The following is a 72,089-nucleotide window of genomic DNA, read 5'->3' on the forward strand; positions in this document are numbered from 1 at the left end:
AGATGTGTAATGGTACAAATGGTCCCATGCTCACCATTTTGTTTAGGGATACCTCAACTCTTATTTCTGCAAAGACGATTAATGGAATTTTAGAGTCTTGGAGTCAGAAGAAACCTTAGGTTATCTATCCTACTCCTCTTGCCCAGTCAAGATTATCTTTTACAATGTATCTTGTTAGTTATCCTGTTTTCTGTTTGAATACCACTGAAGATGTGGACATTAGTACTTGAACTCCAAAGGGACGCTACAATATTGTATAAAGGGTCTGCAGAGCTTACAGTATTGGAGAATTTTTTTTCTATCCATTACTCAATGTTAGCAATAGTCTACTTCCCAATGGTTTTGATTTAATGATTTAACTTCAGATGTAATAGAAATCTTGGGGAAATATAGAATTAGTTTAAATTAATGGAGTGGGTAAAGCACCAGCCCTGGATTCAGGAGTACCTGAGTTCAAATCCAGCTTCAGACACTTGACACTTACTAGCTGTGTGACCCTGGGCAAGTCACTAAACCCCCATTGCCCCCGCAAAAAAAAAAAAAAGTTTAAATGAATGGCACATAAATTTGGCATATGGTTTAATAATAATGGCAGTAATTATTGATCAGATATTTTACATCTACTTATATTGTAGATGTATATATAATGTATATGTATGTATTTAGGTATGTATGTACATGAAAAATATGCCTTTACAAACATATCTGAGAAAGTAGAACAAAAAACATTTCAGAAAATATGATCTTCTTTGCCATATACCTGCATGAACATAATAATGAGAATATATTATTCTAGCTTTTAAAAGTTTTATAATTTGTATAAAACTATTATCTGGCTTTCATTATCCAGGGACAAATCTCATTATCTTCAGCAAGATAAGCATTTGAGTATTTAAAGGAAAAATGTGTTCCAAAATGAATAAACTCTATGCTACTGAATGATATGTTTTATTTTACAGAATCTGATTATGATAAATCATGAAAGAATAGTTCAGATTATTTACTCATTATTTCTCCAAAATATATGTATTAGTATTCTTATAGCATAATTAGATTTTTTTATATTTAAAAGAAATTTTCCATGATACAGATAACTAATAGAATATATATTCATCAATACTAGCTAAACTAATTCTCATTATACAAACATTTACATCTTTAAGTCTCAGCCTTCCTCAGCTATATTATCATAGGCGAGTTATTTAACCTCTCTCCCCAAAATATGTATGCATCTATAAGGATAACTCTCAGTTCCAAAGGATTAATGATAAATTTTATTCTCTTCCAGAGAAAGAACTGATGGACTTTGAGATGGAAGAATAATTTTATACCTTCTTTATGTTTCCAGATTTTTTTGGTAACATGTTTAATTTTGAAATTTTTTGTATAACTTCACATGTATCATTGACATGATATTGCTTGCCTCCCAAATGAGTGAGGGAGGAGCAGGAGAGGAAAATAATTTAGAACTCAAAGTTTCAAAAAAAATTGTTAAAATTAATAAATTAAACATCAAGGGACAGCTAGGTGGCACAGTGAATAAAGCACCAACCCTGGATTCAAGAGGACCTGAGTTCAAATCCGGCCTCAGACACTTGACACTTATTAGCTGTGTGACTTTGGGCAAGTAACTTAACCCTCATTGCCCTGCAAAAAAAATTAAACATTTTTTAAAAAGGGTATATTATTCTCAAGTGACTTTTTTTAACATATTTTTCATATAGCTCATGTCCAAGGAGATATTTGAACCTAGGCTACCTGGCTCTAGGTTCAAAACTATCTACCATATAAAATTATCTCTTCATAAAATAAGAGAAATAGTATCTATATGCTTTGAACCTCACAGACATATTTTAATGACTGCATTTGGTTAGCAGCAAATGCATCCAAACACTTATTTAGAATATTCATAAACTGCAAAGTAACCTGTTATTTATTTTTTTTTCTTTTTGGAGGGCAATGAGGGTTAAGTGACTTGCCCAGAGTCACAGAGCTAGTAAGTGTCAAGTATCTGATGCTGGATTTGAACTCAGGTCCTCCTGAATTCAGGGCCAGTTCTTTATCCACTGTGCAACCTAGCTGCCCCACCCCTGTTATTTAAATAATATAGGGAACTCCATAGTGATGAAAAACCCTCTAGTAATGCAAATTGATAACTACTCTGAAATTTATAGTCTTAGAGATTTGCCTAAACTGCAAGGTTAAATAACTTGACCAGGATCATATAACTAATTTACTATTATTTCCTCATTATTCTAGATGTTGAAGACAGAATATAGAATGGCATGGAGAAAGGCTAGTTTGCCTGGGACATACGCTTTGTTCAAGACATTGATTTGTAATATGTCTAGAAAGCCAGAGAGGAGTCAAATGGTGCAGAGTATTAAATGTTATTAGTTTGAATTTTATAATACTGGAAATAGGTAAACATTGAAGACATTTTTTAAAAAATGGTACCGTCACATGGTTGACCTAGTAAGTCCATTTCTAGCTTAAATTTTATGAACCTGCCATTAAGACTGCTGTTTAGATCTTGACAGAAGAGAAGAATTTAGATGAGCAGACCTAAATATGAGGAAGAGAGAAAAAAAAAAAGGATTCTGAAAGAATAAAATTATACTAATCTATTTTTCTCTGTATGTGCATATACGTACATACCCACAGAATAACACACACATGCGCACACACACACACACAAATATATATATATATGGAGAGAAAGAGAGAAGAAAGAAAGAAGAGAGGAGAGACAGAGACAGAAAAGAGGAGTGACAGAGAGACAGAGATGGAGAGAGATAGAGACACTGTAATAGCAAGAGCTTGTATTGAACTAAATTGTTATAGTCATAGCAGAAACTTGAATTTTAAAAATAATTACATTAAGCCTCAAGTGTTAGGGATGAGAAGGACATATTCATCATACAATTTGTCAAACAGAGTATTTCCAGCTGCTTCCATAGGCAGTATCTAATGTCTCCTGCCAAACATAGCTAAGGAATCCTCAACACAATTATTAGAAAATGTCTACTCCATATTCCATATATTAATCTGCAAACTGAATGGAAAACATATAAAAGATTTCCTATGTTGCAAGGCTTGTCTTTTTCTTCCCTTCAAGTTTCCCTCCAGGGAAGGTATTGTTAGAGAATAGACTGAATTAGTTGTTTTGGAAGATCATGTGTTTCCGGGGGAAATGTAAAAATTTTCAGTTTTTTTGAAGGAGGGATTCTCAGTATAGACCAACTAGGAACACAGGCTGCTGTTCCTTCAGGATTTGGATCCATTTGCTACCTCCTACCACTAGAGTATTAGCTACATATGAGTAAGGATTGCTTCTCTTTGTACTTTTATTCCCAACACGTAGCATATTATAGGAACTTAAATGTTTATTCATTGATTAATACAATGCCAACCTGTTAGAATGAAGAAAACCTGCATGTAAGTCACTCAACATGTGTCCAAGGAAACTAAAACTAAAAGTAAAGTTGTCACTCTGCATTGGAAGGAGTTTCCACAACAGAAAGATCTCAAACTGAATACCTGTCTTTCTGTCTGTCTATATATCTTACAGATAAACATCACATGTATAATATATGATACATGCACACATATAAACATTATACATATATCTACTATAAAATGTGTATATAGATTATATGAATATTATACATAAATATATTATTTCTCTATATGTGCATATTCATTGCATTATAGAATTTATCTTTTATCATCTATCACCTCTATAATATACATACAAAATTAGATCCATCCCAACACATCCATTGCATCTATATATGCACATCTACAGTGCATGTATATGTATATGTGAATAATATAATTCTGTACATATATACATATGTATCTATTACATGATGGAATCTATTGACCTACAAACATATATATTATACATTATATATAGTCATATAAATAATATATATTCATATTTATTATATCTAATGAATGTGTAGATATTTTAATTATATTCATCACATAATGTAATCTATCATCTGTATATCTTCATTTGTACACCAAAATCACAGCAAAAATATTAAAAGGAACAGTTGATAGTTATATCATGAGATTTTCAGACTGTTTTCCATGTATTATTAAGGACTGTGAAATATATGTATAAATTCCATTTATGTAGGAAAAGAAACAAAAAGTATTAGTAACTCATGTTTCATATTACATTTCCAATTTATCTAGGACAATATAATGGCACCCACTTTCCCTACAATTCTGCACTTTAGTCAATCTGACTTTTGAATTAAACATAATACTGAAAATTGGGGCAGTGAGAAATAGATTCAAAATATTATTGGAATACTTTAGAGTTTATGGTTTTTCTTTGTGCAGGCGTATGCGTGTTTGTGTGTGTGTGTGTGTGTGTGTGTGTGTGTGTGTGTATGTGTGTGTATGTGTGTGTGTGTGAGAGAGAGAGACAGAGAGAGAGAAGGAATCCTTCCTGAAGAGTGATCATAGGGAGAAGAGAGGAAGCATTAAGAGAACATTTTCCTGAGTGAATGAGTGGAGAAAGACTATGCAAAAATACTTTTAGAGAAGTAAATTGAACTCTTATCCCATGGAGAAGATATATTATACAGAAGATGCCCTCTAATTTTGATGGTCATCCTGAAAAAGTTAAATGATGAGATTATTCTTCTAGAGCCTGTAAAGAAGTCTGTAGTTGTAGTTAATAGAGGTCTCATTATTCTCCAGGATTTCCCTTTACCATATTACAACTCTTAGCACATATTAATGGTTTGATACATGCTTGTTGACTCACTATAGCTGAAGTTTTTCTCACAGCCAATAAATTATTGAAATATTTATCTGTCTTTGTATTGATTGTTACACTATTAATACATTGTATAGCCGGTAATATTGTTGATTATTTAAAAGCATAACACAAGTTGTTCCAGGGGATTGATACTGAGAGGTTGTCAAAAAGTTATGGGAAAATATGTTTCTATAGGTTATTAATAAACTGGAATGGATGTTCAGAATTTATTAATTAATGAAAGAGATTTTGCATTTTTAATGTTATTAGGGAATACTAGAGCATAACCCTCAATGGACTTAGAACCTAGGTTAAACAAAATAATAAGAAGAAAATGAGACAGCAGTTAAAGAGAAACTGCAACAATCCCAATTAGACTAAGTGTCAGGGTGATCATTTTGAAAGCCTGGTGTGTGTTTGTAGGGATGAAATTAAATCAGTTTCAGGGCCAGCTAGGTGGAGCAGTGGATAAAGCACTGGCCCTGGATTCAGGAGGACCTCATTTCAAATCTGGCCTCAGACACTTGACACTAGCTGTGTGACCCTGGGCAAGTCACTTAACCCTCATTGCCCTGCAAAAAAAACAAAACAAAACAAAAAACAAAGAACAACAACAACAACAACAAAAGAAATAAGTGTCTTTTAAGTTTAAGGCATATTTCAAATGCAGCCTAAGACACTTGGTACTTGCCAGCTGTGTGACCCTGTGAAAGTCACTTAACCCCAATTGCCATATACACACAAAATAATTAAGGCATAGAAAGACAAAAACTGGACTCGAACCTATAGAAATTTAAATTATAATAAGAGAACAGAAAATGCTACTAGATCTTAAACAATATAATGCATTTGGGGACTTTGCATTATAATTGCAGATATCATTTTAAATAGACCTCTAAAGAATATGTTCTTCATTAATTATGGAATTTATTTTTCAGTATTAAGTGAATTTATGAAGCACAGTCAAGATTTTTCTTTTTCCTGATTTTCTAATATGAACTGCATTTTGGTAATATCTCTCTAACTTTCTAATTCTGTATTAGGAAACATTTTTCCTGTCTCATCTCAGGCCTAGTAAATCTCAGAAGAAAATGTAATGAATTACTTTTCCTTAGAAATTAAAACTTTAAATTATCAGAGTGTGATAATGTGGAAGTCAATGGAATGTATCAATGGGTTATACTCATTTTTCCTATTGCTTCCTCTTTTTTTCTTTTTTATTAAAAAAACTAAGTTTTTAAAAGAGATAGCTCATTGTCAGGGAAAGATATAAAGGGGGTGTGTTAAATGATGTCAAACTAAAAGATATTAATAAAAATTGACTTAATTAAGAGATTATTAGGGGGCAGCTAGGTGGCGCAGTGGATAGGCTTCTGAGGGCAAGCCATGTAGCTTTTCTTTGGCGTCAGGAAGTGACATTTGCTTGTGGGAGAAAGAAAGGGCGAATAGCTATAAATTCCTGAGGACAGGTATAATTTTATTTTTGTCTTTGTGTTTCGGGTACCTATCACACTGACTAGGATATGAGAAACAATTAATTTATTAATTAATGCTCATTAAATTGAATTGAAAAGTAAGTTCTTAGTCATATATACCTGGAATAATAGTGAAGACAAAGACAGAATGGCTATCCAAATGAATTGCTACATACAGACATTTTTTCTTCTATTGGGATTAGCCATTTTTGAGATTATTCAGACTGGAAAATGCATTAATAGCATGAAAAATATCTTACTTGAAAAATAAAGTCCATAATTCTGCAGTTTCATGCAGAATGAGCATTATCATTATAGCCCTGCTTAGTCAGTAAATTTAGTTAGGGCTGGCTCTGCTTCTGGAGACTGGGGGATTGCATGGTTCTCATTAAATGGGAATTGTAAAGAATTAAAAGTCAAACATGGGAAATAATTTGTTCTCCTGTGTTATATTACAATGTTTAGGGAAAAGGGGAATTATATTCATAACTGTTTAGTAAGGATAATGCATGACCCTCTTCATGTTATAGTGAAATAAGAAAAATGGGATGCAGAATGAATATGAGGAAAAAAGTAATAATAACAAATACGTTATTTGGAGCCACATAGAGTTTGGAGTTAGAAAGAACATCTAGTCCAGATTGTTTCTTTAACTGATGACAAAACTGAGACTCACAGACTAACCAAAGGTTACAAAGCTAATTATAGGGCATCCTCATTGCTCTTTATACAATGTTTCCTGCCTCCTGCCGTCATTCAAATATACACACAGGAACACACACACACACACACACACACACACACACACACAGACATCTGCTCATGACAAAGGTATACTGAATTATGTGATAGGAATTCCAGGGAGATGTGTTCATTATTTTTTTAATCATAAAATCATTTTAATTATTTTTTGAAAGTATGTTTCCTGATTTCTGATTTCTGAAGATGTTATAGGATCTGAGACTGAAAGATTGGATAAGTGGTAAACTTCATATTTTCCCTCTGTGTTGTTTAAAATTAATTACTATAGACAACAGTTTGGGGTAAGCATATTATTAATTTATCAATATTATACCAGTAAAGGATTGAACACATATCGCTATAACTTCTCATGATCTCAGGCTGTGTGGCAGTAAAAGGAGGGAGAGTGCTTCAGTATGACAATTATCACAGAATAGAAGAAAAGCCCCAGACCCAAGATAGAGTATGAGAGATACCAAGTGGTCTCAAAGAACCAAGAAAGACCCAGAAGATGCCCAAATAGCCCTAGAAAACCCAAAAGAACTAGACCTTTCCTGGTGTTTTCTAAGGGCTTTTTCACGTTCTTTTGATAGAAGTGTGTCACTATACATTGATCAAAGCTAATTGGGTCATTATACATCAAACAAATCTAATTGGTTAGAATCATTCAACTCTATTGGTTGACATGACTTGGAGGTGGTTATATTCAAATGAAGTCCAGGGATGATATCAGAGAATGTAAGACCCCTGACCCCAAATCCTTTCATCTAGGTGTGGTTTAATCCCAACCATCCTTTAATAATCTAGACTGAAGAATCGATCTCCATTTCTGTTGTTCTCTTGGGTTTATCCCAAATTTTATGAAGTTTCTCAAGGAGAACTGGACTTTTTGGAGTACGTGTGGCTTGGGGGAGAAGAAATCTATTATTAATGATTATGTTCTCATACCTCTTATGGTAGCTTGTTAAGGAGTCTTTACACCAGCACAGTGATAAAGTGTCACAGATTGTTGTTGTTGTTTGTTTTCCTTTTCCTTTAAGACAGTATCTCAAAGGCCTCTACTCTAAAGGTCAAGACTATGTCCTTGGAGGAACAAGTAGTCAAGACTCATTTCCTACCCTCCTAAAGTTTCCAAAGCACAACTTGCTATAACCCTACATAGAAGGCCATCAAATAAAAACAAAAAAAGAAAGATAAAAACACTTTTTAATGATCCCCCCTAAAATAGGGAGGGAGTTAAAATATTATTTCCCTTTTCAAATTTTTCATCTCACTTTATTATATTATTGATTTATATTAATATACTGTAAATTATATTTATATACATGTCTAATATATAAGTAATGCCCATAAGAGAACACAGGAAATTCAGAAGCCAGCAGAGAAAAGAATATGAATTTTGAATATAACACATAGAGTTTATTATTCTTTTGTTAAAATGCAAGTGTTATGAATGTAAATTAAGAGTCTTCTAGAATCTGCTTTTTCTTCTGCTGTACATGTAGAAAATTTTTGTGGTGGCTGCATGACACACATAACCTAGTCTCATTATAGCAGAGTTAGACTGCTCTCTGAATTTTGATTCTAGAGTCTTCCCTGCCTGAGAAGTTCCAACGTTATTCTCTAAAGTCATGGATTGGAGCCTCTAATTCAGGTGTATTCATCTTATTGTTAAGTATCATTATTAGCATACTGGTTCCATTTGGAATGATTGGAATGACACCACCTGCTGGGGACTTCCTGTAGGAAAGCTCTGCCATGAGGAGAAGGCTTCTGAGGGCAAGCCATGTAGCTTTTCTTTGGCGTCAGGAAGTGACATTTGCTTGTGGGAGAAAGAAAGGGCGAAGCTGGATCTCTCAGTTTCTTTCATGAGGACCCTGGTGGAGATTGGAGCTAAAAATGCACTCTCCCTTGGATAGGTAGATGAATCTAGGCCTTTCTCTCTCTCTTCACCAAATTCTTATTCTCCTTAATAAATGCTTAAAAGTCTAAACTCTTGTTAAAGCTTATAATCTATTGGTGACTTCTCATTAGATATTTTAGACAGACTAGCTAGAATTTTAGCCCCTTACACATTTAAACATGTAACATTAATTCACAAGAACAAAAGTACGAATACTTATACCTTCCCAACCAAATAGACCTGGAGATACCCTTTTTCCATACCAGGATCTGAGGAAAGTGGGCTAATATTAAGCACAATTTCAACACAGCATTAGTCCTATCAGGTTCCTGTCATGCCCTGTCCTGTCAGATGAGTTTTGATTTCAGATACTTCTTGGCCAGGTCTCAAAAGTTGCTACTCAATCCTTGAGAAATGGAATCAATTTCCAAACCCCAGTTAGACATCTGGCTATCTAGAGTTTCTTATCATTCAAACTCAAAAGGTCATAGATTCCACCTAATTAAAAAAAAAAAAGAGCAAACATTGTCAGGCCATTATTCAAATATCCACAAATAAGTTTCAGAGGCAAAGGAACTAAGGCTTCTCCCCTTACAATATTATCTCTCACTGGTTGTAGTTAGAGGAGTCAAACCAAAAACAATGGTCCATCAAGAAAGTATAAATAGCATAAGGTTGAATAAGGCCTTTTGAAACTGCCCTTATTTCTAGTTTTGCAACTACAGTCAAAAATGCTATTTTCCCCCTTGTGGTTACAAAAATAGCTAGTCTACACCCATTTGGATACAGTGGTAAGATATAGATCAGGATAATTGGAGATGGCCCTAGATGCTAAAAGCAATTGGGATGAAGTGACTTGCCCAGGGTCACACAACTTGTAAGTACATGAGGCCAAATTTGAACTCAGATCCTCTCAACTTCAGGGTTACTGCTCTATCCACCATGCCACTTAGCTGCCCTGCAGATGCTTAAAAGTCTCTCTGAAGGCACTTCCATTACATATCATTATGACTCTCCCAGAGCTGAACTCCCCAGACAATACCATATATCCAAAAAGTATCAGAAATCTTCTGCCTCAAAATTTAAAATAAATGTAACACTTTTTAAACGAAATTTTCAGTGAAAATAAAAAGGAATTTTTATTTTTACTAAAATAAAAAGGAATTTTTATTTATTCTAAATAGTATATATGCATGAGAATTCTTATGGGAAAATGGTTTACATGTATTTCTTTCTTTTTAGTTCAATCATATAACTATCATGAGAGTGGCACATATTCAGAGCATTCTTGATGCTCTATAACTTGGGAGAGCATAATTCAAAATGAGAAAACTCCTACCAAACCAGGATGATACCTTTTCTGCAATTTAAAACCTTGGAGTTTCCTAGAAAAAGATGCTAAATATCACACAGAGAGTATTTGTAAATGGCAGGGCTTGAATCCAACACTTTCTGCTTCTGAGACTATACACTATACTAGATATGCAAAATTGTTGATACTCTTGCACTTTCCCAGTCACTGATGGACTGAATCAGTACTGTATGTTTGTTCTCATGTTTTTAGCATGATGTTTTCAATAACGTTGTCAAACAACTTCAAAAAAGACAACAATGACATCAAGGTCAGCTACTCCATGGATAGGAAACTATTTACCTTGAAAAGGCTACAAGGTAAACCTAAAGTGGAGGAATAGTCAGTGTGTGACTTTTAGTTTGTGCATTCAAAGCAGTCAACTCCACTCCAACTGTTCACATGCACTATTTGTGGCTGATCTGTGGCCTTCTGAGCTCTTATTGGTCTAATCAGCTATACTTGGACACACTGTACCTTAACCCCAGCATAATGATTCTATTTCACTCCTCTTCAAGATTGAAGAACAACAATAAACCAACAAACTAAGTATATACTAATACCATCTTCTTTTTAAATTTGTGGAAATTGAAGAATATGTAGGTAAATGATTTGACCAGAGTTACAGAGCTAATAATTATGAGGCATTCTTTTTAAACCTAGTTCTTCATTCTGAGTCTATTCTCTATCTACTGTGACACTACAGTAACAGTAAAAGAAATAAAAATAAATCAAAATTATTAAAGTGAAACACGTTATGTTTTATAAATGTCCCTTTTTGGAACTAATGCATTCTTTGCTATGTTGAGGAGGGGTGAGGGAAGGGAGGGAGGGAGAAAAATTTTGAAACTAGAAATCTTATAAAAAATGTTGAAAACTATCTCTATATGTAATTAGAAAATAAAATATTTTTATAAAAAAAGAAATGTCCCTTTTTGTATAACCCATACCTGATTGCTTATTGCCTCAGGGGGGAGGGAGGGGAGTGAGGGAAGGAGGAATAATAATTGGAACTCAAAACTATAAATATAAATATAAATGTTTGTTATTTATAAAGAAACAGATTTCCCTTTTGTTTAGATAATTTGAAATAGCCATGATGCAGTCTTCTGATACCAATGCTAAGTGAAATATCTGCAGCATAAGAAATAAATTTATTTTGTCTTAGAATCATAAATTCATAATTTTCAATATAGAAATGATCATAAATCTTGCACTCCTTGAAAGCAATATTTGTTTTCTTTTTCTTTTCTTTTTTCTTTCAGTTCTAACCCCAGTGCCTATCTGTGGTCATCTCAAAGGTTATTTGCAAAGGATTCATCTCATTGGAAGAGATTGACTAATTATTGAATTCTCCCAGGCCCACATGAGGGATAGAGTTTATGAGGAATGGAGAGAAGGGACATTCTGGCCTTCTGGCTTTCAATTTTGAGAGTGGTGCTAACGTTTTTACATGGCAATTTCTTCCAGAGTCTTTCTCTCACTAAAGACCAGAAAAGATTTTGAAATAATTCATCTTCTCTCTCAAAGCTTGAAGCCAGAAGACCAGGATGTTTCTTCTAAACTCTCACAAGTTCCTCCCCTCACACAGAAACAGGAGTATTGAGAAATTAATTAATCTCCTCCAAATGAGAAACCTTATGTGATTAGCCTTTTTATCCAGGAGTTATGTAAACATTGTAAAATGCTTTTAGATTGATTGATTGATCTAGTTGAATGAAATTTTAAATAAAAATGAAGACAAAAGTGGAATTTCATCTGCCCAAAATCACACAAGTAACAAATGATAAGTTCAGGACTCTAACTGAGATCATCTGGTGCCAAATCCCATACTCTTTCTCCTAACCACACTCTTACCATTTAACTGAAACCATGGAGGGTAAAGCCTTTAATATATTTAAAATTAAGCACAAACTTCCAGAACAGACTCCAAAAAACAAGAAAAACAATCATTACAGATAGAATGAGAAAGAGAGAGAGAGAGAGAGAGAGAGTGTGTGTGTGTGTGTGTTAGAGAGTCATTCAGGTATTTGGGATTTTCTTGACAAACATACTTAGTAACTTGCCAATTCTTTCTTCAGCCCATTTAGTGGATAAGGAAATTGAGGCAAGGGGCAGCTAGGTGGCACAATGGATAGAGCACCGGCCTGGAGTCAGGAGTACCTGAGTTCAATTCCGGCCTCAGACACTTAACACTTACTAGCTGTGTGACCCTGGCCAAGTCACTTAACCCCAATTGTCTTACTTTAAAAAAAATAATAAAATTTAAAAAAGGAAACTGAGGCAAACAGGGTTAAGTGACTTGCCTAGGGTCACAAAGCTAGTATGTGTATAAAGTCAGATTTGAACTCAGGAAGATGAGTCTTTCTGACTCCAGGCTTGGCATTCTAATCAAAGTGTCACCTAGCTTCCCTATTGTCAAATAGATAATAGATTTCTGAAGAAAAAAAAAGTAGCCAAAAATGACATTATTTAATATTTATTTTTTTATATCATTATTGAGATTTCTAATTTTTATTTTCAAGAAAATAACTACATAAAGACATCAAATTCCTTGTTATTTTTGCTAAATGTAGAATTAGTGTATTTTATAGAATGTGCATCTCTGGAATCAATTTGAACGTTTGAATTCATTAGTATCTTTGAATATTTTGTATCCCTTTATGTAAAATTCATTTTATCAATATGCTTTGATTATTTGCTCAACGAAGGATTGAGAATGGATATTTCTTTATGGTTTAGAGGCATTTTTTTCTTTCCTTGGATGGAGACTTAAGTTTTCTCTGGTGCTTATTTAAAGTAAGATTATTGCACACAAAGAATATGGTCCACTGAATGAAAAACTTCTCTTTTACAATATTTTATAAATTAATACATTTTGTGATATTAATCTGCTCATTTCAAGTATAAAGAGTCCACTAAAATCCTGGAAATTTAGTCCCTTACTATAGCGATATAGTGACTAGAGAAAAAGCTTGGATGATTAATGTTGATTGGAAAAATATTAAATAAAATATTTTCTCTCTAAATGTCAACAAAGAACAGAAAAATCTTCACATGATTCAAGAATAAGCATAAACAAGTGAATAGCTAGATAGATAATGTGTGTCTACATGTTCATGTGGTAAATATACAAATGCTTACAAATATATAGAAAACAAACTTAAACTTCAGTGTCTTCGGTTAACCTTCCCACAACAGATTATTTTCTTCTTTTTCTTTGTCTTTTTTTAGGATGCCATTTAAACATGAGATTCAGATTTGTTTACAGTAAATCCAAACATCTGAATTAGACTTGAGGCAATTAATGCATAACTCTGGAATTATTTAGCATATATTAAATTAATAATCATAAGAAAAAAAGAAAATCACTTAAAGATCAGGAAGGAGATATTTCTTCCACTCTATATGTTATTGGTTAGGTCAAAACTAGAATTCTTTTATGTCCATTCCAGAGGATTAATATCTTACTAAACTTTGTGTTTAACTTTGTTTTAAAACAAATATGTTTATTTTAACAGTCCAAGTACTTCTCTTGTTTGTTTGTTTTTTTTCTTCACTTTGTTTCAGCTAAGGAGATAACCTCCCAATCTACCCTTCTTACTTGAAGAGTTTCTTGGTCTAGAGACCCTAATTTAGGAATTATTTTCTGTCAGCTGATTTGAAAGCCTGACTTACTTGTTCCACAAACCATGGGCCTCGATTGACTCATGTCAGATGAAAGCTTGGACTAAATGAACATCTACAATTTTTTGTCTGGCATGCAAAACCTTTCATAACTTCCTCCCTTTCTCCTTTTTGTGCCACTCTGATACAATGGCACTAGACTCCTTTCTGTTCTCTGAACAACACACTTCACTTTCTGACTCCAGATTTTTTTTTCACAGACTATTCCCTATGCCTGTAATTCTCTCTCTCCTCATCTTCACCACCTGGATTACAAAATTTCCTTCAAGTTCCAACTACAATCCTAAGTTCTATGTAAAGCTCTTTCTGATGCCACTTAATGCTAGCCCCTTTTCTCTGTTGAATACCTCCAATTTGTCCTCTATATCTCTTGTTTATACATAGTTGTTTTCATATTGTCTCCCCCATTGGACTGTGGGCTTCCTGATAGCAGGGAATGCTTTTTGTCTTTTTTGTGCCCTTAGCACTTAGCACGGGGCTTGTCTGATACATAGAAGGTGCTTAATAAATGCTAACTGACTGACTGAGTAAGTGGGCTGTCTCTCTTATCTCATTTATCATGTTTGGTAGGAGAAAAAATGTATATCAAATTCCTGACTCCACATTGATTGACTTTTATAACTTGTGGCTGACTTATCTTGGAAATGGAGTCAGTGACTTCCTTGCTAAAACTCTCATACATCCTCAGGAGTTGAGAAGAGTGTCACCTAGGCTGTAAACCCTTAATAAATATTAAATACCAGGACTAATTAGAAATGTGGAGACATGCACTTCTAATTACAATTGAGGATACAATTGAAGAGGAGAAGGTTTAAGTTAATTAAATATTGGGAACATTTTTCCAAGATTGGAGACATCTGATAGTAAATTGAAAGTCCAAGGCATATTGTGAAATTTCTTGAGATTTTAGAGATTAAATTGAAAAAATACAACATAATAGAAGCATATCTGCCTTGGAAAGATCTGGATAGCACCCTGGAGGCATATGTTTCCTACTTCTAACTTCCTCTATTAACCTATTTCTGATTTAAAAGCTTAAATGTCAAAAGATGATACATAAAATCCACTGTTATTTTTTAAGTATTTTTTTAAAGTACCATTTGCTGCAAGGCTTCTGAGGATATCAACATAATTAAAAAGATATATAAATAATTAAAATGAGGTAAAAATCATTAAAACAAAACATCTTCAAGCATGATGAAGCAAAAGTTTCACTAAGGCTATATGGAAGATTCTCAGTCAAATAGCATACCAGCCTCCTCAAGGGTACAGGGTTAATTAGATCTGCAGTGAACTGGTGGCCAGTATTGCAAATGCTTATAAACAACCTCTTATGAGCTCTTGTACTATTGCTCAGGCAAGCCGCCTTCCTTGAAATGCTGAATGCTATAGCCCTCAGGCTTATTTTAAGGAAAGAACCTAAAACAAATTCGAGTTCCCACCAACACAATGGCTGTATTCATTCTGCTATATGCACTTCTGCCAAATGAATATCTGCCCTAGCACTCAGTCTTGACTAAGATGTTGTTACTCTCTAATTATTACAGTAGGAATTGAAAGTTATACCCAGGACAAAAGCTGAACTAGGGTGTTTCCATAAGGAAGAGAAAAAATGGTGAAAATATGGTATTAGTTGTAGTTCAGTCATTTTTAGTCATGTCCAACTTTGTGACTCCTTGTTGTTGTTGTTCAATCATTTCAGTCATTTCTGACTCTTCATGATCCCATTTGGGATTTTCTTGACAAAGTAACTGGAGTGGTTCACCATTTCCTTCTCCATCTCATTTTACAGATGAGAAAACTGAGGCAAACAAGATTAAGTGGCTTGCCCAGACATTGTAGTGGAGAGAGACTTGAGGCAAGCAGACCACCAGTAGGTTATTATAATAATCTAGGCATGAGCTGATATGAGCCTTAACTTGGATAGTAGCAATATTACAGGAGAGAAAGTGTCATGTTAGACAGATGGAAAAGTAAAATCATTACACCCTGGCAACAGTTTGGAGATGGTGGGATGAGATAGTACAGAATATAGGATGACTATTATGTTACAAGCCTAAGGAACTGGAAGGTCAGTGTTGTCCTCTATTGTACTGGTAAAGATAGGAGGGGGTAAAGGTGTAGGAGAAAAGACAATGAGTTATGTTTTTAAATTATTTAATTTAAAATGTTTACTGGACACCTAGCTTGAGATGTCTGAAAAACAGTTAGAAAGATTGGGGATGGAAAGGTAGATTTGAGAATCATCAGCATACAGATGATAATTATTTCCACAGGACCTGTTGAGATCACCAAGTAAAGTAGTATAAGAAAGAGGAGAGGGGAGGAGAGGAGATGAGAGGAGAGGAGAGGAGAGGAGAGGAGAGAAGAAGAGTGGAGGGGAGGGGAGGGAAGAAAAGAGGACCAAGGACATAAGACAGAACCCAGAGGAACACTTATAGTTAGAGGGTATAATCTAAAGGAGGATTCAGCAAAGAGATAAAGGGTGGTCAAATAGATAGAAGGAAAACCAAGAGAAAATGGTGTCTGAACAAATTAGGGAGAAGGGAATAGCAAGGATAAGAGAGTCATCCACACTGTCAAAGGCTCCAGAGAGGTCAAGGAGTAAGGACTGAGAAAAAGCCATTAGATTTTACAAGTAGGAAATTATTAGTAATTTGGGGGAGAACTATCTCAGTAAAATGATAAAATTAGAAGGCAGACTATAAGGGGTAAGGAAGAGAGTCAGAGGAGAGAAAATGTAGTCACCTGTTATAGATTGGCTTTTTTTCAAAAAATCATTCATTTATTTATTAATTTATTTGTTTTCCCAAAATTACATGTAAAAACAAACTTTCATATCAATTTTTAAAACTTTGTGTTCCAAATTCTCTTCCACCCTCCCTCTGTACCCCCTTTAAGAACACAAGCAATTCAATATGTTATACAGGTGCAGTCATACAAAACATAACAAACAAAAAAATTTTGAAAGAGGAATTAACAAAAAAAATTATACTTCAATCTGTATTCAGATACCATCAGTTCTTTCTCTCTAGATGGATTGCATTTTTCACAAGTCCTTCTGATAGCATCCTGCTCTTCATTTTTACAGTACAATAGTGTTCCATCCTAATCTCTGCTTCAATGTTTTTCATAGTTACTATTGCTAACTATATTCCCCTCATACTATTCCCTCCCCTTGATATTTACTCTATTTTCTAACTTATTTGACCCTATCCCTCCTCAAAAGTGTTTTGCTTCTTACTTCCCCCTCTCCTAATCTGCCTGCCCTTCTTTTATCCCCTCCTTCCTTATCCCCTTCCCCTCCCAGTTTCCCAAAGGGCAAGATATATCCCACTGAGTATGTATGTTATTCCCTCTTTGAGCCAATTCTGATGAGAGCAAAGCTCACTCACTCCCCCTACACATCTCCCCCATCTTCCCCTCCACTCCATAAGCATTTTCTTGCTTCTTGTATGTGAGACACTTTACCCCCATTCCACCTCTCCCTTTCCCTTTCTCCCAGTGAATTCCTCTCACATCTTAATTTTATTTTTATAAAGATATCATCATGGGGCAGTTAGGTGTCACAGCAGACAAATCACCAGCCATGAACCCAGGTGGCCCCAGGCCAAAATCCTGCCTCAGACACTTGACACTAACCAGCTGCACAGCCCTAGGCAAGCCACCCAATGAAGAAGAAGGAGGAGGAGGAGGAAAAGGAGGAGGAGGAGGAGGAGGAGGAGGAAGAGGAGGAGGAGGAGGAGGAGAAGAAGAAGAAGAAGAAGAAGAAAATAAATGCTTTAAAGATATCATCCTTTAATAATCAACTCACACCTGTGCCCTCTGTCTAAATATTCTCCACTCAGCTGTTCTATCAATGAGAAAGTCCTTATAAGTTAAAAGTATCATCTTCCTATTTAGAAATGTAAATACACTAACCTTTTAATATCCCTCATGGTTTCTTTTTCCTGTTTTCCTTTTTATGCTTCTCTGGGGTCTTGTATTTGAAAGCCAAAGTTTCTATTCAGCTCAGGTCTTTTCATCAAGAATGCCGAAAGTAATCTCTTTCATTGAATTGACATTTTTTCCCCTGAAATACTATACAAAGTTTTGCTGGGTAGGTGATTCTTGGTTGTAATCCCAGTTGCTTTGCCCTATGGAATATCATATTCCATGCTCTCCAATCCTTTAATGTAAAAGCTGCTAGATATTGTGTTATCCTTCCTATGGCTCCACCATATCTTAATCTTTTATTTCTGGCTGCTTGCAAAAATTTCTCCTTGACCTGGGAACTCTGGAATTTGGCTATAATATTGCTAGTAGTTTTCCGGTTGGGATCTCTTTTAGGAGGTGATCAGTGGATTCTTTCAATTTCTATTTTAACTTCAGGTTCTAGAATATCAGCGCATTTTTCCCTGACTTTTTCTTTGGGGATGATGTCTAAGCTTTTTTTGTGATCATGGTTTTCAGGTAGTCCAATAATTTCTATCCTGGATCTATTTTTCAGGTCAGTTATTTTTCCAAGGAGATATTTCACATTGCCCTCTATTTTTTCATTCCTTTTGTTTTGGTTTATTGTGCCTTGATTTCTCATAAAGTCATTAGTTTCCATTTGCTCAATCCTAATTTTTAAGCAATGATTTTCCTCAGAGAGCTTTTGTACATCCTTTTCCATTTGGTAAATTTGTCTTTTCAAGCTGTTGACTTTTTTTCATGACTTTCCTGCATCTCTCTTATTTCTCTTTCCATTTGTTCCTCTACCTCTCTTACTTTATTTTCAAAGTCCTTTTTGAGCACTTCTATGGCCTGAGAACAATTCATGTTTTTCTTGGAAGCTTTGGACGTAGGATCTTTGACTTTGTTATCTTATGAGGGGATATTTTGATCATCTTTGTCACCAAAGAAACTTTCTAGGGTCCTCATTTTTTCTGTATGCTCATTTTCCTAGGCTATTTCTTGACTTTTACATGGGACACTGCTTCCAGAGCATACCTTCCCAAACTTAAGGAGAGGCTCATTCCCCACTCCCCTTGGCCTGTGCTCTGGTCTGCAAGCAACCACAGGCCCACTTTCCCTTTAACCTGGGAACAGGATTCCACTTCACTGTGCCTGCAAGCTCTGCCATGCCCATACCCCTCCCCCACCTGGTCCACCGCCCGAACTGCTTCCCAGGTCTGAGTGTAGTCAAAACAACAGAGTCCTGCCTCAGTTCCAGAAGAGACCCCTGTAATCTCCCCCTGGCAAAGTTCTTGATCCCCTCACCAGTCCATTAGCTGAGCTCAAGAAGCAGCCACCACTGCAGCTGATTCAAATGCTCTGAAGGTTTGGGGTGGCCTGCAATGGCCTGCCTGGGACTGGATCTGTGCTGGCCTTGCTCCACTCTCACACCAGTACAACAGACCTTTCCTGCAGACCTTCTAAGCCATCTTTGGCTGTAAATGATATCACCCCATCCTTTGGTGGGTTCTGCTGCTCCAGAAATTGTCTTATGGAATTATTTGAAAATATTTAGAGGGTTTTGGGGGAGAGCTCCAAGAAGCCACTGCCTTTCCTCTACCCTCTATAGATGTTTTTAAAGGAATTTAACTACAGAGGGCAAAAGAGAAATAGAATCATAGCAGGAATGGAAAGATCAAGTGAAGCTTTTTGTGTGTTTTTTCAGGATAGAGAATACATTAACAAGTATGAAAACAGCTCGAAAAGAGCCAGTAGAGAGACAAAAATGAAAAATGAGTGAAAGCATGAGGAAGACAGAGGGGGCAGTGTATTGGAAGAGATAGAATGCAATAGGATTACTTGAAAAAAACAGAGGGATTCGCTTTTTGTTTTGTTTTGTTTTGTTTTGTTTTGTTTTGTTTTGTTTTGGTTTGCTTTGGTTTGCTTTGGTTTGCTTTGGTTTGGTATTTTTTGCAGGGCAGTGAGGGGTAAGTGACTTGCCAAGGGTTACACAGCTAGTAAGTGTCAAGTGTCTGAAGCCAAATTTGAATTCAGGTACTCCTGAATCCAGTACCAGCACTTTATCCACTGTGTCACCTAGCTGCCTCAGGGATTAGCTTTAGTAAAGAGTGAGGCCACTTCATCTTATGAAATAGAGGTAAAGGAGAGAAAGTGTCAGAAGGCACAAGATTGATAAGAAATGAAGAAAAGAAGAGAAGAGGAAGTTCGTGAAGAATGGCCTCATTTTTTTTCCTAAAAAATATAAGACAAGGTTCTCAACTAAGAAAGTAAAGGGAGAGGGAGACATGATATGGAAGATATAGAAATATATACAGAATTTATAAATTAAATATTATTATCTATCTGAAGAATGAGGTAAGCACAAAAGAAAATGCCCCCCAAAACAAATTTTTATCTAATAAATGTTATATTATGCAAGATAAACAATATGTATATTAGAGGCAGTCTGAGTGAGTGAAAAAAGTACAGGATTCGGAGTTGAGGGTATTGGGTTGATGTCAGTTATACTTGATTGACCTTTGGAAATTCATGCAGTATCTCCAGTTCTTTTCTCATTTGTAAAATGAGGGAATTGTACTAGAGGAGCTGTGAAGTCAATTCCAGCTCTAAATATATGATTTTATGGTCTTAAAGTCAGAGGATAAGTTGGTCAATCAATCCATAACCTTTTCTGAAGAAAATATTCTGGGTTTTGCTTAGTGATAGGTGGTAGATATCAAAGGCAAAAATAAAACAGTTCCCACAATAAAGAACATATATTCCTTTGAAAGAAATGGAATATGCCTAAGTAAGTAGATATAAAAATTATGCAGTTATTATTATATAAATTTCTAATAAGTATCATTTATAATTAATTATTAAAACTATTTTGTGCAGAGAGGCACACATAGTGGAAAATATAGCAATGGCTTTATGTGAGAAGTTAGTCAGTCAAATATTTATTAAATGTCTAATATGTGCCGAGCACTATATTAAACACTGGGGAAACAAAGAAAGGAGGGTGGAAAACCAATCTCTGTTCTCAAGGAAGAGGAACTCCACTTAAATTTGAAGGAAACTAGAGATTCTAGTAGGTCTATATGGGGAAATTATTTATTATAGATACATGAAAAATCATTGCATAGGTATAAAAATCTTCATAATCATATGTACCTATGTCTACACTAGCATATATATGTCTATACATACATATGTATGTATGTAAAATACAGTGTGTTGCATATGTTTATACATGTCATTTTCCCCATTCAGATGACTTATATTAGAATAAAACCTTTGAAGATACCAAACCAAATCATTTCTAATGTATGTCTGTGTTTTGGGTAGTATTAATTTTACACAGTTTAGGATTGTTTGCTTTTAGAGTAGTCACTATGTCTCTTCCACATTTCCTATAATGTTGAGTAAGCTCTCTAAGCTTGCTAAATAATAAACAACCATAACTATCTAAGGAAATCTTTTAGGTTTTAAATTGCTCTCATAGAATAGATAGTACTTCATTTGAACATCCTGTCAATTAGTAATCTATCAAAGAATATTCAAGAGTACAAATTAGGAATTCTTGAAGAGGAAGTCTTATATAAACTCTTCATATTTGAAAGCATCTTGTCTACTTCACAGGTGTTCACATCGAGTAGTTATTGCTAGTATTCAAGAACCATCATTTTGATTTGACTATATTACTAATGAATAGTCTGAAATATATTGTGATTTTGGAATTTGGGTCCCAAGAGATGGATTTTAAAGATCAATTAACTCATATTTCATTATCTTTTTATTTGGAATGAATGGAACACTTTAATTATTTTACATATGCATTCATCTCAGAATTTTTAATCTACATTTAAATGTAGGATTTTAAAAAAATTTCTGCCTACATCAGCATAATAGTGTAGAGGATGTTTGTTGTCATTTGTTCTCACACAGGACCAAAATGATATCACTGTGTTAGGATCAAGGTATAGGACATACAACTATGGATAATCAAACCAAAATGAGCTCAGAAGAGTCTACCACAAATCAGGGTACAAATAGTCCATATGAATATTTGGCGTAGAGATGGCTTTAAATTTGTGCATCTTAGGTTTCCTTTGAGCTATTACAATTCTGCTTTGTTCATAGAACAAAGAGTCTTCTTTGATGTGGGTACGCCATGTGTGAGCCAGTATCTCCCATGTCTCACAATAGACACCAAAGTTCTTCAGAGAGGCATTCAGACTTTCCTTGTATTGCTTCTTCTGATCTCCATGTGAGCATTTGCCTTGTCTCAGTTCTACATAAAATAATTTTTAGGCAAATATGTCTTTGGCATTCAAACAACATGCCTAGTCCATCAAAGTTGTGCTCTTTTCCATAGTCTTTGAATATCCAGCAGTTCAGCTTCAGAAAGACCTCAGTGTCCTCTACCTTATCTTGCCAGTTAACCTTGAAAATGTTCATACGACAATTCAAATGGAAGACATTTGGTTTCCTTGCATGGCACTTGTGTACTGTCCAGGTTTCATAGGCATAGCACAATAAGATTAGCACAACATCTCTGTAGACCTTCAGTTTAGTAGGGAGCCTAGAACCTCTTTTCTCCCACACTTTCTTTTGGGGCCTCACAAACACTAAGCTATCTCTGGGAACACATGTTTCAATCTCGTCATTTTTGTATATATCCCTGGAAGGATATGCCAAGGTAAGTGACTTTATTCACAAAATTCAACATTTCTCCATGTGCTGTAACTGATGGAAGTATGTATAGATGGCATGTGTTCTTACTAATAATTGTTAGACTAAGATTAGCCGAAGCAGCAGAGAATCAATCCATACTTTCTTGCATCTCAGTGTTAGAAGTTACATTGAGTGCAATATCATCTGTGAACAAAAAATCATGCACCAATTCCTCCTCCATGTTAGTCTGCTTTCAGCCTTTCCCAGTTAAACAGCTTACCATCAATAGCTTACCTTGAGGCCATTTTTTCCCCTTTGAAGGAGTATGACAACATTGCTGAAAAAACACAATAAAAAGAATGGGAGCAAGCACAGAGCCCTGCTTCACTGCATTGGTGATTGGGAAAGTAGGAGAACATCATCCATTTTGCAGAAGCCATGCAAGCCTGTTGCCAAGAAACTGATATAAAATTCTAATGAACTTTTCTGGGCAACCAAACTTTGTCATGATTTTCCACAAACCCTCATTACTGATAGAGGCCTTGGTCAGATTGATGAATGTTGTGTAACAGACCTCTGTTCTGTTCCTGGTATTTCTCCTGGAGTTGTTGGGCAGAAAAAAAAAAAACATATTGCCTATTCCTCAACCCTTTCTGAAGTTAGACTGGTTCTTGAGTAGATGTTCTTCTAGGTGAAGGATCAGTCTATTAAGGAGGAGTACTTTGGCAAGTCTTTCCAGCAATGAATAAGACACACACACACAGATACACACATATTGCCCCAGTAATTGCCCAGAACAACTTGTTTCCTTCTCCTTTATAGTGATAGACTATCTAGACATCCTTTAATTCCTTGGGAATAATCTCCTCTTGCCATATAACCTCAAAGATTATTCAGTCAGCTTTTTTATGAGCACTGGGTGGCCCGCTGCATCATAATTCTCTGCTGGAATAGAATCAGCAACAGGAGCTTTACTATAGGAGAGGAGACTAACATCATTTAAAATGTCTTGAACTTGAGGTATACAGTCAAAGGTTTCTGCATGGATGGATGATGGTCTGTTGAGAACACTATAGAAGTTCAGCCCAGATTTCCAATATCATGTTCTTATCACTAATCAATGTGGCTCCATCAATAATGAATAGTTGGGATACACCATAGGTCTTTGTCCATAAAAACCCTTCAGGGCATCATAAAGCACTTTGTATCATTACTATCAGTGTAAACTGAATTTCATCTGCCTTCTTACTGAGGCAAGAATTTATAAGCTTCACATATACTTTATTTTTTATAAAGTTAAATGATGTCTTCTTAGAGACAGGTGAACTATACTGCTGGCAAAACCAATGGAGTTCTATTTTTTATCAGATTATAAATTGAATAATTTTCACCAGAGCAATCCTGAGTCTGATTTAACCCAGATGATGAAATGTGATGCTGTGCATCAACTCTCTGAAAGCTGCCCACTTCTTTATTTTTTCCCGCTTTTACTAATGGTGTCTTGGTGTAGCTTTCTGTCAAAAGTAGCAATGACCTCTTCATGCTTAGAGTAGTATTCTAATTTGTTGGTATTAATTCTTCTAGTACCTATCTTGCCTTGGGGCCATCACTTTTGTTGAATGTGAATGTTTAGCTTGGAGAACATAAATCTATGATCAATCCAGCATTCTGTACCACACATTGCCTTTTTCATTCTCACATCTTTTCTCTTCTCCTGACAATGAAATAGTTTAATAAATGCCAAAGTTTACTAGAAGGGTATATACATGAAATTTTATTTCATTTATGTAAATGGAAGCCAGTGTTGGTGATGTGAAGGTTGTGAGATGTGCAAGTCTTCAGTGCAAAGTTACATTACTGTTGCTGTTTCGGACTGCATTCCTTCCAAGGACTCCCTACCATGTTTGATATTCAGTACATACTCTGATGTTTAAATAACTTAGAATTATAAGCTTATCCCCTTTTGCCCATTGATGACAAGGGTCTCCAGGTATTCATAATTTTTTTCTTTGATATCATCAAGGTTCATCATGGTAGAAGCATATGCACTGATTATTGTAGTGAACTCCATTGAGGACTCTGTGTGAAACAGGCCCCATATGATAGTTCTCCTCACCCTTGAGTGACAAAGAAATCAAAATAATGGGTCAAAATGCAGTCACAAATTAAGCACAGGATGCACTGAAGAGGCAGGACGTGCTGATGCGGCAACCTGGTGGTTTCTGGAGTACTCTTGACAGACATCCGTGTGAGCATGGTCCAAGAGGAACTCCCTGAGGTTGCAAGATGGGCCAGTGGAAAATGCTTACATAAACTTAGCGGTTTGCGAGTATAAAAGAGCCTTGTGTGAAACAATAAAATGTCTAACTTGCTTGAAGTAAGACCATTGTGCTCCATTTCTTCTAGTCCTCCTGTCCAGACCCCAACAGATGATGGTGGTATGATGTTTTTCTGAAAGTAGAAATCACATTGTCATGAGCCCATAATAAACTCCTTTTAAGGTACATACAAGCTTGTTGACTAGATTAGTTTTATTACAAAACCCACACCAGCTTAATGGCACTTCCCATCCCAGTGGCCACTCCAGAAAAATCCAGCTCCAAATTTAGCAGGCTAGTCTTCATTTGCCAGCTATGTTTCCCTCATGGTTCCTATTTGTAGGTAATACCTTTTGAGCTCTCTTGTGACAAGAGCTGTTCGTCTTTCACATGCACCAGTTTCCTTATTGTCCATAAGTGTGCATTCAATTTACTGATGATAAGTGGAATCATTTTCACAAAAGTTTATGTACCTTTTTTGAGTGTGTGTGCTTTGACTCCATTGTAGGATCCCCACCTGCCATGATGAACAGGTGAAGGAGACAATTTTAATGCACTTTTCTTAGCACCTTACATCAGAAAGTAAGCAGTGTGGTTCTTTAAAAAAGGCTGCTCAAACAGTGGACAGCCGAATTCCACTGCTCCTTCAGTACAGTGAGAAGATGACCTTATAGTCTATGCTGCCTGTGTGCATGGTTGTGACTACAGACTCCAATGTATCTATACCTGCCAACACAGGGCTTTGAGATAGGTAAAATAGTGAAATGCTATGGGTGATGTCTTTTGACACACATAAATTGTCTTTAAGTAAAGCAGAGTTGTGTGGAACTATTGGGCTCACTCTCTCTTCCAGAGGCATCAAAATCCTGTGGCAAGACAAAAAGTCAAGATAACTGGGGATGATTTAGGGTGGAGTGGAGATCCTTGGTATCTTCATTGTCTAACCAAGGCTAAGTGCTCCAGAAAGTCTGCTTTAGTCACCTTCACAGCTGTTGGAACAAATTGTTCTCATCCACCCTTTCTACAGGGTTGGGATTTGGAGTTGGGGGAGTCTTCATATGCTTGGGGTAGATGCCCCCCTAAAGCACTGATGGATTTGAGACCCCTTGGTTACCCTCAACCTGGTTTAGCTCATCTATCTAAAAGGTTAACCAGGGTATGGCCACTGTACAAGCTATGGCTTCTTGGAACCACAGATGAGAGGTGGAAAGCAGCCTTGACATGGACTCAGCAGCCCACACAAAAGAGGTGCTACTCTTTTTCTACACCCCTCAGACATACACACACACACACACACACACACACACACACACAAACACACACACACACACACATACACATTTCTCCACACATGTATGTAAGTATATATACAATTAATAGAATTGTTGTAAGTATCCAAACACATTATATGTATATATATATATATATATATTATATATATATGTGTGTGTGTGTGTGTATGTTTGTATGCATGTATATGTGTGTGTAAATTACTTTTCAAACCTTATCTTTAGATATAATTATGCGCTGTGATGGTCATAGATTAAGCAGGGGGAAAAAGCCAGAAGAATGACTACGTTGAAAGAAAGAAACAAACAAAAAAAACTCCAAATCTTCAACTGGTTAATATTTTGGAATCTATTTTTTATTTTAAAAAATGCTTTGGGGGCGGCTAGGTGGCACAGTGGATAAAGCACCGGCCTTGGATTCAGGAGTACCTGAGTTCAAATCTGGCCTCAGACAGTTGACACTTACTAGCTGTGTGACCCTGGGCAAGTCACTTAACCCCCATTGCCCCGCACAAAAAAAAAACAAAAACAAAAACAAAAAACAAAACAAAAAACAAAAAACAAAAAACAAAAACAAAAAACAAAACAAAAAGAAAATGCTTTGTGGGGGCAGCTAGGTGGCACAGTGGGTAAAGCACCAGCCCTGGATTCAGGAGGACCTGAATTCAAATATAGCCTCAGACACTTGACACTTACTAGCTGTGTAACCCTGAGCAAGTCACCTAACCTTCATTGCCCAGCCCCACCCCCCAAATGCTTTGACACCACATCACAATGTTTGGTTTCCAGGAGGCTAGAACGAAAGCACCAAGCCATATATAGACATGAAAACTTCATTATTAGACAACCAATTGTAACAATTGGAATGATGCCACCTGCTGGAGACTTACTATAGAAGAGTTCCACCCATGAAGCGAAGGTCTTTGAGGGCAAGACCAGGAGTCTTTTCTTTGGCTTCAGCAAGTGATGGGGGCTAGTGGGAGGAGGAAGGAAGAGACTGGCGCTCTGTCTCACTCTCTTTCCTGAGGACGCTGGTGGAGAGGGGAGCTAGAAATGTGCTCTCCCTTTAATAGATAGGAATCTAGGCCTTTCTCTCTCTCTTTAACAAATTCTCCTTAATAAATGCTTAAAAGTCTAACTCTTTCTAAAGCTTATAATTTATTGACGACCACTCATTAGATATTTTAGACAGTTTAGCTAGAGTTTTAGCCCTTAACAGATGGCTGACCACGAAGAGGAAAGCTAAACCTCAGTCTTCTGATCTTCTGGTTGGGTAAGAAATTTCCCCTACCCTCTCCCTTTAACTGCTAAGTACTGGCTTACTGGCTGTGTTTTCCCTTTAAATTTTTTCAAATGGACCTTTTAAACTCCCTAATTACCCTATTTTTGATTTTGGTCTGTTTAACCAGACAAATGGGGGATAAGATCATGTTAATGCTTTGTTTGTTTGTGGATTTTCTATTTTTATTTTTATTTTTGTTAGAAGAGCCAGCAACTTACTCACACAGGGAAATATCTCCCCCTCTCCCAACCATGCTTTTTCAGAGAAACCTGAAGAGATTCCCACAGCTTTTCCCAGTTCTAACACTAATTGTTGCTCCAATTTTGCATGCCTGGAGGCAACCCTCTGGAAGCTTTTAATCCCCTAGCACCTGGAGGCAAAGTGGGGGAAGAGGAATCCAGGCCAGAGTTCAAAATCAAGTCTGATTCAAATTGCGCTGGTCCCTCCCCTCCTCTCCAGACCCTATCCTCTACTCCTCCCATGGCCAAGCCCATTGCTTCCCCTGCCTGGGAAGTCCAGAGATCTGATGGGCATGCTCAACTTTCTCTAACTACATTTGCAGCTTTAGGCTCAGCCCTTCCCCAGCCTGGCTGTGCTTCTGAGACAACCTTAGAAAAAAGCCCTTTAAATTCCACATATGCCCGTTTTGTTCATAATTTTGCTAACACGCTTTTGTCTTTAATTAGTAATCTTATAAAGAATTTGTATGGTGAAGACTGACAGACAATATAGAGGGGTTAAAGAAAAAAAACTCAAGCTGAATAAGAATGACAATCATCACCATAGTTCAAGACTCTGCTTCTTTTGCCATGGAAGGGTATATATTTTACAGAAATGTAGAAGTAAACAGCAAGGTATTGATATGAGTATTGGGGATTTTAGATATCGGAATGAAAAGTGTTCTGAATTCACTCAGAGTAATAGTATCAGTTCAGAGGTTACATAGGATTTCTATGCTATTATATATACATTTTGAAATTAATAATATGAGTTTATTTTCATAGAGATTTTCATGCTTTTGAGATTGTGTCTTATACTTAGTTTCTAAAACAAGGAGAATATTTGTAAAAGCTTTTTATAGTCATGTGATCAAGTTTATATTTTATAATACTCTTATTGATATTAAGTTCATATTCATTTAGATTTCCTTAGTTTGAATTTCATTGTCTTTTATTGTTTCATGTGTATTTTATTCTATTCTATCTAATTCTATCTATGTCTATCTAATTTTGAAACATTGCAAGATGGTTTTGATTTTTATTATACAATGTTAATTCTAGGAATATTGTACTCCCATATTCTGAGTTGTTTGTTTTTGTTACTTTTTTTTCAACTGATTATTTGATCAAACTCTTTAAAGCATTTCCCTGGCAAACTGGTTGCCATGGCAAGTGTAAATTTATTCTAGAAGTATTATTTTTGATAAGCATATTCAAAAAAAAAAGGGGAACATTTGTAAAAGTTTTCTTTTTTCAAAAAAAGTTTTCTTTAGGATTGTGTTGGGCTTTAACTTGTATTTAAATATGTTCAGATTTTTCACAAAAGTAATTGTATACTAAGTAAAAAAAAGGTATTATTTGAAATTGTTGCATAATTATATATTCTGAGTCAAGATGTATTCACATTTTTTTGCAATCATTTATTATCCTCAATTTTTAAATCCATATGAGACTTGGATTATGGGAATTTATCATTTAAGACATTAATTGCCTTTATTCTGAGTTATCAGATGCCAGTTGGCCAAGATGCCATCCAATCACAAGAGGAATACATGCAAGAGCAGACACTGAACTGTCACATGAGGGGAGACATGCATGAAGTCAAGGTATGGCCGAGGGAATGGCTTTTGACTAATGTTGAGGTTGGATTCTCTTGGTTTAATATTTTATTTTATTTTTCCCCACAATATTGTACAGATGGCTGGAAGTATTCATCCCACCCATCTCACTTCTACACCTGGCTTCTATGCTCCCTCCTATATGCCTGATGCCATGGACATCTCAATCCCACGCATCTGATTAAGTCTGACTCAGTTTCCTCCAATATGTTCGGTGGCATGGACATATATTCCATCTACCTATTTTAAGCCTGGCATACTGTATGGGTAGTACATATTGCTCAAGTGTGGGAATGCTCATATCCCATCATTTCTCTGTTCTTTTATGGTAACCCATATAATTATCTCAGGTGTCATGATAAATACAGTGTTGAATTTGGCCTTGACACCTGTTACCAATTATACTAGATTTTTAAAATTTCTCATAATGGAATGAGGATAATTAGGCAGATGATGCAAAAAGTGATGAGACAAAGATAAAAATTATTTAAAAAAATTAATATTGCAGCAATTGTCTTCTCAATTACCCTCCATAAGGGGGGACTATAGTAATATTATAATTTTAAAGAATGTTTCAATTTTTGTTTTATTATATGTTTCATGTGTAACAACTAAGATTCTGAATTCCCTTAGACATGTTTTTGAGAACTTTCATTGTTTGATTTGATTATTGACAAAGCTATTTTAAAGTTGTGTTAAGCTCAATTTTGTAGGAAACTTTCCTGGCTGATTACCACCATCCACACATAAATCCCTGAAAAGACTTCCATTCCACAACTACACCTAGAGGACATCTGAGAAAAGACTTTCAGAGACTTTAAATGAACAGTTTTGTTTTGTTTTTGTTGTTTTTTTTCTTTTTCTCTTTCTGTTATAATATACACCATCTGTAATATGTACTCTCTGCAGAGGCCCTCCCTTTACAAGACCAATGTCAAAGCGTCAGTTCATGAGGACAAAAAAATCACCCCCCTGGACAAAACTTTCCTCTCTCCCTTTTCTATATTTTGTTATTTTTGACTGTTTCATCAAGGAAATGCCCCGTTTCTTGAGGAAACAAAGTGGGGAACTGTAATGATTGGAATGACGCCACCTGCTGTCAGGAAGTGACGCGGGCTAGTGGGAGGAGGAAGGAAGAGACTGGCACTGGTGGAGAAGGGAGCTAGAAATGCGCTCTCCCTTTAATAGATAGGAATCTAGGCCTTTCTCTCTCTCTTTACCAAATTCTTATTCTCCTTAATAAATGCTTAAAAGTCTAACTCTTGCTAAAGCTTATAATTTATTGGCGACCACTCATTAGATATTTTAGACAGTCTAGCTAGAATTTTAGCCCTTAACACAATGTTTACAGAATGTCAAAGAGGGAAAAGAAAAATGCCCCATAAGGATATAATTATTCTTAGACTTTTTTGGTTAAAAATGCATACCTATTTGCTTTCAAATGATACAAATATATGTCACTTTGAGTATATTCAATTTTTTATGCTTTTTAAAATTTGGCTCTACATTCTTAATCTTTCCACATTTTAGAAAATATTAAAATAATTATGTAACTTAAGAGTAGTATGGCATATTTGAAAAAATTCTGTGTAAGGTAACAAATAAAAGCTTGATAATTATTCTCTCTTCTTCTCCATCATTCCACAGTGATGTAAATAGAATATTCTGTTTTCAGTTGGTAGAAGACACCTTAACTCTTCAGTACCCTCAGTGATGTTGCTATTTAATTCAAAACATCAAGGATTTCTGATTTCTGGTCTTCTGTATATTAACACTAAATACTTTGGTGGGTCAATGGGGGTTAAATGACTTGCCCAGGGTCACACAGCTATTAAGTGTCAAGTGTCTGAAGCTGGATTTAAACTCAGATCCTCCTGAATCCAGTGCCTGTTCTTTATCCACTGATCCACCTAGCATCCCCCCAACACTAAATACTATGATGAAGATCACAACCTCTCCATGATTTAGCATGAGGCTTAGTGAGTAATGAGTTCATCTCTACAGATACATATATACATTTCTTTTGATATTGAGTTATTATATATCCATGCATACATATATGTTTCAAGGTCTCTCATAAGTCACACTGCAATTTCCAGATATTAATGCTTAAAACTGCACTAAAAATTGAAACATACTATTTGTATGTGGGTGCAAGAGCATATGTACATATAATAACTAATATTCTTACCTGTGTGGTAAAAATTATTGGAGTTTAGCTGACTTATTTATGAGGGGCCACACCTGGCCCACCCTGAAATTACATATGCTACTAAGGTCAGAAGGATAGGCAGGTTTTTTTTGTTTGGTTTTTTTGGGTTTTTTGGTGAGGCAGTTGGGGTTAAATGACTTGCCCAGGGTCACACAGCTAGTAAGTATTAAGTGTCTGAGGCCGGATTTGTACTCAGGTACTTCTGAATCCAGGGCCAGTGCTCTATCCACTGTGCCACCTAGCTGCCCTTTCCACAGGCAGTTTTGAAAGGACCTCCACTTTTGGGGGAGGAAGATTGAATGCTCCCTGAGGGGAGGCCTAGTCACTTCCAGAATGCTGGCTCTCTTCTCTCTCTTCTGAACTTTCAGTGGCACAAGCAAATAGAAGACTTCCCAGGTGTGGTGAGTGAACACAATAGCCCTGCATTCCTTTGAATTAGCTTAATTGGAAAGGAGCTGGGGATTGTATAGACTTCATTTAGAGCTAGGAGAATTTATCTGTATTTCTTTTTCCCTACTTCCTTATCTTTGAATTTTATTGCTTTCACCTTTGTTGTTTAATTAATCCCCAAGTAATATAATCTGATCCTTTTGTGGAAAAGAAGCTGTAGGCATCCTTTCTTATGGGCCTGGGAGAAATATCTAAAAGGACAGTGTGGAGGGGAGGGAGCTTTGAACCTAGAGGTCCCTCATTATTTCTGGGACCCCAATATTTTGGTGAGTCAACAAATTAACTCTCCATTTATTAAATTTGACCCCCACACTTGCCATCTTAGTTAACATGTTCCTCTGAGAAGAGAACTGAAGAGAATGTTGGGTGATAGTCACTTGAGGTTTTCAAACAAAAGTTGAGGAATTTTTGTCAAGGTAGATTTTCAGTTTCACTGTTATATATCTGACCTCTCCCATTCTCTACTTTTGAATTTGGTTCTTTGAGTCCATGTGTTAATTGTGTATTAATCCTATTTAATTTCATTTTAGAACCAGCAAATTGTTCTATGCTGTTGAATTTTTTTATATCCTTGTTCCATTCTTTGCCCAATCAATATACAGCTAAAAAGTTTACAAGCATTTTCAGAGGTAATCTAGTACAGAGCCTAGAGCAGTAGTTCAGGCCCACACCACGTTAAAATGTAATTCGAAAATGTTTAACAAAATTAAAAATAAATAAATAAAATGAAACATAAGTAATACTCATTTGTTTTCTGTTATGTACCTTATTTCTCTTTGAATTTTATGCCCAATATCTAGTCCATCCCATATTTTTTGAACATATCCCCCTAGACTCTTTCATCCCATTAGCCTACTGTCATATATTTCTTTTCTTTCTTAACCAAAACCATAGAGAACAACAATCTACACTTTGTCTCCACTTCTTTTCCACAATCTTTTGTAGTCTAGCCTCTGAACTCATTACTCAACAAAAACAGCTCTCTTGAAAATTTTATCTCTTGTCCCTTTCAGTCTATTGTACTTCATCTCACTGACCACTCTCTCCTCTTTGAACTTTCTCAATCTACTCCCTCCTGGTTTTCCTCATAGTTGTATAAGTACTCCTTAGTCACTTTTGCTCATTCATCATGTAGATCATGATCTGTGAATGAAACTCAAGGTTCTCTCTTCAGCCTTTTTCTCTTCTCTTTCTACATTCTTTCTCTTGGTGCCCTTGTTAGTTTTCATGGGTTTAGTTTACAAATCTGTTCTGATTTCTTCCAGTTCAATATACCACTTCACTGAAATTTAGTAATATGTTAACAATTACCTATTGTTTATTTAAACTGGATCTCCCTAACCCATCTCCAAGTCAACATATCCAAAAACAAATCATCATCTTTCTCCCCAAATACACCTTGCTTAAAAGTTCCCTATTTCTTTTGAAATATCCACATATCTACTTATCTATCTTCAAGTATCAAAGTTTCATAACCTTGACATTCTCCTCCTCTCCTCACTGACTTACTTCAATCTGTGATCATATCTTGCTACTTCTATCACCACGATGTCTTTCACATCTAATCCTTATGTCTATTCATAAAGCTAATATATTAGGTACTCATCCCCTATTATCTAGATAATTGTAATATTCTTAATTTGTCTCTCCACTCCAATCCACTGCTGCTGAAGTTCTCTGATTATATCTTTTCTCTAGTCAATAAATTCTGTTCATTCTTTCAGTCATTTCCAACTCTTTGTGACTCCAGGTCCTTCTATCCTCCATGATCTCTTAAAGTCTGTTTAAGCTTATGTTCTTCCATAACACTATTTATCCATCTCCCTCTACACATCCCTTTCTTATTTTGCCTTCAATCTTTCCCAACATTGGAATCTTTTCCTGTGCATCCTGTCTTCTCATTATGTGGCCAAAGTATTTAAGCTTCAGCTTCAGTATTTGTCCTTCCAATGAGTTGCCTTAATTCTAAATAAGTTGCCCCTAGAATAAAATATAAACTCTCTGTTTATCATAAAGCGTTTTACAACTTGGCCCCATTATATATTTCCAGCCTACACACACACACACACACACACATGCATACACTGTATATATGTATACATGTGAATATGCATATTGTATATGTATATATGTTTGTACATATACAAGGAAATATATACACATACATGTACATGTGTGTATATTGTATGTACAAACATGCATGTGTACGTGCAAACATATATACATATTCCTTCTCATCCTACATGTACTTTGTAATATAATCTAACCTTTCAGCTCCTTACACACAGAATGCCCTTCCTAATCTCCTTGCTTTTGCATTTAATATCAAAGATACCTGGAATGTACTCCCTACTCACCTCATAAAGTCCTTCTTGTCCCTTAACATGTAGCTCAGGCAACATCTTCTGCATTAAAATTCCCCTAATACATCCATCTGTTTGTGTCCTACCTTCCAAATTCCCTTGAATTTAACTATTCTACATGCATTTGTATTTATTCCTCATATTTATTATGTATGTACTTATAGATATGCTTGTTATCTCCTCCTTTAAAATGTAAGCTCCTTTAGCATATAGGTTCTTTAATTCCTTGTACTTGTAACCTTAGCCCCTCAAATGGTGCCTGCTACAGACAAGTATTAATAATTACTTGTTGATAGTTTTATGATACTCCAACTTATCAATAACTTCCCTAAAATACTGTCTAAAACTGGAATAAAACTATATGCCATCTCATCAAGAACAAATATAGCTTTATTGTTTTTGTTTTTTGTTTGTTTGTTTGTTTTTTTTTTAGTGAGGCAGTTGGGGTTAAGTGACTTGCCCAGGGTCACACAGCTAGTAAGTGTTAAGTGTCTGAGGCCAGATTTAAACCCAGGTACTCCTGACTCCAGGGCCGGTGCTCTATCCACTTTACCACCTAGCTGCCCCAATATAGCTTTCTTGTAATATCAGTATAGACACTTTCTTCATGAAACCTATGAAATCTCATTAGTCTTTTTGCTAATTAATATTTGTTGAATTGAATTGTTAGTTATATTTTAATGACCACTCATTGAAATTGGTGTCAACTAAAACTAATGAATTGTTTTACAATGACCTGATTTTTATTAAAATCTGTATGTCATCTATAAATCTGATAGGCATGACACTTTTCTTCCAGGTTTGTATCACACTTTTTATATTCACTCTTTATTGCCATGCCTTGCTTTCATCTTCTCTGCATGGCTTTTAAATATCACCATTGATTAATAAATTCCCTGAGTATCTGCTTTGTTTTCTTCAGATGGCTCTTTGCTTTCTTCATCCTAAGAATTATTTTTGTTTAATTGTTGAATTCCTGTAATTATTGGAAAAGTCTTCTGCTAAACAAATCCCTTTCTCTTGCAATTTCTATCCATGTGTCCTCATTCTGTCTTATAGGCAAACTGAATTATTGTTGTTGTTCCGTCATATTTGACTCTTTGTGACCATATTTGAGGTTTTCTTGTCAAAGGTACTGGAATTATTTGTCATTTTTTTTTTTCTCCAGCTCATTTTAGACATGAGGAACTGAGGTAAACAGTCTTCGGTGACTTGCCTAGAGTCACGTAACTAGTAAGTGTCTGAGGCCATAACTGAACTCAGGAACATGAGTCTTCCTGACTCCAGGCCGAACTCTATCCACTGCACCACCTAGTTGCCCATTTTGACATGCCCCCATTCATATATTTAAGGCAAAGTTTTGTTAGTATTCATGTCCAGAAGCCTTTCTATGTCACAATGTTGTAAACGTAACCTCTTCCTTATCTTGTCCAATAAAACAGCTCTTTTATGAATTAAAATTTCAAACAATTTTTGTGCATTTTAAAGTTTGTGGAAATTGAAAGTAGTATCTTCTCAACATCTAAAACTAATGAATTAATTCAATATAAATGTACTCATTTAGAAAACTAAATGAAGATAAATTAATCGTTTCCTTTCCTTAATTTGGAGATTTGGGTAATTTGAAGATTTAGCATACATAAGAGAATTTTAAAGAAAAGTCATAGATATTTTAACCTGTTTAGAGGAAGTAGCAAACACTGGCAATTAAGAGGAGACTTGAGAAAAAAAAAACAAAAAAAACAAAACAAAAAAAAAAGAGGAGACTTGAGGGTATAAAATAAGTAAATGCAGTAATATCAATAAACAATTTCAGGGTTGGTAAATGTGAAAATTGAAAAAAATGTAGCTAATCTGAAGTGAAATTAGAATATATTTATCATCCCAAATAACACCTAGTTTTCATCCTTATCTCTCCTCTACTTTCCCCTTCCTATTTCTCTTCATACTTACTAATTGTTTTACTTTACAAAAATATCTCATCTTGTCTTTTTTATACATTTTAACCACTTGTTGCTAAAACTCAGAAAGACTCATAAGGGTCTTTTAAACAATCATGGAAGATATTTGAGAGATGACTGGGAATCCTAAAAGCTGAACTATTCACAGGTGTCAGAGAAGAAGTAAATCAATTTATTTAGGGGTTCCATGACCTTAAAGAAAGTTTTTTTTTTCTACTTGTAGGGAGTCCTAGACAGTGACACAAAGAAGCAAGAGTGTGATGTGAAGAAATGGACATACACACAGGAAATAAAGAGGAAAGATGCCTGCCACCTCAGGTCTAAGCAGTTATTAAAGTTGTTGAGAGTAAAGTCCAGGCAAAAGACTCTTTTCATATGTGTGTATGTGTGTATGCATGCGCATGCACATGTGTGCCTGTGTGTCTGCTTAAGCAGAGTACAGTTCTGAGTGTAATTTCACCCTAAACTTTTAACTTTAAGCCTCTGCTTCCATGTCTCTGTCTCTCTGTTTCTGTCTCCCTCTGCCTCTCTGCCTCTCTCTGTCTGTCTCCCTCTGTCTGTGTCTCTTTGCTTCTCTCTACATTTGTCTCTCTCTGCCTTTGTGTGTCTCTCTCTGTCTCTCTGTCTTTCTGTTTCTGTCTCTCTTTGTCTAGCTCTCTCTCTTTCCAGAAAATTCCTTCAGATTAGCTAATGGGAAGTTGTGACAAAGAAGAGACTAGTATCAATCTTTAATTAGAGCTGATATTTCCATGTTTTGGGTAATTGACTGATATTACTCCAGAGCGTATCCTACAGTCTGAATATGAATGAGTAGCAAAAAGAAATATGAGTTGTGATTAACTCTAAGTTCAACTGAAAGCATACATTGAATCACATACCCAAGACCCAAGAGCTACATGACATTAAACTAGCATTTCTCAACCAGTAGGAATGGTATCTCCATTGCACCAGTACAGGATTTTACTTTCAATACTGGTACTCCATTTCCACACTTCTCCCTATTTCCACTACCAGCATTGATCTGCTCTCTAAAAGGAATGAAAGGGACCTTTTCATGTACCACCTCCTCTCCAAAATGATTGGAAGTCTGGAATGTTGGCTTTAACATTCAAAGTATTCGATAAGAAATAATGCATTCCTACAAAATATACTCTGGGAGCTCTTTAGTATTTATATCTAGAACTCATTTTGTTCTTTATAAAGCATAAAGAAAATGAACATTTTCTATGTTGTTTTAATAATAATATCTCATGTTTATATAGCACTTTAAATTTGGAGAATACTTTACATGGACTTTTTCATTTAATCCTCATAGCAACTCTTATTACCTCAATGTTATAAATCAGGGAAATGACATTTAAGAAAGTTAAGTGACTTTCTCATAGTTATGGAAATGATGAGTTTCAGATGGGCCTATCTCCCTGGACAGCAAGTTTTTTTGCTCTTTCCAGTAAATTCAACCTGGTAAGGTCAGAAAAATTGTGACTTTTCATTCCAAAGATGAATGTTGATTCTTCAGTGTAAACTCTGAAAGATTTTGAATGAAGACACACATAGGTCTTGTGATTACATTTTCTTTATAAAATATTCCCTAATAGTAGTACATTGTAGGGAATTTTGTTGCCCACTGTATGGAAATATGACTATCTAGAATTGTAAACATAAATCTCAATGCATGGTAGTGGATCTGTACAGAAAGAAACAGTCTGGAAGAAATAAGTGAGATGTTACAAATAATTTATTTAAATGTCTTTTAAGCAGATTTGGAATTATCATTTCTGAAATCCTTTATAAAATAATTTCAGTAATGACAATATTAATTCCCTTTAACCTAAACCTGTGAAATTATCCATTCCCCCTTCCTTTTTTACTGGAAAAAGTCAAGAAAAAAAAAGTTTGGGTAAATTAGTTGGTATAATGCATTAGATCCAAATCTTACACCCTGCCTTTTTTCTTCCACAGAGATCTAAGAATATATTGTCTTTCATGCTTACATCACCATAAATTCATATCTCTTTACTGTATGCATGAATACACTTTTAATCTAAAGTTTGTTGTAAGATATCATTTTGTAAGAGCTAAGAAAAAGATCAGTAAGCAAAAGAGACGGCGGAACTTCAAGGAAGAATAATAAAACGGGGGAAAAAACCTTCTAGTTTAATTCTAAGCTCAATTTTAATTTCTTTCCTAGACCTTTAGGTTAAAAATCTCACACATGTCTAGATCTGGATATTAGTATTCAGTAAATATTTAAATTGGTGAGCGAATGTACTCTGCAATCTGTGTTCATTCATACATAACTTCTTTTAGCTTTCTAAAAAAATTCTGAGATACAAACACTGATTCTTATTACTCTTTAAAAAATTCCTTTTAACAACATGCAAAATATGTTTAAATTATTCTGTGTTTGCTTAAAGCTGAAACTTAAATCAATTTGCCAGAAGTTATACTAAGGACTTGTGAACATTCTTTCCAAAAAGTTGATTAATAAGTTAAAAAACTAGATGTTTTAGCTGAATTAAAGGATAGAATAGTGATATTTCAGAATGCATATATAAAGATATAAAGATAATGTGCTTACCCCATTGTGCAGCTGAACTGTCACTAATCCACATATGCAAATTGTATTGTTTTTCCAGTTGGGGTGAAGAATTTGTACTACTTTCAACTTCACCTTTCTGAACATTTACCTACCTTTATAAGTTAAATGTCTGGGATACAAAGCTGTATTTAATGACCTTTATGTACATCAATCCTGACCTTTTGTTTTCAGTAGGAAGTAGTGAACTGGATTGCCACTGGCAATACAGAGTGAGGAAGTAATTTAGGATTAATTAATATATTTTTAGTTTGTGGGTGATTATCTAAAACTAATTTAGCTATGAAGATAATGGAGTACTAATCCAATTAGGCTCCTTTTCCCCTCTACCCAGTGTGATAGGTCACAGTCAGATAGGGAAGACATGAATGTGGAAATGAAGGGTGTGGAACAATGGCATGTTTCCTCATCTAGATATAGGTTTGGGGTTTTTTGTTGGGTTTTTTTTGGGGGGGGGCAGGGCAATGAAGGTTAAATGACTTGCCCAGGGTCTCACGGCTAGTAAGTGTCAAGTCTCTGAAGTTGGATTTGAACTCAGGTTCTCCTGAATCCAGGGCTGGTGCTTTATCCACTTTGCCACCTAGCTGCCCCCCAATAATTCACTTTTGAAAGGTAGTTAGAGACACCAGACCATATAGAATACCAGATCAGAGAATGTCCAAGTTGGAAAGTATTTTAGTCATCATCTTACCAAACCCATACTTAAATAAGAATATTCCTATATAATTTCCTTCCAAAATGGTTCTAAAACATCTGCCTGGAGACTTCTAGTGTTGGCGAACAATTATTGCATGAGGCAGCCCATTCCTTTTTGGGTAGATCTAATCACTAGTTGATTATTTTTACATAAGATCATTTTAAGTAATTTGGTTGATAGCAGAATGTTGTAACAAAGTTGATAGATATTTTGTTCTTTACTTTTCAAAATTTAACCTTAAGTTATAAAACAATTCCCAAGTGGGGGGATGGATTTATTTCTTAATTTAGATGAAGGAAAGTATATGTAACAGAGAAGAACATGGAAATGGAAGACAAAATGTAAGAATGTTTTTATGCAAAACATATTTTTGAGTTAAATATTAGGTGCTCATAGAGAGATTCCAGCTTATAGTTTGGATTTGGTATATCTGAGCCTCCATAGAATCATCAAGAATTTCCCACCAAATCTAAACTTTCTCGCCTTCTTTCTCCATTATTTATTATTTAATTGTGGAGAAGGACCAAGTTATATAGATGATGTTTTACTTGAAAGCTGTCAATCTGTGTGTTTTCAATTCAAGACAAAATTAATAATATATTCTCCTAAATATAATAAAAAACTTTCTTTTGTCCTGTGTATTTAAAATGAAAATAAACTCCAAGAGATCATATGTACCAAAAGGGGATTCCATTTCTTTTTTTCTTTTTTTTTTTTTTTTTTTGTGTGAGGTAATGGGGGTTAAGTGATTTGCCCAGGGTCACACAGCTAGTAAGTGTCAAATGTCTGAGGCCGGATTTGAACTCAGGTACTCCTGAATCCAGGGCTGGTGCTTTATCAACTGTGCCACCTAGCCACGCCCCCCCCCATTCCATTTCTAATCTGTAAATTTTCAAACTGGTTACTTGAGCATTATATACTTTTTTTTTTCCCCTGGGGCAGTGGGGGGTTAAGTGACTTGCCCATGGTAACACAGCTAGTAAGAGTCAAGTGCCTGAGGTCAAATTTGAACTCAAGTCCTCCTGAATCCAGGGCCCATGCTTTATCCACTGTGCCACCTAGCTCCCCTTGAGAATTATATAGAAAATCTCAGATATTTTCTCTGTCTCTCTCTTTCTCTCCTTCCTCCCTCTCTCTCTCTCTCTCTCTCTCTCTCTCTCTCTCTCTCTCTCTCTCTCTCTCTCTCTCTCTCTCCTCCTCCCTCCCTCCCTCCCTCTTTCTCCCTCAAGGCAACATAGTACAATGGAAAGCATGTTGCATTGAGAGTCAGAGGATCTGGGTTCAAATGCTAGTATGCATTTTTATTAGTTGTATAGGCTAGAGAAAATAATTTTTACCACTTGATGCCTCAATTCCTGACCTGTTAAATGAGGAAGTTGAACTAGGTAACCTGTCCCTTACCTTCTTCCTATAAATCTATGATATTATCATTGAATTTATCAACAATTATTTATTGAGAGATACCTATGTACAGGAGGCATCAAACTCATTTCTGGATTAAGGAATTTCATTTTGAAAATATCTAGTAAAAAAATCACAGAATGAAAATTATGCTAAATATGCAATCTTCTAAGAAAAAAAAATTGCAATGTTACAAAAGCATTGAGGAAAAAAATCTAGCCCACCATTCAGGGAAGAGTTTAAATGAAAGACTGAGCCCTTCATTCAATGGGCATACAACAAAGCAACAAGTGCCTATTTGATACTAGACTCTGATAATGAAAAGATTATAATCATATTAGAAATATCTCAGTGTGGTAAGGATCCACAGATAGTGTTGAGATAGAAAGTTAGATAGCTAAGTAAATTGATAGGTAGATAGATTTATAGATAGGAAGGTTGATGGATAGAGAGAGACAGAGAGAGAGAGAGAAAGAGGTGATATAGTTGATAAAGCATTGAACTTGAAATCAAGAAGACTTATATTTGGATCAGGTCTCTGTCACTTAATAACTATGACCCCAAGTATTTCCTTTAACTTCTTAGTTTGCTCATTCATAAAATGTCCATATAGATTCACCCAACTTCCAGTGTTTTTTGAGGATAAGATTAATGATTTTTGTTAAGTACTTTGCTAACTTCAAAATGCTTTATCAGTGCTAACTATCATTATTACTATATCTAGATTGAGTGGTATTGAGTGTGAATACAAATGCAAGCAAATAAGAGAGCATTTGCCTTTAAGCAGCTTACATTCTAATGGGAGCAGACAGCAAATTCTCCTAAGTCAGTGGGAGGAATATGATGGCCAGAGTACAGGCAGCATGATGAGAAGGACTGAAAGCAATGTAATTAATATTAAATTAAAGACAGAATTTATTCATTTTGTATTGACTAATCCAATTTACACATTCTGAGATTTTTTTTTTTTAATTTTTAATTTATTTCACTAATGACAAGTAGCATTTCTTAAAAGGAGTACAATCTGAAGGCACAAAGTCCTATCTACAAGGCAGGACTCTGGAACAAAAAAAAATTCAATCCCAGTTTTATTTCACACGCATTTATGTTTTTAAAAGTAACCTATTACTGACTGAGTTTTCAACCTCTAACGAAGATGTATACTGTTGTCCATGCTTAACACAAGACTGCTTAGCTATGATGTTTTGCCTATCTTATTATGCATAGATCTCTGTATCTTCAAGCAAAAAAATAAAGGGAAGGAAGGAAGGAAAGAAAGAGAGAAAGAAAGAAAGAGAGAGAGAGAGAGAAAGAAAAAAAGAAAGAAAGAAAGAAAGAAAGAAAGAAAGAAAGAAAGAAAGAAAGAAAGAAAGAAAGAGAAAGAAACTCAAAACTGTTTCATAAATTCCTTCAAGTCATATGAATTGTGTTATTTTAATTTAATGAAACTCTCCTTATGCTTTAGTCATCCTGGTATCTCTCTTAGCATATTATAAAAAGCCAACACGAATACCTGTATAGTAGTTTGATCTTTTAATTGTATTTAATGAAATAATTGCAATAATTAGCTGCTAAATCAAACTTGTTTCTTCTTGCCACCTCTTATCTTATATACCCAAACTTACATTATTCTTATTTAAGGTTTCCTTTATCTGTTATCCTTCCTCATTTCTGTGTGATGTCTTTTATTGCTTCTCCGTACTGAACACTGTTAACCCCAAATTTTGGAAGTTTAAAATAGTAACATAACTAGGTCCTAACATTCTAAGTAAAGTAAAAGTTCTGTCATCATGGTTTGTTAGGAAAAAAAACAACAACACTGAACTAGGGGTGCACAAATAAAGTAGCTGCTGGTGCTGGTTCTGTCAGTGACTTGGTATGTGAGGCTATGTAGCACAGCTGGATGAAATTCTAGACTGGTATCTGGAAAATATGGGTACCAATCCTACCTGTACTGGCAATTCTTAACAGTGTGGTAACTGTAAGGTTTAATAAGCTCTCTGAGGCTGAGTTTTCTATGTGAAATGGGGATAACTATAGCTACCCTACACTGGTATTATAAGGATCAAACAGAATAATAGACAAAATAATATGTTTTCTCTGTCTCTGACTGTCTCTCTTCCTCTGTACATGTGTATATACATATAGATTTAGATGTGTCTATATGTATGTATATATACACATATATTTATATTTATATGTGTGCATATATTATATTAGGTTTTTGTTTTAAAATGTTAAACTTCCTGAATATCAAATTGCAGCAAAAAGATGAACTTTAGGTTGTGTGGACTTAACAGTCTTATACTATTACTTATTAAGGACAGATATATAAATATGAAGTACCTAATATTGAATATTTATCGTACCATATTTTAGTGAAATGAGTAAAATCTAATAATACACATGAATGTGTACAAACTGGATAGTCATTTTAAATGTAATGAGAGACAGAGATAGAGAGAGAGACAGAGTGAAAGACAGAGAGAAGGCAGCATGACTTATGACTTAGTGGATAGAAAGCTGGTCCTCAAAGATAGGATCCTCAGTTAAAATCCTTTCTCTGTAATTCATCAGCTTTGTGTGCCTGAGTAAGTCCCTTATAAATTCTCAATGTCCTAAAAATCTTTCTGAGACTCTTGGGACTGTCCTTGAATATTTGCCCCTCTATGCTAGTAGAGGGGATTTACATACTGGGAGTTCTATAGAGAGGTGTATGCACACACTTTGGTTGGATAAAGATACATATGTATAAATATACAATGAAAAGCAAAACATTTTGCAAATCCTGAAACTCCAATGTATCTGTGATTTCATTTATGTGGTATACTTTGCACCCAGCAATACAGATCACAACCTGTCTATGCTGTCAATCTTTGAAAACTCCTCTCCATGTCCTTCTATGTAATGAGAACTTTCTCAAGAATTTCTTGGCTCCTTCCTACTATACTCTTGATACTTAAACCCAATATTTCCCAAACTGTTCTTGTTATCTCTCTCTTCCTACTTAAAATGCCACTATCTTATTTCTGATTATTTAAGTACTTTAACTGTGACCCTATAGTTGTATTTAACTACAAAATCAGATATTTGACAAGTCAATATCTTTTCCGTTTGAATTTTCTGGTGTTTCCATGTACTTAGTCTTTTTTTTCCCTGATGAATCATAATTCTGGGTAACATCCACCATCTGCCTTTTCCATTACTATACATGAACTATGCCAACATTGAAAGAAAAAAAAATGTGCTTCATTTCATGCTATATAATTTCAAGAAGGTTCTCACCTCTGTTGTTGTTATTCATTTCTTTCAGTAATGTTCAACTCTGTGACTATTTATTCATCTTTGATTGATACTCATATACCCTAAAGGGATTCTTACAAACTTTCTCCTCTCAGCTATCTCCACTTTGCTTCTCTCAGATGAAAATGCCACCTTTTACTGTACTGAAAGTTTGAGCTCTTCTGTCATCAGCTCCATCATCTCTCATCCTTTACATCTCAATGTTTCTTTAGTTTTATGCATCAACTCCACTCCTCCTCTGAAGTAAAAAAAAAAAAAATTGAGGCAATAATTATTTTATCCAAGGTCAACTATTTAATTTGTAACCCTAATTTCATGTTCTCTGGGCCTGACTTCATTAATCATTCCATTGTCTCTAATCCTGAGTACATTTTTTTTTTTTGCAGGGCGAAGAGGGTTAAGTGACTTGCCCAGGGTCACACAGTTAGTAAGTATACCTAGCTGCCCCCAGAGTATTTTCTTTTTAACTTAACTTTCCCTCCCTAGCTATAAACATTTGTAGGCCTCTTCTAATACCACACAAATCAAAACAAAAAAGCAAAGCTTTGCTTGACTTTTCCATCCACTGAATCTAAATTTTTTTTTTTAATTTTTTGGTGGGGCAATGAGGGTTAAGTGACTTGCCCAGGGTCACACAGCTAGAAAGTGTCAAGGGTCTGAGGCTGGATTTGAACTCAGGTCCTCCTGCATCCAGGGCCGGTGCTTTATCCACTGTGCCATCCAGCTGCCCCCATCCATCTACTAAATCTATAGCTAGCCTAATTACTCTCATTTTTACTGTAAGTCATTTTATTTTATTTTATTTTTTACTTTTGCAGGGCAATGAGGGTTAAATGACTTGCCCAGGGTCACTCAGCTAGTTAAGTGTCAAGTGTCTGAGGCTGGATTTGAACTCAGAGAGTACTGAATTCAGGGCTGGTGCTTTATCCGCTGTGTCACCTAGCTGCCCCCCCAACTGTAAGTCATTTTAAAAAGTAGTATACAATTATTTTCTCTACTTCTTTTCCAAGTACTCTTTATTCAATTGTTTCTTTCTCTTTTCATAGTTTGATTGAAACTTTTCTCTCTAGTCATTAATGGCCTCTTAAGGACTAAATCCTGTGCTAAATTCAACCCTGACATTTAATGTATTTCATAATCTCGTTCCAATCTCTCTTTCCATCCTTATTTCTAAGTAGAAATCTTTATTTCCTTAAATTCTAGATAAACTAGGCTATTCCTTGTTATCTAGCCATTGTCCTAACCTCTCCCACTACAGTATCACCCATTCTTCAATATCTTTTGATATATTTTTCTCCCTTCAAAGTCCAGTACAGGTGCCAGCTTTATCCTTGTCTGCCAGTTAGAAGTAATCCCACCTGACTTGAAGCATTCATGACACTATTTTACATATGATATATTTAATCAGAATATAGGTAGCATCGTATATTGGATGAAATACATTTCATAGTCAGGATGCTATGTTTTCAAGTATCACCTTTGTCATATAATGACCGTGTGACCTTGTACAAGTCACCTAAACTCTTAATGCTTCAGGTATTTCACTAAAATGTTAAGTTGAAGAGAAAATGATATTCTAACCTGGTAAAGAAACCAAGAATTTCCTATACTAATGTAATCATAGGTCTTGTCCCTATCCTATGCACTTAATCAATTTCTAACTTGATAGTAGATTGCCTTTTGTATATTTCATCTTCCCTACTCCATTAAAAACTAATTGAAATCAGTAAGAGTATTTTTCATCTTTGCTTGCATCTATGGCATCTAATAGCACATGAACATAGATGTTTGATTAATGATAATTGATTATATTCCATTTAATGATGTACTAGTTTGAAACAATTTCTCCCTACCTTGCTTTCTGAATTTTCAGGGAAGAAGGGAAAGAAGGAGGGAAAGAGAGAGAGTTCTATTATTTAATCCTTCATTATTCTTCATTTGCAGTTGTGTATTCATATAGGAACACCAAATACTTTCATGTTTTACTATTACCAGTAAAAGAAGTGAAGGTGTAACTCCTTCTTACATTCTCTGTACTCTTCTCCTTTTATATCTAGATGCTGTTCAGTCATTTTTCAGTCACATTGGACTCTGTGACATTTCAGTTTTTCTTGGCAAACATACTGGAGTGGTTTAACATTTCTTTCATCTCATTTTACAGATGATGAAACTGAGGCAAACAGGGTGAAGTGACTTGCCTACCGTCACATAGCTAACATCTGAAGCCATATTTGAGTTTAAGAAGATGAATGTTCCTGACTCTAGGCTTGGCATTTTATACACTGTGCCACCTTATGCCTGCATATAGAAGTTTAAACAGAAAGTAGATGCAAAAGTTGTTGTTGTTGTTGTTGTTTGTCCTTTGTTCTCGAAGAGGACCATGACTTTGTAATATGATATCATGACTTTCAGTGAATTGGATTTAAGTGAGGAAGGGCTATGCAAGGTCACCAACCTCATTCTCTTATCCAGAGCCATCTGCATCCAGTGTCAAGAAACACACACATATACATATATACATGCACATATATGCATATATACACATATTTATGTATATGCATACATATATTAATATATACAAGTATATGCTCATTATTGTTTCCAATATGTTACTTATTTGTCAGATTCTGTGGGATCCTGCCAACAAAATGTGTGGTGTTCATGAAAGGAGCACAGTTAATATAAAATACATTGAAATGTTTGTTTTCTTTTTTCCCCTCTTCTAACACTCAAATTGCCAGTACGTAAGTCATCTGCTGATCATAGGTAAAACTTCATGTTCATGCATTGGACAGTTCAAAACAATCTGGGACTCAGTCATAAAGCCTATTTTCATATGTATTTAATATCTGATAGGGAAGAAAAAAGGAAATACATCTTTTGATACATAATTAGATCCAGTGTGATTAATGGTGTGTGTGTTACATATTTATATGTACACACATACATAAGTATTCCTTTTGCTTAACAAGGCCCATTTATTGTGAATCTAAAAATAAGGTGAAGCAGATCTTAATACCCAAATATATTTTGTAGAATTTCAATCCAACCTCTACTTAGATTTTTAAATAGAGTCACTGTATTTGAACAACCTACATTTCTCACAATGCAGCTTTGAAACTATTGTTCAATGTTAATAATAATAATTTTCTCAGAAGTATTTCATTTTCCTCCTCACAAATGGAGTCTATTATGCTGAATTGTAAGTTCGAATTACCTTACAAAACTAGAAAGAGAACCATTTAAAAGAAAGAAAAGAAATACTTGTTTCTGAGAAAATGATTATTATTAATGTTGAATTAAAGAACTAAAATAATGTTTCCAGGACTATGAGTCCAGCTTTATTGAGTCTTTTTACTAGTTGCATAATACATTTTTGCTCTTGTATTATGTTTCATAAAAACATCACACATACAGCATTATGCCACTTAGAGAGAGGCAAAATGAGAAAGATAAACTACTATTTCCAGGCTGAATAGTTCATCCCAAAGAATTGGATTAGTTGAGTAACCAATTGCATTTGTTGTTTTCTCTTCATTTCTTCTTGATCCTTATTTTCACAGAAATTTCAGGGATAAATAAAAATTCAGAATATACATTTAAAATATAAATTATTGGTGGTAGCTAGGAAGCACTGGCCCTGGATTCAGGAGGAACTGAGTTCAAATCAGGCCTCAGACACTTGACTAGCTGTGTGACACTAGGCAAGTCACTTAACCCTCCATGCCCTACAAAACAAATAAAAATAAAAATAAAAATTTTTTATAAAACATCAAGACAATAGATGACATTTAAAAAAACTGACAATTAGCTATTATTACTATGATGGAAACATTGGTATCCCATTATAAAATTCCTGGAAAAGGCTTAAGGTTGAATTAAGCAAAAAAGAAGCAAATAGGAAGTTCAGAGGATTAAGATCTTTTGAGTAGGAGACCAATGATAATGAGTGATTTTTTAGCCTGAGAATCTGAAATTTAATGTAATAAAAAAAGAACCAGCCACAACAAAATTTGAAAAACAATTGTTGTACTAAAAATAGTTGTTAAGGATGTTTATATTGGCAGCTGAAAGGATAGTATGCTATAATGAATAGAGAGCTCATTTAGAGCCAAGAGCTCAATTCAAATCCTGTTTCTAACTTTATCACCCTAGGTAAATCACTTAACTTTTCAGTCCTCCCAAAAGTTTTCTAAAACTATAAATCAATTATATATTAACTCAGCAGTTTCTGGATATCATCAGAAGTTAATTCCTTTTATTCTCTGACTATCCCAATTTAGGGCCATGGTTTTTTAACATTTCCCACAGACAGTGACCCACAGAAACTCTCCCTATAGGGGTTCACTCTTACAGAAATGCATAGACAGAGCCAGTCACCTAAGTGACTGTCAGGGAGTAGAGAAGGAGCAACACAGCTAAATAAATGTGAGCAATATAAATTGAACAAAAGGAAATCTGAAATCACCTGAATGGAAGAATTCCTCTGAATGGTTTACTTAGAAAAGCTTCTCAAAGATACTATCGGGGGGCGGAGCCAAGATGGCGGAGAGGAAGCAGCAAGCTGCCTGAGGTCTCCTGATCCCTCAAAACGAACATTAAATCAAGCCTCTGGATGGATTCTGAAACTACAGAACCTGCAAAGAGACAGAGAGACACAGTCCTCCAACCAGAGATAATTTAGAAGACTTCAGGAAAAGGTCGGTCTGACTCGGGCAAAAGGGAGGCCCAGCGCAGGGCAGCAACCCAGCGCCGAGGGGGTCGGGGCAAGTCAGCAGGAGCTGTGGGCCACAGCCGAACAACTGAGGCTCCCGGAACCTGGTTCAAAAATCTGGTGGCCAAGAAGGACAGTGGAAAAACTTACCTGCACCGGCCGAGAGGGCCACGAACGGCGGGATCAGACGCTGGGGTCTGGCACCTGGCTGGCCGAGCACAATCATACAGGAAGTGCAGGGCGGGGCATCTCCACACACCATAAAGGCCTCAGAGTAAAAGCCCGGTCACACAGCACCTATACACCTGCACAAGAAGCCCAAAACAGGGACCCTGGTGCCCCCAGAGCAGACCTCAACTTAAAGAATAAATAAATAAGCTGCAATAATGAGTAAGAAGCAAAAAAGATCCCTCTCCATTGAGAGCTTCTGTATCAATAGGGAAGAAGCCAACGCAAACTCAGATGAGGACAATAGCCTCAAATTGTCTACATCTGAAGCCTCACAAGGGAAGGTGAATTGGTCGCAAGAACAAAAAGCCTTCCTGGAAGAGCTCAAAAAGGATTTTAAAAATCAATTGCAAGAGGTAGAAGAAAAAATGGGGAGAGAAATGAAAGCAAAACAAAAAAACTATGAAAAAAGAATCAGCAGCTTGGAAAAGGAAGCTGAAGAAAACAAAGCCTTAAAAAATTCATTTGGCCAAATGGAAAAAAAGCTGCATAATCTCACTGAAGAAAACAATACCTTAAAAAATTCACTTAGCCAAATGGAAAAAAAGGTGCATAATCTCACTGAAGAAAACAATGCCTTAAAAATTAAAGTGGGACAGTTGGAAGATAAGGAATCCATGAGACACCAAGAATCAGTCAAGCAGAAGAAAAAAAATTAAAAAATAGAAGAAAATGTGAAATACCTCATTGGAAAGACAACTGATCTGGAAAACAGATCGAGGAGAGACAATTTGAGAATCATTGGACTGCCTGAAAGCCATGACCAGAAAAAGAATCTAGACACCATATTCCAGGAAATTATTAAGGAGAACTGCCCTGATATTGTTAAGGGTTAAAATTCTAGCTAAACTGTCTAAAATATCTAATGAGTGGTCGCCAATCAATTATAAGCTTTAGCAAGAGTTAGACTTTTAAGCATTTATTAAGGAGAATAAGAATTCGGTAAAGAGAGAGAAAGGCCTAGATTCCTATCTATTAAAGGGAGAGCACATTTCTAGCTCCCTTCTCCACCAGCGTCCAGAGGAAAAAGTGCGAGACTGAGCGCCAGTCTCTTCCTTCCTCCTCCCACTAGCCCGCGTCACTTCCTGACTCCTGGTCTTGCCCTCAAAGACCTTCCCTTCATGGGCAGAACTCTTCTACAGTAAGTATCCAGCAGGTGGCGTCATTCCAATCGTTACAGTCCCCCCTGTTGTTCCTCAAGAAACAAAATGTTTCCTTGACGGAACAGTAAAAACAATATAATAACTATTGCTAACTAATAATATGTGAACAACAATATAGAAAAGGAAGAGAGGAAAGTTTTGTCCAGAGGAGCGATTTTTTGTCCTCATGAACCGACGCTTTGACATTAGTCTTGCAAAGGGAGGGCCTCTGCAGAGAATACATGTTACAGATGGTGTATATTATAACAGAAAGAGAAAAAAAAACAACAAAAACAACAAATCAAAACTGTTCATTTAAAGTCTCTGAAAGTCTTTTCTCAGATGTCCTCTAGGTGTAGAAGTGAGATGGGTGGGATGAATACTTCCAGCCATCTGTACAATATTGTGGGGAAAAGAGAATAAAATATTAAACCAAGAGAATCCAACCTCAACGATTGTCAAAAGCCGTTCCCTCGGCCATACCTTGACTTCATGCATGTCTCCCCTCATGTGACAGTTCAGTGTCTGCTCTTGCATGTATTCCTCTTGTGATTGGATGGCATCTTGGCCAACTGGCATCTGATAACTCAGAATAAAGGCAATTAATGTCTTAAATGATAAGTTCCCATAATCCAAGTCTCATATGGATTTAAAATTGAGGATAATAAATGATTGCAAAAAATGTGAATACATCTTGACTCAAAATATAATATATAATTATGCAACAATTTCAAATAATACCCTTTTTTTTTACTTAGTATACAATTACTTTTGTGAAAAATCAGAACATACTTAAATACAAGTTAAAGCACAACAGAATCTCAAAGAACTTTTTTTTTTGAAAAAAGAAAACTTTTACAAATGTTCCCCTCTTTTTTTTTTTTTTTGGAATATGCTTATCAAAAATAATACTTCTAGAATCAATTTACACTTGCCATGGCAAACAATTTGCCAGGGAAATGCTTTAAAGAGTTTGATCAAATAATCAGTTGAGAAAAAATAGCAAAAAATAATAACTCAGAATATGGGAGCACAATACTCCTAGAATTAACATTGTATAATAAAATCAAAACCATCTTGCAATGTTTCAAAATTAGATAGACAAATGAATAGAAGAAAATACACATGGAACAATAAAATACAGTGAAATTCAAACTAAGGAAATCTAAATGAATATGAACTTAATATCAATAAGAGTATTATAAAATATAAACTTGATCACATGACTATAAAAAGCTTTTACAAATATTCTCCTTGTTTTAGAAACTAAGTATAAGACACAATCTCAAAAGCATGAAAATCTCTAAGAAAATAAACCCATACCATTAATTTCAAAATGTATATGTAATAGCATAGAAATCCTATGTAACCTCTGAACTGATACTATTAATAATCTGAGTGAATTTAGAACACTTTTGATTCCGATATCTAAAATCCCCAATACTCATATCAATACCTTGCTGCTTACTTCTACATTTCTGTAAAATATATATCCTTCCATGGCAAAAGAAGCAGAGTCTTGAACTATGTTGATGATTGTCATTCTTATTCAACTTAAATTTTTCTTCTTTAACCCCTCTATATTGTCTGTCAGTCTTTTCACCATACAAATGCTTTATAAGATTACTAATTAAAGACAAAAGCAGGTTAGCAAAATTATGAACAAAACAAGCATATCTGGAATTTAAAGGGTTTTCTAAGGTTGTTTCAGAAGCACAGCCAGGCTGGGGAAGGGCTGAGCCTGAAGCTGCAAATGTAGTTAGAGAAAGTTGAGCATGCGCATCAGATCTCTGGACTTCCCAGGCAGGGGAAGCAATGGGCTTGGCCATAGGAGGAGTAGAGGGTGGGGTCTGGAGAGGAGGGGAGGGACCAGAGCAATTTGAATCAGACTTGATTTTGAACTCAGGCCTGGATTCCTCTTCCCCCACTTTGCCTCCAGGTGCTAGGGAATTAAAAGCTTCAAGAGGGTGGGTCATTGCCTCCAGGCATGCAAAATTAAAGCAACAATTACTGTTAGAACTGGGAAAAGCTGTGGGAATCTCTTCAGGTTTCTCTGAAAAAGCATGGTTGGGAGAGGGAGAGATATTTCCTTGTGTGAGTAAGTTGCTGGCTCTTTTAACAAAAATAAAAAGAAAAATAGAAAATCCACAAAAACAAAGCATTAGCATGATCTTATCTCCCATTTGTCTGGTTAAACAGACTAAAATCAAAAATAGGGTAATTAGGGAGTTTAAAAGGTCCATTTGAAAAAATTTAAAGGGAAAACACAGCCAGTAAGCCAGTACTTAGCAGTTAAAGGGAGAGGGTAGAGAAAATGCCTTACCCAACCAGAAGATCAGAAGACTGAGGTTTAGCTTTCCTCTTCGTGGTCAGCCATCTGTTAAGGGTTAAAATTCTAGCTAAACTGTCTAAAATATCTAATGAGTGGTCGCCAATCAATTATAAGCTTTAGCAAGAGTTAGACTTTTAAGCATTTATTAAGGAGAATAAGAATTCGGTAAAGAGAGAGAAAGGCCTAGATTCCTATCTATTAAAGGGAGAGCACATTTCTAGCTCCCTTCTCCACCAGCGTCCAGAGGAAAAAGCGCGAGACTGAGCGCCAGTCTCTTCCTTCCTCCTCCCACTAGCCCGCGTCACTTCCTGACTCCTGGTCTTGCCCTCAAAGACCTTCCCTTCATGGGCAGAACTCTTCTACAGTAAGTATCCAGCAGGTGGTGTCATTCCAATCGTTACAATATCATAGAATCAGAGGATAAAATCATCATTGAAAGAATCCATCGATCACCTCCTGAAAGAGACCCCAAAAGGAAAACTCCAAGGAATATTGTAGCCAAATTCCCGAATTATCAGGTGAAGGAGAAAATACTCCAAGCAGCCAGAAAGAAGCAATTTAAATATCATGGAGCCACAGTCAGGATTGCTCAGGACCTGGCAGCTTCAACATTAAAGGACCGCAAGGCTTGGAATATGATATTCCGGAAGGCAAAGGAGATTGGATTGCAGCCGAGAATCTATTACCCAGCAAAAATGTGCATTTTCTTTCAGGGGAAAAGATGGACATTTAATGACATTGGGGACTTTCAATCTTTCCTGGTGAAAAGACCAGAACTGAATAGAAAATTTGATCTCAACATACAAGACTCAAGAGAAGTTTAAAAAGGTAAACAGAGGGGAAAAAAAAAAAAAGTTACCCTATTAGGTTAAACTGTTTATATCCCTACACAGGAAGATAATACTCATAACTCTTAAGAACTGTAAATGTATTTGGGCAGAGAGAAGGACTTTATATAGAGGGTATAAATATAAATTGTCTTTGATGTGATGATACAAAAGAATTAAGGGGATAAAAAGGGAGTCTATGGGGAGGAGAGGAAAGGGGAGGTGGAATGGGATGAATTATATCATATGAAGAGGTGGAAAAAAACCTATTATAATAGAGGGAAAGAAAGGAGGGGGGAACATGGTTTCAACCCTATTCTCATTAGATTTGAATCAAAGAGGGAATAACCTATACGTTCATTGGGATAAAGAAACAACTCATTCTTTAGGGAAACAAAAGGGGAAGGGAAAGGGGGGGGGACTGATAGAAGGGAGGACAAAAGCAAGGGAGAAAAGGGTAAAGAAAAGAGAGGGGGGTGATAAAAAGGGAGGGCAGATTGGGGGAGGCAGGGGTAAGAAGTAAAACGTCGGTGAGGAGGAATAGGGTGAAAGAAGGGGGGAAAAGTACAAAGGGGGTAAATAGAATGGAGGGGAATAGACAGTCAGTAATAATAACTGTGAATGTGAATGGGATGAACTCTGCTATAAAACGGAAGCGAATTGCAGAGTGGATTAAAAACCAGAACCCTACAATATGCTGTTTACAAGAAACACATTTGAAGCAGAGAGATACACACAGAGTAAAGGTAAAAGGCTGGAGCAGAATATATTACGCCTCAGCGAAAGTAAAAAAGGCAGGGGTAGCAATCCTTATCTCAGACAAAGTGCACGCAAAAATAGATCTCATTAAAAGAGATAAGGAAGGAAATTACATCTTACTTAAAGGTACTATAGATAATGAAGTAATATCAATATTGAATATGTATGCGCCAAGTGGTATAGCATCCAAGTTCTTAGAGGAGAAGTTAAATGAGTTACAAGAGGAATTAGATAGTAATACTATACTAGTGGGGGATCTGAATCTCCCCCTCTCAGAATTAGATAAATCTAGCCAAAAAATAAATAAGAAAGAAGTGAAAGAGGTGAATAGATTACTAGAAAAGTTAGACATGATAGATGTCTGGAGAAAATTGAATGGGGATAGAAAGGAATATACCTTTTTCTCAGCAGTACATGGCACATTTTCAAAAATTGACCATGTATTAGGGCACAAAAACATCATAGTCAAATGTAGAAAGGCAGAAATAGTAAATGCATCCTTCTCAGATCATGATGCAATAAAAATTACATGTAAGAAAGAGCCAGGGAAAAGTAGAATGAAAATCAATTGGAAACTAAATAATTTCATTCTAAAGAATGAATGGGCCAAACAAGAAATCATAGAAACAATCAATAACTTTATCCAAGAGAATGACAATAATGAGACAACATACCAAAATCTATGGGATGCAGCCAAAACAGTGCTTAGGGGAAAATTTATAGCTCTAAATGCTTACATGAATAAGAAAGAGAAAGAGGAGATTAATGAATTGGGCATGCAACTTAAAAAGCTAGAAAAAGAACAAATTAGAAATCCCCAATTAGACACTAAATTAGAGATCCTGAAAATTAAAGGAGAAATCAATAAGATTGAAAGCAAAAAAACTATAGAATTAATCAATAAAACTAAGAGCTGGTTTTATGAAAAAACCAATAAAATAGATAAAATATTGGTTAATTTGATTAAAAAAAAGAAAGAAGAAAACCAAATTACCAGTATCAAAAATGAAAAGGGTGATGTTACCACCAATGAAGTGGAAATTAAAGCAATAATTAGGAAATATTTTGCCCAACTGTATGCCAATAAATTTGACAATCTAAATGAAATGGATGAATATTTACAAAAATACAAACTGCCCAGGTTAACTGAAGAGGAAATAAAATTCTTAAATAAACCCATATTAGAAAAAGAAATTGAACAAGCTATTAATGAACTCCCTAAGAAAAAATCCCCAGGGCCAGATGGGTTTATGGGTGAATTTTACCAAACATTTAAAGAACAATTAATTCCAATATTATACAAATTATTTGGAAAAATAGGTGAAGGAGTTCTACCAAATTCGTTTTATGACACAAATATGGTGGTGATACCAAAACCAGGCAAAGCAAAAACAGAGAAAGAAAATTATAGACCAATTTCCCTAATGAATATTGATGCTAAAATCCTAAATAAGATATTAGCAAGGAGATTACAGCAAGTGATCACCAGGATAATACACTATGACCAGGTGGGATTTATACCAGGAATGCAGGGCTGGTTCAACATTAGGAAAACTATTAACATAATCAACCACATCAATAAGAAAACCAACCAAAATCATATGATTATCTCAATAGATGCAGAGAAAGCTTTTGACAATGTACAGCACCCATTCCTAATAAAAACACTAGAGAGTTTAGGAATAGGGGGAGCTTTCCTTAGAATAATAAACAGTATCTACCTAAAGCCATCAGCAAGTATTATATGCAATGGAGATAAATTAGAGGCCTTCCCAATAAGATCAGGGGTGAAACAGGGATGTCCATTATCACCCCTATTATTTAATATTGTCCTAGAAATGTTAGCTTTAGCAATCAGAGAAGAGAAAGGAATTAAAGGAATTAGAATAGGCAAGGAGGAAACAAAACTATCACTCTTTGCAGATGATATGATGGTATACTTAAGGAATCCTCGAGAATCAAGTCAAAAATTACTTGAAACAATTAACAACTTTAGCAAAGTAGCAGGATATAAAATAAATCCACATAAATCATCAGCATTTCTATACATGACCAACAAAGTCCAGCAGCAAGAGATAGAAAGAAAAATTCCATTTAAAGTAACGGTAGGTAATATAAAATACTTGGGAGTCTACTTGCCAAGACAAACCCAGGAACTCTATGAACACAACTACCAAACACTCTTCACACAAATCAAATCAGATCTAAATAATTGGAAAGATATCAATTGCTCATGGATAGGCAGAGCAAATATAGTAAAACTGACAATACTGCCTAAATTAATTTACTTATTCAGTTCCATACCAATCAGGCTACCTAAAAATTATTTTATACAGCTAGAAAAAATAATAACAAAATTCATCTGGAAAAACAAAAAATCAAGAATATCCAGGGAAATAATGAAAAAAAATTCACAGGAAGGTGGGTTAGCGGTACCAAACCTGGAGCTTTACTATAAAGCGGCAGTCATCAAAACTATCTGGTACTGGCTAAAAAATAGAGTGGTAGATCAATGGAATAGGCTAGGCTCAGGAAATGCAGTAGTAAATGACACTAGTAATGTAGTGTTTGATAAACCCAAAGACTCCAGCTTCTGGGATAGGAACTCAGTATTTGACAAAAACTGCTGGGAAAACTGGAAGATAGTATGGCAGAAATTAGGATTAGACCAACATCTTACACCTTATACTAAAATAAGGTCAAAATGGATACATGATTTAGACATAAGAGGTGATACCATAGGTAAATTAGGAGAGAAAGGAATAGTGTACCTATCAGATCTTTGGAAAGGAGAACAGTTTTTGACCAAACATGAGATAGAGTATATTATAAAATGCAAAGTGGATGATTTTGATTATATTAAATTAAAAAATTTTTGTACAAACAGAAGCAATGCATCCAAAATTGGAAGGGAGGCAGAAAGCTGGGAAACAATTTTTGAGGCCAGTGCTTCTGATAAAGGGCTCATCTCTAAAATATATAGGGAATTAAATCAAATTTATAAGAATCCAAGTCATTCCCCAATTGAGAAATGGTCAAAGGATATGAACAGGCAGTTTTCTGATGAAGAAACCAAAGCTATCTATTCCCATATGAAAAAATGCTCTAAATCTCTAATGATTAGAGAGATGCAAATTAAAACAACTCTGAGGTACCACCTGACACCTATCAGATTGGCTAAAATGACAAAAAAGGAAGATAATAAATGTTGGAGAGGCTGTGGGAAAATTGGAACACTAATGCATTGTTGGTGGAGCTGTGAGCTGATCCAACCATTCTGGAGAGCAATTTGGAATTATGCCCAAAGGGCAATAAAGCTGTGCATACCCTTTGACCCAGCAATCCCACTTTTAGGTCTTTTGCCCAAAGAAATCATGGAAGGGGGAAAGGGACCCACATGTCCAAAAATATTTATAGCTGCTCTTTACGTGGTAGCAAGGAATTGGAAGTTGAGGGGGTGCCCATCAATTGGGGAATGGCTGGACAAGTTGTGGTATATTAATACAATGGAATACTATTGTGCTGTAAGAAATGATGAGCAGGAAGAGTTCAGAGAAACCTGGAGGGTCTTACGTGAGCTGATGATGAGTGAGATGAGCAGAACCAGAAGAACATTGTACACAGTATCATCAACATTGAGTGTTGACCTACTGTGATGGACTATATTCTTCTCACCAATGCAATGGTACAGAAGAGTTCCAGGGAACTCATGATAGAAGAGGATCTCCAAATCCAAAAAAAAAAAAAAGAAAGAAAGAACTGTGGAGTATAGATGCTGATTGAACCATATTATTTCTTTTGTTTTGGGTGCTGTTGTTTTTTTTTTCTATTTTGAGGTTTTGCATCACTGCTCTGATTCTTTCTCTTGTAACAGGATTAATGCAGAAATAGGATTAATGTTATTATGTGTATATATATGTGTGTGTATATATATATATGTATATGTATAGAGATATATAGATATAACCTATATCAGATTGCCTGCTGTCTAGAGGAGGGGGGAGGGAGGGGAGGGAGGGAGAAAAATCTGAAATTGTAAAGCATGTATAAACAAAAGTTGAGAACTATCTTTACATGTAACGGAAAAAATAAAATATCTCATAAAAAAAAAAGATACTATCAACTTTTTGGTTCAGTCAGAGCAACTCATCAGCATAACATAGATTACCATCATCAGTGAATCTTCTAATTCTATCCTGTGTGCATTCTATAAAGGCTGGTGTTTGAAATCACTCACTGACTTCAGAGTTATAAGCAGCTATGAAAACTGTATACTCACTTTCTACACTTATAATTTTCCCTGAATCCTTAAGCTACATGGCAAAAAGAAGCACGGTTCATGGCCACTGCTGCATCTCATATTCACTGAGAGGAATCTGTGAAGCCATGGGCTGGAATATAGACATTGAACACTATTCAGGTTTATTGGGCTAAAATAAGAAAATGGTAGAAGAAAGAGGATAGTGGAACCCATAAGGTAGACTTCATCTACTTCACAGTTTTGTATGTGTCTGGGTTGAGTGGGAATTTCTATTAATTAATTAACAAACAGTTATTAATTTCCTACTATGCTAAACACATTTATGAAAAGTTTTGCATTGTGGTGGAGGATCATTCTATATCATGTACTGCTTGGATTAAGTGAACTCTAAGTTTATTTCCAACTTGAATATTCTTCTATTCTAGCAGAATATAAGTTTCTTGAAGGCAAGGAACAATATTCTATTTTATTTACTTTTTAAAAATTTTTACCTAGCAGAGTGTTTGACATATAGTAGCTCTTTGACAAATGTGTTTTTAATAAATGTCTTTGCATCAAATTAAATTAAAACACTGTTATTGTTATTATTCATAATATTCCATGTAGGTTGATTTTCAAGTATCAGTCTGCCCAAGGACACAAAGGAAATTGGCATCACTCGTAAAACTAAAACCTGTCTCTTGTATACTTATCCTCTCTTGAGATCACTGTGTTATGAAATTTTGATTTGTGCTACATATGTAAATTTCTATTTGCATTATTTTATCTCTCACTAAACCATCAAAAGTAGATTTAAGTAAATATAATAATAATAATAAGGCTTAATATTATTATTATTATTATTATTATTATTATTTATGTATCCCTTTAAGGTTTGTAAAACAATTGGCATATATTACATATGATAGCTTATTTAAAGATACAAATATTTATGTGCCAAGGACTAAATTTAGCTTATTTTTAAAGAAAGGACTAAAACATGATTGCTTGAAAATCTTATTTGAATCCCTCATTCATGTCATACTTCAATAAAATTCAATGACAAGTAAAAGAAGCATGCTGAAAAAAGTATATTTTATCATTTAATTTAAACATGAACTTTACAGCTTTTATTGATTGTTGGGTGATTACTATATACATTTTAATGAACTAATTTTTTTTCTCTAAAATCATGTTTAGAAGTGTACTCTTATGTCAAAAGTGAATGATGGAGTTACCTGGCTAAAATGAAAGCCAAGGAATAATCACCAAAAACATTGAAAATCTTCAAAAGAGGAGTAATATTGAACAAGAGTCTCCCTTTCTCTAAAATGTTAAGATTTTGTCTGATATGAGAATTCTCTTCTATTTGGGAACTTAAAAAGTGTACTCACATTGCATCATTTTCCAATGTATAATATTTTCCAAAATATTTTCACAGAATATCCCATGAGTATAATATCTATGTATGGAAATTATGGTGCCTGTATAATCCTAATGGTTTCTACTATGGAAATCAGGAGGTAGCTTAAGGTTCTGAGTATTCTGAGCCTCACTTGTTAGATTTTTTTCAGTCATATTTAACTCTTCATGATTCCATTTGGTGTATTCTTAGAAAAGATACTGAAGTAGTTTAACATGTTCTTCTCTTGTCCATTTTGTAGATGAGGAAACTGAAGCAAACAAACTTGAGTGACTTTCCCAGGGTCACACAAGTAATAAGTGTCTAAGGCCAGACTGAACTCAGGAAGATAGTCTTCCTGACCTCATGTCTGGGACTCTATCCACTGTGCCTCTACTGTAAGAATAATGGATTTGTTTTTAAAGAATAATTACTTTTCAAAATTAATAAGATTTTGTTTCCCTCTCATCTTTTCTCATATAAAGAAAAAGAAAGGAAAATATGCAAAGTTAAGCAAAATTAATTCCCACATTGTCCATGTCCAGAATATGTATCTCATTCTGCATATTCAGTTCAGCATTTTCCTGACAGGTGACAGGTAGAATCATTCATCATTAATTCCTCTGGAATTTTTGTTGATGATTCTGTTGAATAAAGATCTTAAGTCTTTCAAGGTTGCTCCTTTTTAAGAGGGAGAATAACTGTTTTCTTTAAAAATTCCCCTTTAAGTTGCAGAGCCCTAAGGCAGTTAAGATCACAGGAAGGACTGTAATGCTAGCACACCCCAATATCTACCAGCTTAACCAAAAAGAATCTTTGCAGCTTTTGTGAAGTAGCTGCCTATGAATTGTGGCTTATCCTAAAAAAAGCAAGTAAGCATAGAGTGACAAAAGAATTTTTCTAAAATAGCCTATTTTAAATTTTATGGAACATATTCTATTCTGTGTAAAAGATGCAGTGCCTTTTAAGATAATATTTTTCTAAAAACGTTCTACAACTCAAAGATACTATAACAAGTTATTATTATTTGTAACAGACCATTAGAAAAAGAACTACATATTGCAAACAAATCCATTATTTTTCTTTGCTCTAAAGTGAAACAACTGACAGGAGGAAGTTCACCTCAAAGAATAATTGGGTGGGGCAGCTGGGTGGCAAAGGGGATAAAGCCCTGGATTCAGAACGACCTGAGTTCAAATCCAGCCTCAGACACTTGACACTTAACTAGCTGTGTGACCCTGGGCAAGTCACTTAACCCTCATTGCTCCACCAAAAAAAATAATAATTGGAAAAACTCCCCTTTTGATTGGAGAAAAATCATCACTATGGGTTGCATTATCTTACTGACAATGCATTATGAGTTGTCATTTTTTTTTATTCTCCTCTGACACACATAGAAAGGAAGCAAGAACTATGAACTGAAACAGAAACCAGAAAAATGCAATCTAAGGGCATCTTTACAATTAATTTAACAAGCAGAGGACAGGTGAAAAGACCACTGATAATTGAGACAGAGAAAGAATGGCTAGTCACTGAGAAACAAGTAATCTTGGAAATGATTTTGTATTAAGAAAGCTTGAAGTTTGAAGAAAACTGTTTTTTTTTCTCCATTAAGAAGTGGCTAAGTGGCTTAATAGAGTCCTGGACTGGGAGTTAGAAAACCTCAAATTCAAATATAGTCAGATACTAGCATTGCGACCCTGGGAAAGTCCCTTAATTTCCTTGTCTCATTTTACTCATCTGTATAATGGATATCATAATAGAACCTACCTCCCAGGCTTGTTGTGAGGATCAAGTGAGAATATATTTATTTACTTTGCAAACTTTAATGTATGATTGAAATGCTAGCAATGACAATGATGATGGTGCAGGGTTTTGGGGGACCCTGAAATATAAGAAGTGGTAGTAGCTTAAATCTGAAGGAGGCACCAGAAAATTAAGACTTCAGCTAGGATTTTTTAAAAATGGGATTACAAACTCCACATATTCAGTGTCTTTGGCTCTCTGTAGTAAGTTCATCCTTGGAAAAAGTGTTCTCTTTTCCTACAGGTTCCCTAACTCTTAATTAAACTTGTATTAAAGAAGAGGGAAGGGAATAAGCATTCATTAAATTCCTCATTTGTGCTAGGCACTGTATTAAATGACATAGAAATATTATCTAATTTTATCCCCACAACAATATCTGGGAGATAAACGCTTTTATTAGCATATGTCTTTCCTTGAGGAAATTGAGACAGAGATTAATGACTTGCCAAGAATCACCCAGCTAGAAGGTATTTGAGGAAGGATTTGAACTCAGGCCTTCCTGGCTTAAAATCCAATGTTCTGTCTATTGAGTGACCCTGGCTGCCTAATATGCATAAGTACATGTTTAATTTTGCCTACTTGTCTCAATTCCATGACTGAATAGAGCTTTGGAACAATAGACTTGCATTTGATAAGTTAAGAGAAACTTAGAATAAGACTTCTAGATTCTCTAAAATAATAACCCTTTGACTTTCCTCATGTAGGTGTGTGTGTGTGTGTTTGTATGTGTGTATACATACATATATATCATATATATATATTCAGTAGTTTTCTGCAGATATTATAGTGATGAAATTTCAAGTAAGGTGATGGAGGATAATAAGGGCTGGAAGCTATATGCTTCCATGTGAAAATCACACGCAGAATTTTAGAGTTGAAAGAGATCACAGTGGACATCTAATACAATTTATACTCCAAGAATAACCCCTTCCACAATTCAATGACAAGTGGTAATGCAGACTTTAGGAGCCGCTAGGTAGAACAGTGGATAGAGTGCTTATTGGACCTAAAGTCAAAAAGACTCATCTTCCTGAGTACAAATCAGGTCTCAGACACTTAGTAGTAGGCTTCCACCAGTCGCAGATGACCATGGATCAGTGCCTTGAAGATCCACAGACCACAGTGTGGCTGTGCAGTCCAACATGGGAGGCGCAGCTCCTGCCACAACAAGGACATTGGAAAACTGTGCTCTCTGCTGCCAGTCGGTTCCTGCATCTCATTCGTTTTTCTTCCTCCTAAGCTTGAAGGCCCATCTCAGACACTTTCTAGCTGTGTAACCTTGGGCAAGTTACTTAACCCTGTTTTCCTCAGTTTCCTCATCTGAAAAATGAGCTGAAGAAGAAAATGCAAACCACCCCAGTATCTTTGCCAATAAAACCCCAAATGGGATCATAAGGAATCAGATATGACTGAAGAATAACAATAGAGTTTTTATTTAAATATCTCCAGGGAGGGGAAATCCACATATTCCCTAATCAACCCATTTCACTGTTGTATAACTCAAATTTTGGATTTTTTCCCTTATAATAAAGATCAATTGAAATTTTCACTTAATTATTCTTCTATTATACATCTTTTCAAGTCCTGAGCATATTTGCCTTCTCTGTATTCTCAGTTATGACTATTCCAATCATCCCCATAGCAAGCTTATCCCTTCTTTATTTTCTCCTTTTTCAACATTGTAGAGGAAAAAGAAAACGTGCTTAATTCATCTTGTCAACCCCAACTCATTTTGAGCTTTTGCATTCTTACTCTATCCTTTTAGAATTGTGCCACATGTGTATCTATCCTGTTACCTGCTCATGATTCCACTTCTCTCTCTCTCTCTCTCTCTCTCTCTCTCTCTCTCTCTCTCTCTCTCTCTCTCTCTCTGTGTGTGTGTTTAAACTTATTTTGCTTCCTGAGTTCTCAGTATCTCCTTATCAGCCTCTTCCAAAAACTACCAATTTTCGTCTATATCAGAATTGTTTCCCACTGCAGGAATTTTTACCCTTAATTAGAAATTCCACTCAATGAAGAAAAGTTTAGTTTTTACACTCTGTATTACATCCATTGACCTGTTACTAAGGGGAAAATATGAAAAATACAATCGTGAATGATGTCATAAGTAGAAAATTGCAGAAGATAGTTTGCCATTAGTAAATGTGTTACTTGATGACATCCTTATAATAAGTGTTGATACGGTTAAACAAGCTAAAGTAATATGTATATGACTTAAAAGTACAGATTTCATATGAATAAAAAGGAAAAGGTGAGAGATGCTTTCCTTGATCATAGTCAAGTTCCCTAGACAAAACAAACTATGTGTTGTTTTGTCTCAGAGAATCAGGGAGTGTGCAATGATTTCGATTAGTTTTGAACTTCATCTTTATGAAAAAAATGTTACAGTTAGATAGGAACAACTATCTTCTACTTCTATACATTTACCATAAATGGAAAGCCAATAGTGCTAAGGTTTAAGAGGCTGAGAAAGTGACTCTCATAGAGATGCATAGTTGTAAAGTTAATTTATTTTTTTTAAAGAATATAGACATCATCATTTGTCAACCAGCCACTGTTGAAGAGTAGGATCTGTATACATAGCCTAATTACAGTATCAAGTGTCTAGAGCTAGAAGAAATATTCAAAGCTACCTACTCCAAACATACTGAATTACAGGTAGGAAACCAAGGCCAAGAAAAGCTAAGTGATGACTAAGGCAGAGAAGCTGGGATTAGAGCTAAAGCCTGATATTTCAAAGGTCAGTGCTCTTTTCATTATATCACTGATTTCAATTAGGTTAGATCCCAAATTACTAATGAACCCCACCAATGAAAAACCTAGAAAATGCATGGGCAGCAGTTGTTATTGATACCCATTTTGATGAAAAATTCATTTTTCTTTGGCACAGATTGACTACTATAAAGCAAAAGGGTAAAGGGAAAATGACTTTTTGACATCTAAAGAACAGTAATGCACAAGGGAAGAAAAAAGTCTGAAAGGAAGAGGTATGTGACATCTCTGGGAATGGGGTGAAGGAACTTAATTGATTAATCTAGACCCTGAAAAATGTTAGTTTAATTAGGAAAACATAAACTCAAGTATAACTATACATTAATAATGAGTTGACCTCAAAATAAATATAACTTCTATCTTCCATTCTACCTCACTAAAAGAAACATTCATCTGAAAGCTTTCATAAATCAAAAAAATATGAGAACCCATTGTATGCCAATGGATTCCTTTAGGTTACTTCTTCTTCTTCTTTTTTTTTTTTGCAGGGCAATGGGGGTTAAGTGACTTGCCCAGGGTCACACAGCTAGTAAGTGTCAAGTGTCTGAGGCCAGATTTGAACTCAGGTACTCCTGAATCCAGGGCCGGTGCTTTATCCACTGTGCCACCTAGCCTCCCCCTAGGTTACTTCTTATAAGGGATAATCTGGAAAAGCACATGAAATAGAAATATAATCATATTAATACTTTGCCACTCAAAATAGAATTGTCACAAATGTATGATTGCTGTTATGTTAATTTCTAATGAAAATATAAAAAGATGGTACTTTAAAATGATATTGGGGGGGAGCCAAGATGGCTGAGGAAAGGCTGTGACTCTCAGAGTTCCCAACAGATCTCTCCACATACCACCAAAAAATGCCATAAGACAACTCCTGAAGCAGTAGAACCTACAAAAGAACAGAGTGAGATCATTTTCCCGTCAAAGACAGTTTAGAAATTCAGCAGGAGGGATCTGTTATACCAGGGTGAGAGAGGAGCTCAACATGTAACACAGATCCAGCCCCAGGCAGGCCATGCTTCCAGAACCCCTGAATCTTAAGCAACAGCAGCTTCTTCTGAATCTTGGCTCACAGAATGGTTAGGGGGTTCAGCAGTTGCCTGGGGAGAAATAGTGGGGGTCTCTGCAGGAGCACAAGCAAAACATGTTGCCCAGGAAGCAGACTTGAGTGGCAGAGTCCCAGTGGGGGAGGGGAACAGGCACACCTAGCTTGTGAACCACAGAGAATCATATTTCAATCAGACTTCTTACAGGTTAAAGAGCAAGCAGGTCCATAGTTACTTACAGACTAGGTGGTCTAGAATGAGCTCCTACTGATATCGTACCACCCAGAAGCCCCTGTAGCTTTCAACAGTGCATCCTGGAAACAGTGCTCCACATTAAGGAGTTAAAATCCAAGAAATAGGCTAGGATAATGAGCAGGCAGAAAAAACAAAGGACTATCAAAGGTTTATTTGGTGACAAGGTAGATCAAAATACACCCTCAGAAGAACATAATTACAAAGTCAAAGCTCCTACATCCAAAACTTCCAAGGAAAATATGAACTGGTCTCAGGCCATGGAGGCCCTCAAAAAGGACTTTGAAGACAAAGTAAGAGAGGTAGAGGCAAAAATGGAAAGAGAAATGAGACTGTTGCAGGAGAGTCATGAAAAACAAGTCACCTGCTTGAAAATCTAAATTTGTCAAACGGAAAAGGAGGTATAAAAGCTCTCTGAAGAAAATCATTGCTTAAGAATTAAGATAGAGCAAATAGAATCTAAGGACTTTATGATAAATCAAGGCCCAATAAAGCAAATCCAAATGAATTTAAAAAAAGGAACAGAGGGCAATATTAAATATCTCCTTGGAAAAACACCTGACCTGGAAAATAGATCCAGGAGAGAAAATTTGAAAATCACATAACTACCTGAAAACCATGGAGAAAAAAAGCACTTAGACAACATCTTCCAAGAAATTATAATGGAAAATTATCCCAATATTCTAGAAGCAGAAGGTAAAATAGAAATTGAAGAATCCATTGATCATCTCCTGAAAGAGATCCCAAAATGAAGACTTCCAGAATATTATAGCCAAATTCCAGAGATCCCAAGTCAAGGAGAAAATATTGCAAGCAGCTAAAAATAAACAATAGAAGTACTGTGGAGCTATAGTCAGGATACCCCAAGATGTAGTAGCTTCTACATTAAAGGATAAGAGGGCATGGAATATGGTATTCCAGTAGGCAAAGGAACTGGGATTACAACCAAGAATCACCTACCAATTAAAACTGTGTATAACCTTTCAGGGAAAAAAAGTAGGACTTCAATGAAAACTAGGACTTTCAGGTATTTGTGATGAAAAGACCTGAACAGATTAGAAAATATGACTTTCAAAAACAAGACCCTAGAGAAGAATAAAAATAAAAAAAGGAAAAAGAAATCATGATTGATGTTAAAAGGTTAAACTTTACGTTTTTATGGGGGAAGATGATACTTCTAACTCATAAGAACTTTCTCAGTATTAGGGCAGCTGAAAGGAATATACTTAGACAGAAGGAATAGTTGTGAATGGCATATGAAGGGATGATATCTATAAAGCTTTTATTTTTTATCCTTTTTTGTGGGGCAGGCAGGGTGGGATGACTTTTGTCTGGGGGCAGATTTGGGATCAGGGTCTTCTGGATTCAGGGCTGGCACTTTGTCCACTGTGTCACTTAGCTGCCCCATAATGACATCTTTTTTTTTTAATTTTTGTGAGGTAATTGGGGTTAAATGACTTGCCTAGGGTCACACCGCTAGTAAGTGTTAAGCTTCTGAGCCTGGATTTGAACTCAGGTCCTCCTGACTCCAAGGCCGGTGCTCTATCCACTGTGCCACCTAGCTGCCCCTATAATGACATCTTTAAAATAAATTTAAGGGCTAAGAGGAATGCACTGGAATAAAGGGAAAGGGGGAGGAGGAATGGGCTAAACTAACTCACATAAAACAAACAAGAAAAAGCTTATGGAGTGGAGGGAAAGATGGGGAAGGAGTGGGGGAGTGTGTGAGCCTTACTCTCATCAGAATTGCCTCAAAGAGGGAATAAACACTGAAGTGGGTATAGTAATATATCTTGCCCTGTGGGAAAGTGGGAGGGTGAGGGGATAACTGGGGAGAAGTCAAGGAAGGGAAGACAGATTGAGGGATGGGGCAGTAAAAAGCAAAACACTTTTGAGGAGGGATAGGGTGACAGAAGATAGAAAATAGAGTAAATATCAAGGGGATGGAATAGGATAGAGAGCAGTACAGTTAGCAATAGTAACTATGAAAGAAATTATGAGCAGTATGCTATGTGAAGGACTTATAAAAATGCAAACCATCTACAGAGAAAGAATTGATGGTATCAGAATATAGATTGAAACATAAATTTTTTTGTTAGTTCCTCTTTCTAAAGGTATTTTGTCTGTTTTCTTTAACAACCTGACTAATGTGGAGATGTTTTGCATGCCTACACATGTACAACTTATGTTGAATTGCTTGATTTCTTGGGGTGGGGAGGGAAGAAGAAGAAAATGTGGAATGTAAATTGTTTAAAATCAATATGAAAAAATTTATTTTTTTACATGTAACTTGGAGAAATTCTAAATAAATAAACACACAAACAAACAAATAAATAAATGAATAGAGAGATAAATATATAGATGGATAAATGAATGAGTATATAATTAAATAAATAAATGAATGAATAAACAAACAGAAATGAATGAATGAATGCATGAATGAAATCATATTACTAATCACAAACCCTCTATGCAAGAGTTTTAAGTTTATGGCTCAATTCTCTGAGTGCTGACTGCCAAAGTCCCTGTCTCTTAGCTACATTGAAGACCTCTTCCTCACAAATATTAGTTTTTAATAAGCACTCATTCTTATTTACCAGTGCTTTATCATGTTTGTGTGTGTTTTGTGGAGGGGGGCGGGGGGGGCTCAAATGCTTTATAAGTGTTTGTATCAGTTGTATACTAGTTTGTGCTGGACACATCTCCCACCAGCTCATGAGACCACTGTTAAATTTCCAGTGTAAGTAAAGCTTGGAATTCAGAAAATGCTATAAATCTGAGCTTGATTTATTATCCTTTTGATTGTCTAGACTTAAGAAAGTGATGAAGAAAATGTTAATGATGCAGATTAAACTTAAAAGTGGGTCAGATGAACAAGTTCTTAAACATTTATCAGCACAATTCTGGCCATTTCTAGTAAACAGATTATAAAATAATAGAAAAAGAGATAATAAGTTTAAAACTTTTTTTTTAAAGTAGGGCTTTTGCTAGAAGTGTAGAAGATACAATTCACATACTGTCTCTTTATGCATATATGGATAGATATATAGATAGATGTATATATAATATATATATATGTGTGTGTGTGTGTGTGTGTGTGTGTGTGTGTGTGTGGAGAGAGAGAGAGAGAGAGAGAGAGAGAGAGAGAGAGAGAGAGAGAGAGAGAGAGAGAGAAAGCTACAGTATTTTTTCCATATTTTTCTACTATAGTTCAATATTCTTTTTTATTTACCTTATTAACTGACCTCTGGCCATTTTATAAACTGATCAACAATTGATTGAATCAGAAAGTGGGATCAATACAAGTAAGTCATGAAGATAGATGCGCACCAGCCCCATTTTGGTATTCTATCAAGTGTTTTTTGTCACTCAAGTACATGTTCTATATTTGCTTTTCTGTATCTTTACTTAAAGAAAAATCCCATTTGTACACATCAAGTCAATCTGAATTCTTTGCTTCCTAAAATCCCTAAACACTGCACAGCTCAGGCTGTTTAATGTTGTGGTTACATGTATATTTTAAGAATGTGACCATTCCAGATTTCAAATAATTCCATTCAAAATAGAACATCAATATCATGTGACTCAATACATTCCTTTAAATGATTTATTTCCTCTTGAGCCAAATCATAAAATTTAAAAGTTGGAAGGGACTTCAGCATTAAGGACATTCTCTTCAGAATCATACTTATTTGCTTATCAATAACTGCCTCATTCTATTTTTCTTATTAAGATAGGAACTGCTTACATTTTATTCTTCTAAGAGGTATTTTATTATAAGTCTCATCCACCATTGCTCATTGGTCCTCTTCACTTTAGCTATGACTACTTCTTTCTTTTCTCCATCTCTTTTGCAGACTGAATTTCATTCTTAAATCCAATGATGAATATGTGGTAGCTTGAATACCGTAATTATAATATTCACCTGACTTATTTTTTGTCCTTTCATCATCATGACTTCCACATCCTTCATTAAACATCTTAGCCCATCATTGTACCATGTATTGTTTTATATATATATATATATATATATATATATATATATATATATATATATGTTACCTGATCTCAATCAGCCCTTTAAAGACAGGTAGAATTCAGCATTGTTTTGATGGTCTTTTGCTAGTAGTGTTTATGGTCCCAATTCCTAGAGGTCCCAAGTTAATATGTTAAACATAACTCATAAGTAATTTCATGGAGCTTTTTCTTGCCCTACTCTTTGAACTGATAGTTCAGAGGCACACAACTAAGCAGCTAATTACTGCCAACTAAATTGGCATTACAATGGACTCTAGTATTGGCCAATCTGAAAAAAATGATTCATGGATTATGGACATTTTCTTGGTCCAATAGCACTTTTCTGGGCTCTTGAAATGCTGAAACTATGATAACTACTTCTTAGTATAACCTCTACTGTTGCTTTGGATTCTTGACTTGTCCTTGCTCTTAGTTCTGCTCCCTTCATGATTTCTGTTTCCAAATTATGGTAATTTTAGTCCAGTGGCTTAGTATAAACTAATATGGTCTCTTTTGTTCATTAATTCCTGTATTATTTCCCAGGAATTTATATGAATATCCCTTGAAAAGATACTTCCATGTAGCCAAAATATTAACTTTTTTAAAGAAACAAGAAATTACATATGGAACGTATCCAGAGCTCATACTCCTCAATGAGGCAAAAATGAAGGGGAAAGACATTCTCTCCTCTGTAGAACATGCATGATCTGTCACAAGGAGGGAGAGATAGGCACAATATTTGCAAAATGCTTGGGGTCATCAGAATAGAAGCTCACAAGGAGATAATGAAATATTAATTTGATCCATGTAATAAATTGCTCAAAGCAATAAAGAATATAAAGAAATGGATCAGGGAATTAGAAATGAAACATGCAATCTTTCACCTGTAGGCTACTACTTTCAATTTAGAAAGATTTTACTAAAATAAAAAGCAGATAATATTTGACTATTATATTGGAAATACTATTCAAGGAAACTGTTCTCCATTGCCCCCCTCCATGGAGACATTCATTTTGAAATTTATTGAATTTAATTTTAAAATGAAAAGTTATTGTCAATGTTTTCCCCATCTACAGTCAGCTAAAAATATGAGCTACATATTTATGCTTAGTGGAAGAGCAGTTGTGCATTTGGAAAAACTCTCAACACATTTTCAAGTATTTTCCTTTTATGCAACAATGGTGGGGGGGAGATAGCTAAATCTTGTGCAGAATAACATAGTTGATAAAGTCTGGGGCTTGGATTCATGAAGAAATTGATTCACATCTTGTCTCTGACACTAACTTGATAACCCTGGACAGAGTAATTTAACCTCTATATAAGTTAGGCAACTTTAGGATTTATTGAGTTTTAAAATAGCATTCCCTAAAATGAGAAATTCTTGTATGCTTTCCATAGTATATTAATTACTTTGAAATTGAGTGTGCAAATATAACTTACTCCTTCATGAAGACTGGAGCAGGGGATATAGTATGAAGGAAAGCAAAATCTTTTTTTGCAGTATGTTTGTAATTTTTCCACATGTTGTGACTATTCTCATTGATCATACCTACATCAAAAGCGAGGAAGGAGTTTGAGTCAATCACACATATAATCAGATAATTAAAGGAAGTCTACATTTTTGTTGGGGTGTCTTAATCATTAATTTTCTTTTTTTTAAATTTATGTTTGAACTGTAAACTATCCTATCATTTGCAATATGTTCTAAAATTTATATAAATATGCCATTAAGATATGTACATTATATGCATTCATTTAGCATTTCTACCACATATCAAATGTACATGAAAGGCAGTGGGAAATAGTAGAGTCAGTGCTAGCCTAGGAGCCAGTATGACTTGGATTATCTGATTCTTTTCACCTTCTGACACTGGACAAGTCATATAAACTCTATGTACTTCAGGCAACTCTCTAGAACAGCAGCAGCAAGAACAAGAAACAACTAATAGCTCACATTTAGAGAATACTTCAATGTCTACAAAGCACTTTGCAAATAGTATCCCATTTGATCCTAACAACAACCATGAAATGGAAGGAAGTGTTATTATTATCTCTACTTTACAAATGAAAAAAAAAAAAACTGAGGAAGACAGGTTGTGATTTACGTTATGTTACATAGCTAGTAAGTGTATGAGGCAGGATTGAAATCAGGTCTTCCTGAGTCCAGATCCAAAGTTCTAGGCACTGTGCCACCTAGCTGATATTTTGTTGTTATTCTAACTGTTAATTTTTATCTACCAAGTCAAAGGTGAGTTGTAAGAAGTAGTTAGAGGGACTTTTCAAATATGAGAATTATGGCACTGACAAA

The sequence above is a fragment of the Dromiciops gliroides genome, chromosome 4 (genome assembly GCF_019393635.1).
Source record: "Dromiciops gliroides isolate mDroGli1 chromosome 4, mDroGli1.pri, whole genome shotgun sequence".
Taxonomy (NCBI): domain Eukaryota; kingdom Metazoa; phylum Chordata; class Mammalia; order Microbiotheria; family Microbiotheriidae; genus Dromiciops; species Dromiciops gliroides.